The sequence below is a fragment of the Xenopus tropicalis genome, chromosome 1 (assembly GCF_000004195.4).
Source record: "Xenopus tropicalis strain Nigerian chromosome 1, UCB_Xtro_10.0, whole genome shotgun sequence".
Lineage (NCBI taxonomy): Eukaryota > Metazoa > Chordata > Amphibia > Anura > Pipidae > Xenopus > Xenopus tropicalis.
Window position 1 is genome coordinate 164,469,985 of NC_030677.2, and position 72,089 is coordinate 164,542,073.

The 72,089-nt window shown below is 38.5% G+C and overlaps 1 protein-coding gene across 1 annotated transcript; it reads right to left on the reverse strand.

Annotated features, from left to right (window-relative positions):
• Nucleotides 1–10,514: 10,514 nt before the first annotated feature.
• On the reverse strand, nt 10,515–52,177 carry cmklr1 (chemerin chemokine-like receptor 1; the record flags this gene model as incomplete). The annotated part of the gene is given in 6 exon segments (NM_001142015.1): nt 10,515–10,527; nt 11,270–11,290; nt 29,114–30,512; nt 31,488–31,551; nt 51,338–51,416; nt 52,134–52,177. Coding segments are annotated over 2 exon segments (1,071 nt in total). The 3' UTR covers nt 10,515–10,527; nt 11,270–11,290; nt 29,114–29,468.
• Between the last annotated feature and the right edge of the window lie 19,912 nt (nt 52,178–72,089).

Sequence of the window (72,089 nt, forward strand, 5' to 3'; positions counted from 1 at the left end):
TAAAGAGCAGTAAATTGGGAAGCACGTATGCACCTTTATTGAGTTCCAGCCATATCAATAGTGTTTTGAATAAAGAAGAGGTATAAGTAAATGTGTCTACAGTTTTGCTTCATTTGGCATCAGTCACATCTACTTAATAATTAAGGAAAAAATATCACATGCTTATATGGTACATTAGCAGGTCAGGATGAAGGTCAGCTGCTTAAGGAACTTGTCTATTTCACTTGGTAGGAAAATAAATCATATGATTAAGGCGCAATTATTAAGGGTAAAATATTTCCATGCTTGGCTTGGTTATAGACCATTTTCTGTTTCAGAAGAAATTAACACTCTTACCAAAGATTTATTCCTATCTTTTGCAGACCCTGAATATTCTCACTGGCAGAAATGTTTTCTTGCTAAATGGAATTACAGGCTTTGTTGAGCAGGATTAAAGTTATAGCACATTTAAGTTGCATTTAGTACTAGAGAAAAGTGTCTATGTCCTTACATTGAATTCAGGCCTTTCCACTTGACCTTCTGCAGTAACTTGAAAAAAGAACTAAATCATCAAACTGAAAATGTTGTTCAATATGCATATGAGAATATGGCAGAAAAATGTCATGCCTCCACAGTGCCCAGTACTTCTCTCTCCTTATTTTCTTGGTTGGTCTTGGTCTCCTTGGTGCCTGAGACTCAGCAAACAAATTATTTTTGCACAACTGACTGTGGCTAAGCCTAGCTGCAGTGCGGTAAGTTTGCAACGTGCAAAAAAGGCAGTGATTGGCCATTTTTTTGCCCTTTGCGGGTCCACTGTAAGGACAGGACTGAAGTATGCCACCTGAACAGAAGGGGTGTTGTTGTGACCCTTAGTGCTCTTGCATTTGCAACTCCATCCTCCTAAAAAGGCCTGGGCCTAGTACGGCAAACTTTTAGGGGCAGCATGCCCACTTGCCTCACTGCCACAGCTGTCCCCAGTGCAGCTAGATAGAAGCCAACGGGCATTAGAAGGGGTGGGTGGGTTCTCACAAGGGCTCTCAGGACGGGGTGCACTAGTACACAATTACACACCAGCCTAGGGGTGCACAGGTTTGGAACCTTAGGACTATTTCATTTCCACAAGTCCAATTACATTTTCAACCAAATGAAGCTATAGTTTAACTTGTGTCACCTCAGGTGTATGCTGTAGTGTGAGTTGTTGGAAGGGAAAGGAAAATCTAATGGTCCTTGTAGATGTTGCTTGTGATGGGGGTATACTGCATACCTGTTTGTGATGGGGTTATACTCCATACCTGTTTGTGATGAGGGTATACGCCATACCTGTTTGTGATGAGGGTATACGCCATACCTGTTTGTGATGGGGGTATACGCCATACCTGTTTGTGATGAGGGTATACGCCATACCTGTTTGTGATGGGGGTATACGCCATACCTGTTTGTGATGAGGGTATACTCCATACCTGTTTGTGATGAGGGTATACTCCATACCTGTTTGTGATGAGGGTATACGCCATACCTGTTTGTGATGGGGGTATACTCCATACCTGTTTGTGATGAGGGTATACTCCATACCTGTTTGTGATGGGGGTATACTCCATACCTGTTTGTGATGGGGGTATACTGCATACCTGTTTGTGATGGGGGTATACGCCATACCTGTTTGTGATGAGGGTATACGCCATACCTGTTTGTGATGGGGGATACGCCATACCTGTTTGTGATGGGGGTATACGCCATACCTGTTTGTGATGGGGGTATACGCCATACCTGTTTGTGATGAGGGTATACGCCATACCTGTTTGTGATGAGGGTATACTCCATACCTGTTTGTGATGGGGGTATACGCCATACCTGTTTGTGATGAGGGTATACGCCATACCTGTTTGTGACGGGGGTATACTGCATACCTGTTTGTGATGGGGGTATACTGCATACCTGTTTGTGATGGGGGTATACTATATACCTGTTTGTGAGGTTGGTATACGCCATACCTGTTTGTGACGGGGGTATACTGCATACCTGTTTGTGATGGGGGTATACTGCATACCTGTTTGTGATGGGGGTATACTGCATACCTGTTTGTGATGGGGGTATACTATATACCTGTTTGTGAGGTTGGTATACGCCATACCTGTTTGTGATGGGGGTATACTATATACCTATTTGTGATTTTATTATATTAATGACTATAAAAATAGTCATTACACTGGCACAATATACCAAAATAAGATATACAAATAGTTGAAATATTCTAGAGTGAGGTAATGAAATTAATGCTGAGAAGATGTTAGTTTGGAAGATAGATTGGAGGCTTGTTTACAGAAAAGATGAAAAGCCTGGAGGTGATAAATATATCCATGACTCAAGCCAATTTTAAAGGTTTTACAGGACATGAAAAATCGATTATTTTGTTTGATTAGATGAAAAGAGATTTCCTCATAAGATGTGGAACATAAGAGCATAAAAGGTTATGGAATGAAACTACATTGCCAGATGCAATAGATGTTTCAAGACTTTTTAACAGAGAAAGTATGGTGATCCAAATTACAGAAAGAATCCATATCCAGAGAACCCCAGGTTCCAAGCATTCTGGATAACAGGTCCCATACCTATATATGAATGCATAGTATCAATACAGGAATATGCATATACTGATACACAATTACTTAATAACAGCTTCATTTAAATTCATTTAAATTCTGTAGCAGCCAAAAATGTGCTCATCCCTACACATTCTCTGTCTCTCGTTCTATCTCTCTCTAGATATATGCTATAAATAAACCATTATTTGAGCCATTTGCTAAAACATGATCCAATGTAACATATGTAGACCCCACAGCTACACAATAAACCCTTTGGCTAGCAGCATCTAGCCATGGATCCTATCTTGCCATGGGTGTTGGCTTTGCTTCTAATTTGCCTTAGCCCATATTGTTGATTTTACCATGGTGGCATATATTTCTACTCTCAACATCTCTCCTTATATTTATTGTTTTTATTAAAACTATTACATAGCTGTACTTCTACTATCATTTACTGTGTTATGTTTGAGGATATACTGCTTGATAGGGACTTTAGTGCTATACGGAGAGTAAAAGGTGCAAAATGCATAAAAAACACAGGTTAAATCACCATAATTTTCCCCCCACATAGCCATTGCTTCCACTGCAGTTGGCACCCTTTGGTGCAACCCTCTATGCAGTGCTGCAGTGGCACTAACTACTGGCAAGGGGGCAAGTGCTCTTTGTATGGGTTCTATGGGGCGCAATTTGGCTCAAGCACTTGTACCTCGGCTCATGTCAAATAAGCTCTGCTTATCCGTCTATACCTTTATTCTTCTACAACTTTTAGAAACTTCAATGAGATCTGCGAGGGCGAGCCAAGGGATGCCGTAAAGGGTGTCTAGCCAATCAGAACTTGTATAAAAATGTAGATTTTTTTGTTTCTAACTAGGATCTAAAAAGACTCCGAAGGCAAAGAACATTGTATTTCAAGAAATGTTTTTCTAAATTTGTTTCATGGTAAAACTTCCCTTTTTTAGATGAAAAGTATGGTTTTGCCATTAAATCTTATTGTTTGGCAATAAGACATTTAAATGGAATGTTACCTGATTTAGCCATATGGGGTGCAGGCAAAATTACACTGAGCAATCCATCAGGAAAGTCTGCTGAATGTACAGCCTGGGAGGTCCATGTATGCAGCAGCAGGATTAGGTTATAGGGGTGGAACTGGCAAAGCTGCCCCATTATGTCTCTGCATATATATGTCCACCTTTAGAGAGGCATAGAGCTAGAACTTAATTTGACAAGTAAAACATATACTGAATCTCATTTCCATAGTTTCCAAGACGACAGTTAAATTTTTATGAGAGCCTACTGCTACTGGTCTAATTTATTTTAAGATTTTATAATAAAGCATTTCCTACTGTTGGAAAGGAAATATTGCGAGTGATTAGTAAATTACTTTTGGCCAGACAAAACACACCTTAATTGCAGGAAACATTGCACAATCAGCTCTATATCTTTCTATAAGTAAAAGTAAAAAGGTCACATGCAATATTTTCATTAAAAAAATGTTGCTTTGAACTTCTATAGCATTTGTCTAGCCAATCAGAATGTGTGGTCTGCAGCATCTTGGTCGAATCACGCATGCAATCAGTGGGCATATATCTCAAGAAGAAGGGAATGCAGTTTGCACTGAAGTATCTGGAACTCAAGCCTAGTGAAGCTAATTATATTTTCTTCATCAATAGCCAATGAAAAAGACCTATGTTTTGTAATCAGCGGAAGAATGACATCGGCAATTGAATTTCATATTTATAAGCCCCGGGGGAAATACATGATATGATTGTGATATGAGAAAAAAGAGACATATTTTAAAAATGCATTCAAATTATTGCTGTTCCCTCTCCATAATAGAATTGTTAATTAGTTTTTTTTCTGTTTGTTTGTTTTATTGTTTATTATACAGGCGCATAACAAAGAAAATTAGAAGATATTACAACAAAATACTTTGCAAATATTGTATATCCACAGCACCAGTTGTACAGTTGTTGAATATATACAAGTCGTTTTTTATTACAGGTATGGGATCTATTGGGCGGAAACCTGTTATCCAAAAAGCTTCGAATTACGGGAAGGCCATCTGCCATAGATTCCATTTTAATCAAATAATTTTAAAACTGATTTCCTTTTTCTCTGTAATAAAAAAGAACCTTGTACTTGATCCCAACTAAGATATAATTTATTCTCATTTGAGGAAATCCCCAGGTCCCGAGCATTTTAGGTAACAGGTTCCATACCTGTATTTTTAGTAAAACCCATTTCTACAGTATATGATGGCAGGGACTGATATAAATAATGGACAAATTCTATGCAATATTGCCCTATATAAATAAAGTTTATGCTTTTTTTTGTTTAAGGTTTTCAAAGGCAACATTAGGATTTCACTTGTCTCCCATGCAGAACATTGCTGTCTTGTTTAGCATGGCATCTTTGCGCACATACAAATATTGCTTTGCTTCACCTTGCCTCCTAGGAGGCATAATGGTTTGTGCCCCAATGACCCTATTCACAAACACATGCTTATTAACTTTTAGACCTTATCTGAGATCCCCAGTCTTCTGCTTTCATTCAACCTAAAGTGAGAACTCTAGCCATAGCTATTTCAATAGCTGATAAACAAAAGCAATTTTCTTTCATAAATAGATCAACAAAACAAAAATACAGAATAAAAAACAGAAGGTTTGCAGGCCCTTTGTCAGGTAACAATGCATGTACAGGTACATAAACATTTATATGTTCAGTTTGTAAAACCTTGCTCTGGGTCTTCTCCGCCCACCTCCCTGTGGTAATGACCAGCCATGGTTTAAAGGCTATTGATTAGTAACATGTGCTGGAAAAACCATTTGAAGAATTACAGCCAGCACCCAATTAAGTAATGGCTTTGGAGGTCTAGGTAGTATACGTTTGGCTTTGTTGTAGGTTATAGAATATTTGGTATAGAGTCAGGCCAGGGTAATGTTATGCCCTGAGTTGCTTCTACCAAGAGACCAGGAAGGTGGGCATGTAGAGGGGAAAGTGGAAACAGGTCCCTTGGATTGATAGACTGGAGGCTGAAATCTATGATGGGAGGGAGAACACCAAGGGGTTGTGATTAAGTGGAATTTGTGTGAATTTTTGCTGAATTGACTGTGTCACATAGTTCCTACGAATGTCTAGATTACAGAATATTATTACCTGAAAAAGTACTGTGCCTGCGATTGAACCCTAGTCTTTGGAAGGAACAATGTTAAAGTACTAACAGCTCATAGTACCCTTGTTCTAATTCCTGTGGTTTAGTGTGGGAATAATAACTGGATGGTATTACTGCCTAAAAGTTCTTTATACATGATTGAAATTGGTCCCCTCCCCAATGGAGTTTACAATGTAAGGTCCATAATACATTCTATTAATGCCCAGAGAAAACCCACACAGACATGGGTTCTCCAAGGCAGACGTGCTAGCCACTGAGCAGCCCAGAGTTTTTATATATACCCAATCCTGCCTTTCACAGTGCCCTGAGATTAAGGCAATAGTGGTATTTTTCTTACAACTGAAAATATTCTTTACCTACAAAGTAATTTCTTTACCTGGGTCTTAAGTAAACACCAAAAAACTATAAGGTAAGTTGAAGAATTGGAACTCATTTTTTTCAAGTCATGTACAAATGACCTGCTTTTTAAAATTCCCAGTGTTGCTGCAAATCAGCTGAGATTAAGCAATACTTGAGCTGACAGGTTCCTGATATGGCTGACCCCAGCCCACTGGTGAGCCCAGTAGCAACCCTCAGTCATGAAGGAAAAAGGAAAATGAATTTCCTCTTTCAACTGACTCAAAATTATTTTCACTGGCTTGAGAAGTTTATAATGCATGGGTTGGGCCAGATAAGAATGACTTGCTGCCCCTGATATGTTTCAGGGAAACTGCTGCCACAATAACAAAAGCAATCACTACCGTCCTTCTGGAATTTCCACAAATGAACTCTTTTAATCCCATCCACTCTATATGTGATTCCACATAGCGCCAGACCCTTCTGCGCCAGACCCTTCTATCTGTTGCCAGGAACAAAACAGTGCAAAGGTTATTTATTGCTGGTGAGGTCTCTGAACATAGGGGCCTATTCATTAAAGTGTGATTGTGTCCGATTGCTAAAAACTCATATTTTTTCTACATTTTAGAACTGTGCGTAGGAAGAGTTTGGCCCTAACCTGCGAATGTCAGCCTGAACCTGCAGGTCACACAGGTTTTGGGCCATCTTAAACATCACTACTATGCACAATTAAAATTTGCAGTGCAATAACTTATAAATATTACATTGCAAAATGTGAATTTTTATTCTTATTTTTGCAATTTGTTTTAGCCATTTATGACTTTCATTGCATTACTGGCATAATGGCAGCCACTGTGGCTTTTCAGAAGTCATACAAATAATCATATTCCAAGTCTAAAAAATGATTTAATACCTTAAATAAATGTTTCTTCTGTTTGCAAAAGCAGCTAATGTTTTCTTAAAGTGTTTATCCAAATCTTGCCTCTAATGCCTGGGCTGACATTTTTGAATAAACTGAATTATTATTTTGAATGTCAGCGTATCTGAAAGCCCCAACACACTCGTTATAAAATTTAACTTGGATCAGACATTATTCAAAGCTGAATCCCTTAAAGACTGCCTTGTGCATTATCCAAGCAGTGTTTCTGCTCTCATATCTTTTCTTCTTAAAACTATTATACCAGTTTATCATAAATTCACCACAGGCTGCTGCCGGCTTCATCCACCTCCTGGAAGGAATGATCAGCCTGTGCTCCAGGGAGGTTGTGCCTGCTAAAATAATACAAGCAGGTTTCTGCAGATGAAAGTCTCTCTCTTAAGTGTGTTTACAAGTGTTAAATCTTATGTATCCAAGCAATGTAGCCCTTGAGAAAACCACAGACCCCTCCAGCTGTGCCCCCTCCCACTAAAGGCAACATAACTGCTTATTGTTAAAAAGTACTGATGATGGAAATAATGTATCCAATATGGGGCACAGGGGCAATTCTGCAAGAGATTAGTCTATATAGCCAAAGTTAGTAGGACCTAGGAGCAGTGTCAGTCTGGGCCTCCTAGGACCCACCAGAGAATGTGACATTGAGGGCCCATTCTGACAACAATTAGATTTTAGAAAGTGTTAAATATTATAAAACGAAATAAAGTTAAATCAAAGCCCCCGAAGGGATTCTCCTATACCCTACACACTTGACACATTTCTTCTTCTCTTTGCACCATTATCTACCTCCTTACATACTGACCTATCTATAAACTTGCATACATAATCTATAAATACCAACATCAATGCTAATTGTACATTTTTGTATCACAATAGCCTTGGATATTATGTTTGTTCAAGAAATTATGCCATCACAACATCACTAGGAAGAGCATTTCACTCACTACCCTCACCATGAAAAACCCCCTGCGCTGCTTCAAATGAAAGTTCAGTTCCTCTAATCTAAAGGGGTGGCCTCTGGTGCACTGGAAATAGTTGCAGCCCCATCCAGGGTATACCTAAGACTGCTTCATTAATAGCCCTTACTATGTTTCTCTTCTAGAGTGACTAAACATAGGAGCTAGCCTACCACTAGTTCTCATTCTTCCCCCACTTTCATTTTGGTCCTGTCCTACCTGAGGGCTCTCTTTTTAGTAGGGCTTTTCAACCCAAATCTCTATACCTTGGTTAGGGCTGCATCTCTTCCTATGTTTACATCAACTAGCCCTCTGTGTATAAAGACCACATGAAGGTTACCATTCAGTCATCCTGCATTTATTATGACAGCTCATATGATCATAGACTGGCATTTTTTATGACACGCATTGGCAGAAATAAATAAATAACCCATGCTGATTATTAGGAACTAGCCATAGCTAGCATGTAAGCCAATGAATAGCAAGGTGTACTATAACCAAAGCAATAAATGAAGATCGGTAAGTTGCATCAGTAGTTATGTAGGCATAGAGCAATGTGTCTCTCTCTTCACCTATTGTATCTATTCTGTCCTCACTTCCAAACAGGTTAGGGGTAATTCACTTTCAAGTTAACTTTTAGTATTTTATAGCTTGGCCTATTCTTAGCAACTTTTCAACTTTTTATTTATAGTTTCAGAATTAATTGCCTTCATATTATTCCTTTTGCAAGTTCTGAAATGGGGGTCACTGACCCCAGCAGCCAAAATACTATTGCTCTGTGAGGCCACAATTTTATTGCCATTTATATTTTGTATTGCTTATCTTTCTATTCAGGCACCCTCATTCAAATTCCAGTCTTTCATACAAGCCACTTTCTGGTTTCTAGGGTACTGTATATTGGAGCCTAGCACCCATATAGCTGCCAAGATTCCAAACTGGAAAGCATTTGAATAAAAGGCTAATTAATTAAAAAATTGCAAAAAATAAAAAAGAGCCCAATTGCAAACAGTTTTAAAATATCAATACACTCAATCAATCACTCAGCAACGCCCAGCATCCTGCCCTAGCTTTAGTTAATTGTGGTTAAGAGCTATTATAAAGCCTGTAACTGTTACATATTTACTCTTCCATTTGTATAGACACAGAAAAGTCTGCAGCATGAAGATAAATATTAATCTGATGTTTCCCACTCTCAGTGATTGATACATAATGGTGAACTGTTTCCCTGCAATTCTTTAAATTCTAATCAGTTTGGGTTAAATGCACAGCAATGACAGATGTGCTCTATAGGTATTATTTCCAGCAAAAAGCTCTAGGAGGACATCTGCAGAAATGGCTTTTATTTATTATCTGTAAATAACCAGCCTCAAAAAATGTTGATAAGGAGAATAGGCATTCCGCTGCTATAAATGGACTTCATAATGCAACGACTGATAAGCGAATGGGATGGAACTTCAAGCGTTAAAGGAATGCTATCATGAGAAAAAAAATGTGTTTACTGTTGTCTGAAAATAATGCATAGTATTGCGTGAAGTAACAAAGTCATGGAAATGAAATGACTTCAGAAAAAGTCACTGTCACATTTTATAGTTGCAAAAAGAAATTTATTTTAGACCATTTATGTGGCTCTTTCTGTTCCTTTTCTGCTTTAGTATCTGTGCCCTCAGAATGCCAGCCACTGTCCCACAAGGCACAGCAGAATCATGGATCTGAAATGGTAGAATCCTTTATGGATTTGCAAAATGTGATTTTCATATTTTTTCATTTTTTGGTTCTGCAGCTCTCTAGTGTAGACTTTCCACTGCTATCTGTCTACTATGGTCCCAGTTACTTTGGCAGTCAGGAAGTGGGTTGAAGACAATGGAAGAACATAAGACAAACTCTCGAGAAAGAAATGAATAAAAGTAACATAGACAATAATAATTTAGCCCTGCAAAATGAAATTGCCTACTCAGTGTAGCCAGTGTAGTATGTTTTGTACATGCTCAACAATATGTGTGAGATATTTAGTCACTCTACTTCCAAAGGACCCTGTGTTTATACAGTATCTAGTAGAATTAAATCTAAAGCAACTGGACTTTCTGAGTTTTCTTAAAAAGAATCTCATGGTAGTGGAAGTGAAGGCAGAATGGTTGCTAAGCACCAGGAAAACTGCAAGTATTACAATCAGAGGAACTGAAGAAGTTGCTTGGATGAGTGGTGAAATGTTTTCAAGAAAACTGAGAAAGTCATGTTAAGTCCAACTTTATTGTCATCACATCTGCATAGAAAAATATACACAGTGCGATGAAAAAAAAAATGAAAGAAAAAAGTGCAAGGGCAAGTGCAATTTTCATCAATGATATACACCAGGGGTCCCCAACCTTTCTTACTCATGAGCCACAGTCAAATGTAAAAAGACTTGGAGAGCAACACAAGCACCATCAAAGTTCATGGAGGTGCCAAATAAGGGCTAGGATTGGCTATTAGGGAGCCTCTATGCACACTGTCAGCTTACAGGCTTTATTTGGTTTAAATTTTTTTTTTATTCAACCAAAACTTGCCCCCAAGTCAAGAATTCAAAAACAACTACCTGGTTTGGGGGCACTGAGAGCAACATCCAAGGGGTTGGTGAGCAACATGTTGCCCCTGAGCCACTGGTTGGGGATCACTGATATACACTAACATACACTACTGAATATACAGTACATAGCAAAGAAAAAAAAAAAAAGTCTAGTTGCTTTAGACTTCTAGATAGACTTCTACTAGATAGGTTTGGGAGCCTCAAGTAGTAAGATATGGCAGAAAAGAAGAGTACTGTGAAATAGGCTGCAATAGAAAACTATGTTGCATGTTAATGGGTTAACAACATGCAACAAAATATGCATTTATTACAAAGCAATGACAAATAAATCTTGTGTAACTTTTTAGAAACATATACGTAATATTTTTTTTTAAAATCCTGAAACTAACATTTAGTACCGTATCCCAGTACTAAAGATCATGGAAAGTAAATGGACAGGGGAAGAAACAAACATCCCAGAGGGATAACAGGACTTTGATTTTGTTTTCCGACAGTCAGAAAGGTATTTAACAAAGTGACAGGCGCAAATCTGTACTGTGGGGTGTTAAGGTTAGTGCCAACACCCACAGTATTGCTAAGCACCTGGAAAACTGCAAGTGTTACAATGGAGTATCTAGAAAACTGCATATTCCATGCACAAGATACAGTACATAAGCAGGGCGAACAAGATCAGTTAATAACAGCAGTGTAGTGAAACAGGAGAGTTTGCTGAAGAAACAAATGTAAGACACTGTAGGGTTGATTCACTAAAGTGCATTAAAACGAGTGCTATTTATAGCATGCGTTAAAAATGTTATCGTTTTCACGTCTTAACGCACGATTCACTAAAAGGATATTTGCGTTAATTTAGACGCGATGCTGTTTGCGTTATTTAAGTCGCGAAGACTATTTTCGTGCAGTATTTGATGCAACGCTCACTAATTAACACAACGCGCTACTTGTCGCGCGCGCAAATTAACACACGTGCGCTACTTATTGTGCGCACGCTATATTAGCCATATACACCATTATGTTCGTAAAACTACTTTTTTTGAAAATGACCATTTCCCTGCAAACAGGAGGCTGCATCACTCTAGGGCCAACACAGACTTGAATAAATCCCACTGCAAAGTCCATATTGTGTGGCCAAAAGCTCATGAACTGTACTTTTCTATAATTACTGCCTGCTCCAAGTAGGTGTTAATTTTTGCATAGAGTAATGCTATATTTAGTGCGTCTAAGTGTTTGTGAATCATGCGTTAGTATTATTTCTGCACGCTAATGTGGTAAAATTAACGCACGCGATATGCAACGTAATGCATGCAATAATACTTTAGCAAATCGTGCATTTTTTTGCGTCGATTTTAACGCAAAAAAGCATAACGCTTATCGCACTTTAGTGAATCAACCCCTGTAGGTTAATTTGTGTTCAAAATCTGAAGGGATTGGTATTTTTTTAACCTAGCAGTAACCATTGTTGCCACTCACTAAAATATACAGTATAGTAAATCAGCCCTTTATTCTTGCTGTAGGGAGCATGTTGTTGGGAGCATTTAGTTGATGTAATTGCTACATAATTGAAATCAACCAGTTAAACTGAACCAATAAAAGGAAAAATGTAATACACTACAGATGACAGAATGCACTATTTAGAAGCCCTGCAACCTCATAAAATCAGAAACAATTTGTTTGCAGCCAAGTAACAAGATACCTGACTTTGCCACTTTCAGAAGAAAATGCTACTTTCAGAAGATAAAAGGAAGGCTACCAGCAGTACCCAGATAACCCGCAAATAGAATTTGTATAGGGTAGAGCCAAAGAAAAGAAAGAAGTGAAGATGCAAAAGAATAAATGAGTGAACCTGTATGTCTGTATGAATCCTTATTTGTTATGGACTGGTGTACTCTATAAACTTGTCTTCTTGCCTAATATGCTTCAGTGCAGTCCTGTCTCTGTACCTGAAACTGGGAATTTCCATCAAAACAGAAAAATATTTCTGTGCAAAGTTTATTTTATATTGCTAAATAAAAAAATCAGATGCAGGGAAAATCATTATGAATAAATCATTTTGGGGGAATGATATAGTCACAGGTAATCAGATATTATCATTGATTGGAATAATAAACTAAAATGTTTAATAGGTCACTATAAGTTAAGACATAAACATGTCAGTTTATTACATGATTAAATAATAAAGATTTGGTTAGGTAAAGTAAATAGTTATTTCTTGTGCCCGTGGCTCACCAGGCATTTGCCGTGCCAGGATGTTTCCAAGGCCAGTGCACACAGTGCTAAAGTTAAGTGCACTTTGATGTTATTGACAAAGGTACTTGCATCTGTACATGTTATTTAAAACCTTTCAGTAGGTATCAATGCATTGTTGAGCCTGCTCTGATGAATTGCACGCATAAACATCAGGGCCGGATTTCTAACCTTGTGTGCCCACAACCCACAATCAAAACATATGCCTCCTTCACTTGCACCCTGTTTGCTATCACACAGTGCCCTTCCAAATTATGGATGTGAATGTGTGGCTTCTGTGGCCCACAAATTCAGGCCTGATGAACACAGTTAATTCTAGGGTTGTCTTTGCACATTGCCTACAAAAGCAAGTGACTTGCATCTAGTGAATTGGAGGCTAGCCCCATAGGTGACAACACTCACAAACACATACACATATGAGCTCCAGAACTTGCATGCAATTCACCAAAGTGGTAAATCACTAGCAACTTAAGGGGGTGCTATTTAGGGGCAGAATGCAATGAGACTGGAAGTCTCTAAAAAATAATCTCCAGAAAAAGAACTTGGAGAAATATTGCACTTTGCACATGGTGCTTAATTCATATATGAGGCCTAAAGAATTATAATATTTTTTATAATATTTTTGAGGGGTATTTTTGCATTTTTGTGATACCTGTGCCTGTGATTTCTGTGATATCTTGTGTTTCTATTGAATGACAATTCTGCTCCATTCTATACCATCAATGACAAATTGCTGTGTACAGTCCTGCTTCTAATGAATTTAGATTCAGTGATCTTGAAAAATAGTCTCCACTAGCACAGTAAGGATGAGCATTTTTCTGAATGTATTCTGAATGAGTCCATTCCCCATTTATGTGTTATCTGAGGATTTCACAGATTTCCCTGTTTCATGTTCGCACATTCCATCTACTGACCTTTTAGCTGCCTATATATATTGTTTGTCGATTGCACTGATTTTTCTGACAGTGTTTCATAACTTACCACATAGTTTGCTGTCACTGCTGTCTGAGCTTTAATACAATGTTTCTCAACACTGCTCCTTGAGTCATTGAGTTCCTTGTACAGTAGTTATCATTCTTCCTTACAAGTAGCCCATAATATCTGAAAAGAAGGTTTAAACAACACCCGATTATGAGTTACTACACCTATATTTACACTTCTGTTTAAAACTAGAGTCCCATTGCTCTAGTTCCAGAAACACAAGTCCATGTTATTAGGATTCCAGACTGTCATGTGATGCTGAGTAATCATTTACTGTTAAAATCAAAACTTGTGTTTTTCTGTAGCCATGTGCAACATAGTCACATTCTGTAAATGTACAAGAGCAGCAAGTCTTACTTCTCTATTCTAGACATGTTAGTGGCACAGTGTAACCCTTGCTGAGCTCTGTCATTTCTACTGCTAACAAAACATCACATTGAATCCATTTGCTTTGAGTGGCTTGGCACACTTTCTTGGATCTCACACTATACTCTATTTGCCTTTCTGGGTTTCAGGTCTTGACATTAACTTATACTGTAACATCAGTTTTCCTTCCATTTGTATATACATAATTCTTGCATATGCTAGTGACTTTTAACCTCTTAAGTACTTTATAACAGTGATGCAGTGCATCACTAATGGGTGCATTGGTGCCATTCAGTTAGTACATTATTCCTGTGAAGTTTGTACCCTGAACCCTTTGATTTGTCAGTAGAGCATATGTGTGTTGCTCAGAAATCATTATGGATTGTGCCATTCTGCTTTATTATTTTCCACATTCCCCCACAAATATGGCACAGTTATAGGATCTGTTATCTGGAATGCTTATCTCCCATAGGCTCCAGAAACCTGTTATCCAGAAAGCTCACAATTGCAGAAAGACTCCATTTTAATCAAATAATTACATTTTTTTAAAACTGATTCCCTCAATATTCATGTGTAAGTTACATACAGCTGTGTCTTAAAATTACAATGAATTTATTAGATTAGGTTCATTTCCTAGCTCTTTCGCTTTGGAATCCTCTCAGTCCATACGATCACACAGAAGGCTTAAGTAAGATCTGGAGGCATGAGGCTTCAGGTAATAAAAGAATCTAAAGAGATTCTGACACCAGAAATTAAACCTTTTTTATATCTATCATAACATTGTCTTTGCATGAGCTTTATAATTTTGCCATAGAATTATTTCCTGACACTTTTCCATTCCTTATCTGATCCCCCATGTCCCTCTATGAGGAGGCTGCCATATTTGTCCAGCAGGAGGCCGTTAGCATTAGAAGCTATAACTGACAGGCTGAGAAGGGACAGTCAGGTTGGCAAAACAGTCAGGTTTAAGAACTTCAAGCAATAATTACATACAAAACCAGCCCTAACAGTGAAAAAGATCAACACGACCAATAGGTAACTTTTTATGTAGATTCATAATTTGAAAGGTAATTTTTTCGTGTCAGTATCACTTAAGGTAGGCCAGACAGCTAACTACTGTTATTTCACCAGTGACAGCTGCCAATAGAGGGACTTGCTTTGGTAGAGCTAAGGGTAGCATGCATTCCCTTAGCATTTAAGGAACTGTCATACAGTATACCTTCAGTGTATGCTTATCAAAAGTGAATAAGCTATTTGTATCACAAACCTGTGGGCTATATTGAAACAATCTAGTGTATCAAGAGAAGTATTTTATTTACCATTATTGACTGGTACATCAATTATTTTGAAAGGCAAATATACTAAATAACTATGCCTGGCACCCTTCAAAACACCTACATATAAGGTTTCTCCTTTGCAACACTGCTCTGCTGAGCAATTTTGCAACACTATGGAATTACTATAGAGCAAATTGATAGCAAATTGAACAAACCCCTAGGTACATGGTTTGGCCTTTGGCTCAATGCATTGCCTAGTAGTTCTTTGAAACTATGGAATGGTCCAGGACCATGTGATACCTGAGTTGGGGCCCCAATATATAAGGACATTGGACAAGGGGGGCCCCATGTTTATTTTATATTTATTCTTCCCCTGCAGTTAATGTGAATTTGATCCCTTTGAGTTTTAATGAACAGTATAGCGCTTCTCTTTGCCTCTTGAAACTATACCGGCATATTCCATAGTATCAATAAAAAGACACTGATAAATATCCTGTTTTTTTACTTCCAAAGAGTCAACATGATTTTTCCTAAGATTGACTGAAGTGCTCACATCAGAAAAGCAGCAGGAATAAAATGGCAATCTATTTGCTTTTCGCCTCCTGACAGGGGCACTGCTGTGGAACTCTTCCATATGGTTTACTGATCCGTGCAAACTCCGTCTTTAATAATCTTTAGCTGTGACATCCATGTCTCTGCCAAATCTCAAACATGAATTCATAAGCAAAGCAGCTGCTCAAGGTGAAATATTAATTGAATTTACTAATGTCAAAAGCACTAATATTCTGTTTAGTAAATTGAACATTAGGATTGTGAATATGTTTTACAGCTTCAGATCACATTTTCATTGCAAGAGGGAAAAAAATTACTTTTGACGAAGGCAAGAATTTGTGTCTACCATTAATAAAATATAATTAAACGTATACGTGGCATACATTAAAGAATAAGCAAAACTTCCTATATTGTAAAGCAGATACAAACTTAGCATCAGTATTGGCCCCAAACAAGCAATCTAGTGTTTTCTAGCTGGTAATACATGTATTGTGGACCCTACACATGGAACTCATATTTACCTTGAGTAAAAGAGAGACGCAAAGTAAAGAAAACTTGATCTTTGCCCCATTTTTTTGTAAATACGATCTTGAAACTTTTGGTGAAGTGCAAAGCAGGGATGCACTGAATCCAGGATTCGGTTCGGGATTCGCCCAGAATTCGTTCTTTTTCGGCAGGATTCGGTCGAATCCATGGTCCTGGCTGAACCGAATCCAAATCCTAAAAACCATGTGACTTTTTGTCACGTAAACATGGAAATTGAAAAATTATCCAATATTTAACCCTTCCAAATTCTAATTAGCATATGCTAATTAGGATTCAGATTCGGTTCAGTATTCAGCCGAATCCTTTATGAAGGATACTGGGGGTTCCGATAAAAGTGGATTCGGTGCAAATAATGGCCCAGATTTAAATCAATAAGAAAAAGTTATTTTATGTTTTTTTTTAGGAGAAAAAACTTTTCTCATAATTCAGTTCCAGTTTTTCCACATAAACTTCAATAGAATTGTCATGTGATAAACAGTGATTATAGAATTGCAGCTTGCTCTATGGGAAAGCCTGGAAATGAATTAGGAGATTTTTCTCATCAAACTGAATCTGGCCCATATGTGGATACAGAGCTATTGGTTCTATTATCAGTAAATGGAAAGCAAATAAAAACCTTTGTACTGATGTTTACTGCAAGAAAAGCATGATATTGTGAAGACAGTTGGGCTGATTTATAAACACTGGGAACATTTGCATCTGGGCAGTAACCCATGGCAACCAATGAAATGTTTCCTTAAAGGAAACATATTGGATAAATGGGAAAAACACTAATTTTGTAGGCAATTATGAATAATATACGGTGCTGGTTTCACTTTGTGCTAAAAATTAATCCTCTCTGTAACAATGGCCCCTTTATTGGAGCTCCCTATAGATCCTATCACTTCTCTGTCCAGTGTGAAATGAAGGCTGAGCATGTCCTAACGGTCCCTGCCAGAAGCACAGTAGGAGGGGGAGAGCCAATCACAGCCTTGCAGTCACACAAGCAAAGTCAGACTTCAGTTCCCTATCAGGTCAGCCTAGCTGCTGATTGGTTCCTATCCTACAGTGCAGTGTATGGAGGGCCACCGGCTCCCCAGCTCATCCAGAGAATTCAGCCAGCAGGAAGTGGAACAGATGGGCGGGGCTAGTGGGGTTTTTGTGGAATTTCTCAATAAATCAGCAGGAAACACAACTTTTTAAGCACAATCCTTCTATATCTAGAGGAGTATAATTCCCTGGTACATTCATAATTTTTATAGGATATGTCTCCTTTAACTAGGTCCCCCTGACCGCTTTCAAATGTGCAACATGGATATCAGCATCCTAAACTCTATTAATACATGTATAGGATCTGTTATCTGGAAACCTTTTGTTCAGGAAGCTCCAGATTACAGAAAAGCCATCTCCCATAGACTTCATTTAAATTGAATAATTCACATTTTTAAATATGATTTCCCTTTTCTCTGTATTAATAAAACAGTATCCCAAAACAATTCTATTGGGTTTAAATATGGTTAAAATATTTTTTAGTAGACATAAATAATGATCCAAATTACAGAAGGATCCCCAGGTCCCCAGGTCTCGAGCATCCTGGATAACAGGTTCCATACCTGTATTTCAGTGGAGAAAAGTTTTTATTTTGGTTAAGGAGTTTTCTTTATGTTAAGTTATCCATAGTTTATTTTTCCCTATCTATATGAGATTTTTTTGCCTCCACTTTACAAACCTTCTTATATATTACACATCTAAATCCTTAATGCCATAAAAACAGAACTATGTCGGTTATGGGATCTTTACATGCTTAAGCTAATATGAATATTTGAATACTAACTTTTCATTCATTACTCAGCAGCCTGATTTCTAGCTATTTTTATTACAGAACTTGTTAAGCCCAGAGCTACGAATCTCAGCAGGAGCAGACTATTATTTGTGCCTAATTATAGATTAATGGCAATTGTGGCTAATTACAGATTTTCAGACTATGAATAAATAATCACTACTATGTATAAAACAGTAAAAGCATTATAAAGGCTTAAGGCTTTGCAAACTGTCTTAACAAAGATAAAGTCCCTCCAGGAAAGGCTTTAAGCTTGATTTTAATGGCAGGACTAAGACGTGAATACTAAACGCACTGGAATTTTCTTTCAGACTACCTATTTATATTGCATTGTTGCTGTAATTATCTATTGAAAGATGTGAATAAAATGTAATTTCTTCTTCATGACGATTAAACATTTGTAATATATTTATATGTTAAAATTACCAGACGCTGCAGGTTTGGTCGGGCCATTTTTGACCTTGTCTAACCTTCTGGGCATATCTGGCAGTTCAAGAGAAGTTTCATTTAATTGTTAAATCCCAGTTATCACCTGTTTACTAAACCTTACAGGTTGCATTCCTCCCCAGGGATTTCAGACCCTTCAAAGAAGCTTATCTACAAACGAAACAGATAGAAAAAACACCCTGTGGCAGAATTAAACTGCAGTAAATTAGCATTTGCTGCTTCCTCCTTCCTATTGCAATTGCAGAACAGGAATAATTTCAACAGATCATCCAGACATCCCATCTGGATCATTTTCAGACTGTAAAGTGAAAGAATCATATACAGTGCTATGTGTGTAGCATTCTCTTGCATTTGAGAAGGGTTCTGTGGCTCCTTTTTGCCCCTCTCTCCCCAACCAATATGGTTCTTTCACTTTGATGCTTTCCAAGTCCCACCCCCTCAGAAGCCATGTTCCAATATCTTGCACTGATGAGTAGTGATGGGCAAAATATTTCGGCAGGCATGGATTCGTGGCGAACTTCCGCGTTTCGCCATTGGCGGATTGTTTCGCGAAACGGATGAAAAAATTTGCCGCGGAAAAATTCTCCGCACGTCAAAAAATTGTCGGGGGCGTCAAAAAAGAATAGTTGCGGGCGTCAAAATAATAGCCACAGGCGACGAAACAATAGCCGCACGACGAAATAATAGCCGCGCGACGAAACAATAGCCGCGCGACAGAACAATAGCCGCGAGCGACGAAACAATAGCCGCGGGCGACGAAACGATAGCCGCGCGACAAAACAATAGCCGCGCGACAAAACAATAGCCGCACGACAAAACAATAGCCGCGGGCGACAAAACAATAGCCACGTGACAAAACAATAGCCGCGGGCGACGAAACAATAGCCACGCGACAAAACAATAGCCGCGGGCGACGAAACAATAGCCACGCGACAAAACAAAAGCCGCGGGCGATGGAACAATAGCCGTACGACAAAATAATAGCCGCGGGTGACACATTTTTTTGTCGCACGACATTTTTCGCAGTTTAGTCGAATTTTTCGCCGTTTCGCGGATCTTTTTAAAGATTCGCAAATTTTTCGGCGAAGCGAAACGGAACAGATTCGCTCATCACTACTGATGAGATCTAAAAAGATTGAAAGAGCCTGACTGCAAGTTTAGCTGTCTGAACTATTATGCTGTATCTGTGTTATTAAAGCAGCTGTTCTGGATGCAGATTTGGCCATAGGGACATTAGGGAGTCATCTGTATGTCTCCACCTCTAATGCCATAAGTGATGTTCAAAGCCTTTTATTTTTGGTTTTTAAGGCAGTGCTATGTGTGTAGCATGAGGCATGTGAATCCCTTCTGTTTGGAGAAGGCTGTATTAACTGAAAATCTTATCTGCCAACCCCCCTTCTTGGAGCAAGGAAAAACTTGGGCACTTTGGGGTGATCACTGGTACGTTGGCTAGTGTATGGCCAGCCTAAGGAGAATATATATTTGTTCTTTTCTATTAGCATTCTAAATGTACACTGTCCAGTGATTCCATCCATGTGAAACATAATAGACAATCAGCATATTTTATTCTTTGATGATTTTAAAATCATATATGATTTTTATGTTTGTTAAAGATATTGGATACACATAAGGGATCAGGTAACTGAGAGCAGCCCAGAGCAAGTGCTGTTAATATTATTATTATTATAAAATATGGTGAGCAACTTGGGGAATATTGGAAGGCATTAAAGGGCTGTGGTGGCCTTAGGCTGATCCAGAAGCTCAACAAAGTATAGCATTAATTCTATTTGGAACTTTAGTTTTCCTAAACTATTACAGCTGGACAGATTGGAATGAAGCCGGGTTCATACACAGTATTTCTAGGATGCCAACAGTATAAACATTGGTTTAGGTGTCAACAAGTTTTGATGCAATTAAAGCTTGCCCTTAAGCCAGGAATTCAAAAATAAATACCTGCTTTGAGGCCACTGGGAGCAAATTCCACGGGGTTGGTGAGCAACATGTTGCTCACGAGCCACTGGTTAGGGATCACTGATCTACATGCTGTCTAGAATTAAAGGATCCAAACTAGGTCTTTGTGAAGGAAAAACAGTCAATGTTGTTTCATGACATTGGATGCATAAGGATGCTGTAAGAATAGGAAAGACAAGTCTAGGGTTTTACCAAAATAGGACTGAAAAATACAAAATTACAAAATAAGCTGTTAATAACTAATCCTTCCATTGCTGAAATGTAGGTGATTGCTCATAGAGTTAACTAAAAACATCATAATATAGACAGTTGATGGGTGCATACACAAGAGAAGGCTAATTCTAGCATAGGAGCTGAATCAGCCCTGTGTAGCAGTAGCATTAGAGTTTGTTATTTTAAAACCGTTATTTCTAATACATTGTCTTGACAAAGGAAAGCACTGGGTTAATTTGCAACTGTGCAGTAACCCATGGCAACCAATCAGATGATAGCTTTCAGTGTTCAACTTGCAGCTACCTCAAAAAAGCTAATAACTGATTGTTTGCTATGAGTTACGGCCTAGGTAAAAATTTGCCCTGTGTTTATGAATGAGCCCCAATGTATTTGATTTAACTGTCAATCAAAATCTGACTCCATCTCCTGCATGTAGAAAGACAGATTGCTGAGAGGGAAGATACTAAAGAAAAACAATATTATCTCAGAAAGGGTAACTAATTATACACAGAAAGTTACCTATTTCCACAAGATGAAGCTCAAAAAAACATTGCCTTTTCTCAACAGTTCCCCTTTACACAAAAGATGAAACAATTCTTATTCACTCTCTTATAATATCTCGCCTGGACTACTGTAACTCCCTATTAATTGGCCCTCCCCTCCAAAGACTGTCCCCTCTCCAGTCCATAATGAATACTGCTGCCAGGCTCATATACCTCTCCAACCGCTCCTCCTCTGCCATGCCGCTCTGCCAATCCCTACACTGGCTTCCCCTACCATCCAGGATAAAATTCAAACTAATGACTCTCACATTTAAAGCAGTTCATAACTCTGCCCCACCCTACATCTCTGAACTCATCTCTAGGTACCATCCATCTGTTCATGCCCATTCCCACAACTTGTGTCTCAACCCTTTCTCCTTGTAGATTGTAAGCTCTTTTGGGCAGGGCCCTCTTCACCTCTTGTATCGGTTATTGATTGCTTTATATGTTACTCTGTATGTCCAATGTATGAAACCCACTTATTGTACAGCGCTGCGGAATATGTTGGCGCTTTATGAATAAATGTTAATAATAATAATGCTAGTAATCTATTTGTGCCTTTATAATGGTGATGTTTTATCATGATATACTGCCATGGATCTGGTACATACAGTAGGTGTATAGCTAGGAAATATTAAAAGTATGGACCCGCAACTTAATGAAGTTTTCATTATGTAGTAAAGTACTGTAACCACTACTGAATTGTCAGATCATGTCCAGCTTCTATTGTCATCAAAAATATAATTGCTTCTTAGAAAGAATTTGGTGAGAATACATTTTAGCAACTGTGTGACTTTCTTGTTCATTTTTGGGTTGAGCTTGAACTCTAATTCTTTGTGCTCTATTGTTATACACATCAGAGGTTATCTTTTTGACTTTCCATTCCTTTTTGGTTCATTTCTTTTTTTGAACTCTCTGATCACTCTTAGTCCCAGTCTCCCTTACAGTTCTGCTCCTGTGTCATTACCAACACTCACACAACTCTGATCTGTCGGTTTGTAGAACACAATAGAAGTACTGTATATAGCACATGCCCATTGTAGCAAATACAGTACATGAAAGATAAAAGCGCATATCTGTGTAATAATGAGACCAACAATTCAAATGGGTTGCACTTACAAAACTTGTAATCTACTCACACAAAGATGTGACTTTTCTTAACAACCTGTTAAATTGTTAGTGTCATTAAGAACCGAAACCCTATTCTGTGTTATCCAGTCCTTTTCAAAGTATAAGAAAACATTACATAGAGAAGAGGAGAATTGACACTCATACGGCATCTCTGACTACATCTTTGACCTTTACTAATACATGAACTAACCATAGTTAAACAAGAAACATTTTCTACTTCTAAAAAGACCAGTTAAGGCTGTCAGTATGCTTACATGTCCTAAATACATTTTCAGAAAGCAATTTGTCTGAAAGCTTTCTTCTAAGCACTTTGTAATTAAAGAAATTTCTAGGAGATCTTAGAGAGTTTTTTTTTAATTAAAAATCTTTGATATTGATTTCTTTTTTCTTCTGAAATGAAGACCCAAGGTAATTCAAGTTTGTCTATTTGCTGAGATAATGTATTATTAATTACCAAAATGTACTGTAGGTTTGAAAAAGAAACAAGATGCAATGTTGCAAATAATAGTAATCTTAGCCATAATAATGTGCACATTAATACATTTAAACTACTGTGTATCATATTACACACAAAATAGTGTAGTGCAATACCAAGCTTGTGTTTTCATAAGTATATGTGCAGTTCCGGTGATTTAGAATGACATAACAAAAGTGTTAACAGCTGAATAGTGGAGCATACTTAGGGTTGTGCTATATTATGGAACAGCCACTAAGCTAGTTAAAAATCTTTTTGGTTTGTCAGAAGCACTTCTATAATATTTAAGTCCCCAAACTGGTTTCCTACAGTATATCTGGAAAGGTAGGCTCAATGTGATGTTAGCATTCACAACTGCTTTTGAAAGTGGAGGTATTGTACAGCAAAAGTACAATAAAACAATATATATTCCATACTCCATAAACATATAACTTAGAGTAGGGCCAGCTTGCAAGAGTAAAACTGATTGGTCAGAAAGGAAACCCAAGCATATGCACCATGACTAAAATTAAAAAAGGCAAGGGACTTTGCATCAATGCCTTTGTTGTGTACTCATTTGCTGTTTCCTGGTAGGAACAAAGTCCTCGGGGTACTGGCTCCTTCATTAAATGCTCTCAGTTGTGAAACTGTATGTGAATAATACTCACCTAAGGCATTAACAAATGAAGAGAGATGACCTAGTACATGTAGAAACAGAATATATATAATCAGTGTCTTTCCTTGGCCTAAATGAGGTGAATTGAATTGACATAGATGTTTTTTGAAGAAGTAAAAATAAGGAGGGAATAATTTTAAAGGTAAATAGCATTAAATGCATTTTGCAGTGAACTGTGCAGCTGTGGTTACTGATATGACATGAATTTCCCACTCTGGAGCTACTGTAGTTAAATGATTGGATTACTCTAGTTGGTAGATAGTGGTATCCCTTACTTGCTGAGTGCCACATCCAAGCTTTTACATAATAAAAAAGGGACAGATGTATTAAAAATTGAGTTGCCATTTTGTCTTGATTCCAGAAAAACAGGGATATGGGAAAAAAGGCAAGTATTTTCTGAAATCTCTGAATAGTCAGGATTTATAAAAGAAACACAAAAACTTGACAGTTGACCATAAAAAAACTAGGCAAGTAAAAGTTAGCTAGGTTTTATAGAAGTCTATAGGAATATCACTAGAAACATCATGTTTTATACCAGTTTACTGGGGGAAAACTAATAGAAATTTTAAAAAAAATTCTATTATAAATCAAACTGTTCTTTACAGACATGACCAATGGATGAACACAGGATGGGATATTTTAGAGCCTCATTAAAAAATACATGGAAAATGTGATCCTTTCCAGCATGCAACTTTTTTTTGCAAAAAAACATGAACTCAACTAGTCGGTTTGAATTTTTCTTTGATAAGCTAGCGGTCGATAAAAATAAAACACAAAAAGCCGTTTCTGTTTTGTCAACTGTTTTTTTTGTCACACACAAACTTGATTTGTAATACATTTCTGTGTTTAGCCCAGAGCCCATAAGTGGAGAAGTTTGGGAGGATTGGAATTGTCATGGACTATGATTTTACCAAGGGAATGGCATTTGGCAGGTTTTTAAAGGCCCACTAACTCAGGCATCTGTATAAGGAAAAGTGTCATCCTCTCCTGTGCATTGCATTACTACCATGTGTATCAGTCATGGACTTTGGGTATGGCTATGTTGCTTTTTAATCAACTGTGCATTATTTTTTATGATCAGTGCTTGTTTACGAGTGAAGGGTTTTAGGTTGAACATCCCCTGATTCCATATATTTGCTCTCTTCAGATTGAGGCCCTAGTCCATGTGCTATACCCAGGACCTCCACATGTTTTACTGAGGCCCTGCTTAAGATTAATGTGATAAGTAGAATTGGATAAAGCAATCATAATAGTTTCACAAGATCTCAAGGCCTGGTTTTTGCCCATGCCATCTATAAAAGTACTTGGGCATATTTATAGTATCATACTTATTTTTCTCGTTAATACTTTTTTTTGCAAGGTTTTCTATGATCTTGTTAAATGGGATAAAGCCCCCAAAAAATACTGGTAATTTTAACAAACTATCCCTAGGATTCTTAGCTTTGGGCATGGCCCTCCATTTCTGTTTATTCAGGGCTCAGCCCATGCAAAGGAGTGCAGGTGAATCAAGTACCCTGCATCCCAAGGATATCAAGAGTGAAATAAGCTCAGCACAGTCCATCAGAATGAAAATCCACCATTCTTTATTCACTTGCAGGGGATTTTTAGGACATATTTTTCAAATGGTAGATTAGGACTTCACCCTTGATAAATATGCCCTGTGGTAAAAGATGGACATCAATAATAAGTCTAGGCTCTGTCTCATGTGGCATACTGGACATGGGCAGGGTTGGACTGGGGTGGCGGGACACCAGGAAAAAACCTGGTGGGCTCTGGCCCTCAGGTGCCCCACCAGCCTAGACCTGATCTAAAGTACTGGCGCTCCCCTGCTGACCTCCCCCTCCCCCAATTATGCTAAAGTAGAAGGTATAATAATAAGCAGGCATGGATTTGCTGCAAATTTCTACATTTCGCCATTGATTTTCAATTTGTTCCACAAACTGGTGCAAAACTTAATTGCAAGACAAAAAAATTTTGCGCAACAATTTTTTTTGACGTGTGTCATTTTTGCTGTTTCACAAATTTTTCACCCTTTTGCAAATCTTTTCAAACATTTGGGAATTTTCCGGCTGAGCGAAATGGGACAGATTCATTCATCACTAATATGGTACACACACTTGGGGGGGGGGGTTGGGAAATCAGTCAGCAGGGGTCCCATGGTATAGCAGTCCCAGAGGTCCCCACACACCCCAGTCTGACATGGGAAATCCCCACAACAGCCTTGTGCCAATAGAGTATTTAAAATAAACCATCAACAGACAGACAACAGGTTTGTAACTAGAGATATTTGACACAATATTTCAACTATTCAAAGACAGTAGAAAAGAAATTGTGTTATAATCATTTATTTGTGATATTATTTATGTTTTGCACATTTCTCTGATATTATAAATGCATTATACTACAGTATTTACACTCAATACAATAGACTTCTCCCACAATATTGATTCTGATACTTCGTATTTTTCTCACTTCAGCTCTCTATCTTTAGCGACACGAGCAAGTGCGCGCAAATTCTCTACAGAGTTTTCCATCTGCCTTTTGCATTTGTCCAAACATTGCCTAGGGCAGAAAGCAGTGGCACTGGCAATGTGATTAATGCTAGAAACTGAAGCACAAGATTATGTCGGTCTGGTTTACATTCCCTAAATCCATTTATTTTATGTAAATGTTTGAGGATTTTTGCTCAGAGTGGTTTGGACATTTCAGCTGACTAAAAGGATACAAATTCATTGTGAGATATTTGCCTAAAGGTATACTTGATATGTCACTCTCATTTGTAAATTGCTACTAGTGTTTATTTTGCTTGAAACGTTAAGAGGAGGGGACAGATGGTTTTTCCAATGATTTACACATACTGGTGCATTACCACTAAATTACAATAGGTTTCACCTGACCATGTGTTTATTAAACTATACCCCCCTGAATTAATATTTAACCAACATACAGTTTATATTATATTAAGTGAGCCATTACTTTACTGAAATATATATCAGTAAATATTGCCCTTTTACATTCTTTCTCTTGAGCCACCATTTAGGGATGGGCTCCCTCAGAGATCACATGACCAGAAATAATGCAGCTCTAACTGTAACAGGAAGTAGTCTGGTAGTAGTCCAGCTCCAGTCTTGTAGTCACATAAAGCATTTCCCTATGACAGTCTATTGAGGTGAATGCCTGTAGCTGTTACCTGCTAGAATTTTGAAAGTTGCAAATGTTCTTGTAAAAACCTACTTTGATTCTGAATATATATTTAGAACCCATAAAATACAAGACAAAACTGCTATTTATCAACATAACAGGGTAGTTCAACTTTTAGGGGCACATTTACTAACCCACGAACGGGCCGAATGCGTCCGATTGCGTTTTTTTCGTAATGATCTGTAATTTTGCGATTTTTTCGGCGTCTTTACGATTTTTGCGTAAAAACGCGAGTTTTTCGGCGTCTTTACGATTTTTGCGTAAAAACGCGAGTTTTTCGGCGTCATTACAAAAGTTGCGCAAAGTCGCAATTTTTTTGTAGCGTTAAAACTTGCGCGAAACGTCGCGCCTTTTAAGTTTTAACACTACGAAAAAGGCGCGACTTTGCGCGCAAGTGTTAACGCTACGAAAAAATCGCGACTTTGCACAACTTTCGTAAAGACGCCAAAAACTCGCGTTTTTACACAAAAATCGTAAAGACGCCGAAAAACTCGCGTTTTTACGCAAAAATCGCAAAGACGCCGAAAAAATCGCAAAAAATACGAAAAAGTCGCAAAATGTTCGTTTCCAATCGGAATTTTTCCAATTCGGATTCGAAATCGTGTCTTAGTAAATCAGCCCCTTAGTATGATGTAGAGATTAATATTCTGAGAAAATTTGCAATTCTTCATTTTTTACTTTTTATTATTTATTATTGGAATTTCAGCAGCTAGGTTGCATTTACCCTAGCAACTAGGCATTGCCTTGAAAGAGAGACTGGGATGTAAATAGTAGAAGACCTGAATAGAAAGTAAAAAAAAAACAATAAAATTGTAGCCTCACAGAGCAATAGTTTTTTTGAATGCTGGGGTCAGTGACCCCCATCTGAAAGCTGGAAAGAGGCAGAAGAGTAAACAATTCAGAAACTATAAAAAATTAAGGCCAATTGAAAAGTTGCTAAAAATAGGCCATTCTATAACATGCTAACCCCCATATGTAATGAAAGGCACTAAGTTTGCCCAGGAGCAGTAACCCATACCAACCATTAAGATGTTTGCTTTTAAACATGTGACCAGTAAACACTACCTGTTGATTGGTTGCTATGGGTTACTGCTCCTGAGAAAACTTAGTGCCTTTTATTACATAACACCTAAAAGTTATCTCAAAGGTGAACTTTTCCTTTAATACAAAGTAATACACTTTGCCATGCTGGATCCAATTCTCAAACCTTGATTTAATTCCCAAACCTATTTATAAGTAAATCATTTGTTATACAATAGTAGACAATATAAGACTCATTTATGACAACAAGTGGAGTGCGCAAAGTGCAATTTTGGATGTAATCCATCATGTTTTTTTTTACCCATAGTTTAGTGTTTTGCCCTACAATAGCTGGATTGCGTTTGTGACAGGAAGTTGCATCTGGCACAATTGCATCTAGTGCATCAAAATGATACACAAAGACACTGTTACTAAAAAAAGAAAATAACCGTATGTGTGTCTAAAAACAATAAAAAAAAAAAAAAAAGTTTTGGAAAAAATTATTACACTTCAAAAATTATACTAACTCTTTTGCTGAATAGGGGAAATGTGATTAAATGGTTGAGTCTCCAAGCAGCAATTATGTTGTGCTTTATGGCCAAGACTCTTTTTATATTTACAACACAGCATTCTGTCACAGTGGTCTAATATCCCCTCTGAACCTGCAATTTATATCACTGGGTGATAAAGAGCTCTTAGCAGGATTAATTAGCACAGTGACTTATCATTGCCAGGCATAAGAAACAATGCAGTATGTACATTTTAGAAATTTTAGAAAGCTGCACTAATAAGTCACACATTAAAATTAAAATAATTGAACAAGGTAAATTAGGTATGTGCCTTTGGTAAGATTGCATAAATTCAGGTTTTTTAAAGATCAAATCAGTGTCGGACTGGGGTCCACTGGGGCTGCTTCCTCAGGGGCTCCAATCGGAGTATGGGGAGGTCAGGGGGAAAGCCCAGGGTTTCAGGGTCTGGGTCGGCAGGGCCCACCAGGTTTATTCCCAGTGTCCCACTTGCCTAGTCTGACCCTGTTAATAATGACTTAGTCAAGAAGGACTTTTAAAATAAAAACTGTCTGACTTTTTTGTGCATAACAAAAATAGTAAAAAAGTAAGAAATGCTAATGTGATCATTAACTATATATATATATATATATATATATACACACATAAATGCAGGACTGTGATGCCTGTTTCTATCAATTCTTTACATGCAGTATAAAGTATATTTAATAATTACACACTTATTTTATTTCTGATAGCCTACTCATTGGCATGCAGTTCATTTCAGAGACACAGTGGGACATGACAAGACATCTGAGCCAAATTAAAAAACAAAACTTACTCCATCTGTATACTTTCTTGCATACTATATATCCAGTTCAATTGTGTGCTGATTTATATATTGATGTAAAATGTTTCTCAATATTCACTGTTCAGTTTGTGACAATATGATATATATTTTGGAAAACTGTCATAACAAGCAGAGTAGCACATCATATAGAAATTATAGCATGACTGATTCTTTCTCATTCATTGTAGACACTCTTGAAAAGGTTCTGTGGCTTAAGCGGGAGTTTGTAGTATCCTCGCTTAATGCATTATCAAGTCTGGATAGGATACTCATTTTAAACTTCTTAAAGTCCTGTCCCAAAATGACATACAGTATTGGATTAATGCAACTGTTGGCAGTGGCTAGGGAACTTGCAATAGGGGCACCAATTTTGAATATATAAGCTGGAAACCTAATAGCTTCAATTTCCATAATGTGCAGCACGTGGAAAGGTGTCCAGCAGAGAAAGAATGCTGTGATGATTGAAAATATAATCTTAAATGGCTTCCTGGATTTGGCCATCCTGTTTCTCTTCAGTCTGTAGACAATGATAATGTAGCTGCATAGAATGATTATAAGTGGAATCAAATATCCAAACGCAAACCGTGTTAAAGTGTAAGCTGTCTGTAATTTTGCCCTATTATTTTCTCCCATTAATGAAAAGTTGGTGAAGCAAATTGTTTTTTCCTGTCTATATGTTGTATCCCGGACAATAAACGAAATTGCACTTAAAAAGAAGGCAACGATCCAGGCAGCTGCTGAAAGTCCCTTGGCCATTTTAGCAGAACGGTGATTTTGGGACCAAACTGGAAATATAACAGATATACAGCGATCCAAGCTGATTACTGTCAGCAGGAATATGCTGGTGAACATGTTCTGCACAAGAACAAATGAATTCAGCTTACACATAGTTCTTCCAAAGATCCAGTGGTGATCCATTGCCGTGTAAATTATAGTGAAAGGTAAGAAAAAGGTGAATAAGAAGTCAGCAATAGCTAGATTTAAGAGCCATATAACATTCACTGATTTCTTAAGCTTGAATGTGATCATGAAAATAACAAGTCCATTTCCGAGTGTGCCCACGATGAACACCACACTGTATAGTACTGTGGAAGGAATCTGATTGGAGGCTATCCCTTCAGTTTGTCCACTATCATTGTGGACCAGAGGGGGGACAATTTCTTCTGGATAGTCTGTATAGTCTGCATAGTCTGAATACTGCAAAAAGAAGTCATAAATTAGAAGTTACATTTGCTACTAAAGAGAAAAACCCCTACCTTCATCTAATTCCCTTTTAATTTCCTAAAAAATTCTATTGTTAATGAAGGTTTATTGTATGGTCCCTTTACATATTTACACATAATGATATTCATTCTTTCTCTCTTCATAAGCGACAATTGCAAACATGTCTAATCATAAGTGAGACCTTCCTTTCACACATCCCTCACTGAAATATGTATTGGGTCTCTGATTGCCAGGGGACTAAACACACTGCTGCATGCACTACAACCTACTAAAAGAAATGAAAAGTCTCGAAGCACAGGTAATGGTAGTACAAGAAAACCATTTTTAGAAAACTAAGGTACCACTTCTCAGGTTCAAAGGGTTTTCAACAGTCTATAACAGCACTCCATATACCACCAAATCTAGAGGCGCTATGATTCTTATTGCTGATTAGGTTTCACAGAAGTAAAGTCTGACATAGCAGACAGATTCAACGCTCTCAAAAGGATGATCAACAATGCTAAATATACATTGGCCTCAGTCTTCCTTTATTGGATGTATTTTATGACTGTGGCACTTTTAGTAATATATACATTGTCCATGTTGGCTTATTTTGTTTAGTTGATAATTTTAATAATATTACTTTGGTTTAAACAAACAAACAACTGAACTAGAACTAAACTAATTTGTCTACAGGTTTATTTAAAACACCAGGGTATTTACTATGATGCTTTTTAGATTAGTGGACACCTTTAGGGCTATGACACACTGTGCTACTTGTAGCCAGATACTTGTTGCAGCTACAAAAGGCCATAAAAAATCCTGCCAAAGACAATACTGAAAATTGCTCTGCATCATTATCAGTATTGTCTATTTTTCAGCCGTAAAAAGTAACTCCATGTGTCATTGCCTTTACAGTTAGGAACTATAACCTAGTGTGATCTGATCTGCACACAAAAGCTTACTTACCGACGATACAGTTGTGTTGGCCTCCATGAAAGATGAGTTGTATTTTTTTGACAAGTTTGTAGCCCTAAAGCACATTAAAAACAAAATGTTAGAAAATTGCACATAACATTTTTATACTACTACAGGAAAGACATTAAACTGCTAATGGCATCTTTAGGTTCTGTTCTTTAGGGCACACTTTCAAAAAACAAATAAAAAAGCATTTACTTTTGCCTCAAACCATTGTGTAATATTGTATAATTTTGGGAAAAATGTCTTTCCTTCCAAGAAACTGATTATCCCTTTTTATGCTTTATTAAAGGAATCTGTTATTTGGTTGGGCTATATATTTATAATATTTATCTGGTAAACAACAGAGGTCCTTGTCTTCTTTATGGCGGGGATGATAGATAAGCTTCCAGTATTAGAGCCACTCTCCCATAAAACAAAACAGTATCAATTACCCTCTATCTATACAAGCCTATTACAATTTACTGCATAGCTGATCTGAGATATCTATAGCAAGAGAAAGAGGGAAATAAGAAAGGAGAATAAGAAACAATTAAACATTGCTGAGACACTACAGGAAAGGAAACTCTTTATTGCCTACGGGAGAGCTGGAAGATTTCAGCTGAATACCTAACAGTATTAGGTATTCTAAACTAAGTAAATTAACTTAGAGAAATGATGCCATTGGCTACATGTTTCAGTATAACTTTTAGAAAATTATAAAATGTAAGAGAGAAGGGAGGAAACTTACTTGAGGGTTTACTTGATCTGTGTTATATTTGTTGATGAAAAGTTCGATTTATTATAGTATACATTTCACTTTTTCACATTTTAAAGCAACCAGTGTTTTTATGCTTTTATGCTGTTTGTTAGTGACTCCCTAACTAGTAATTTATATCCCAAATGTTAGTGTTCTGTAGAGTATAAGCAACTGTAGACTGCCACCGAAAGCATTGGCTGAGGTGCAGCTGGAAGGCTATCTTTACTTATGTCCGATATGTTACAGGTCTATATGTAAGTGCTTTCCAAACTGTAGCACTGCTTGGCACCTGGGGCTTGCTGAATAAGGGGTCTTTCTGTAATTTGGATCACCATACCTTAAGTCTACAAAATAAATGTAAACTTTAAATAAACCCAATAGTATAATTTTGCCTCCATTAAGGATTAATTATACAGTATCTTATTTGGGAACAAATACAAGGTACTGTTTTATTTTTACAGAGAAAACTAAGTAAGGATCCTCCAACCCCCCCAAAAGTTTGAAAACAATGGGAATAGTGTGCTCTGTTCAAAATGATTCGTATAACTGCTCTCACCTTGTAGATTGTAAGCTCTTTTGGGCAGGGCCCTCTTCACCTCTTGTATCGGTTATTGATTGCTTTATATGTTACTCTGTATGTCCAATGTATGTAACCCACTTATTGTACAGCGCTGCGGAATATGTTGGCGCTTTATAAATAAATGTTAATGTAATGTTAATGTAATTTTACTGGTGTCTTTATCCTGGTGCCTTTTATGCAAAAGGCCAGAACTTCTTTTCTATATTATTTCTAGACAGGATGGGTTTTATCTAACTGCAATAAGAAACATTTAGCACTAAGATCTAGAAGCAGAAATCCTGCTTTTACTTATCTACATTTAGATTAATACAGTAATTGGTACCAATCCACCTTCTATTTCACGCTCTCTGCACTAGCAATGCGGACCCCCCTACACCCCCCTCTAAAGATGAAAAGGCAAGCGCGGGGATCCGGGGGGGGGGGGACATTATCGTGAAAGCCACCTCAGGCGGCATTAGGGCTAGAAACGCCCCTGATCAGGGCACAAGGGCACATCAAAAACATTGAAAGGTATTGAAGACGTCTGTTCATGCCACTGCACACATAGGTATGCATTCATTATTAAATAGCAATACTGGGGGCATGTAGTGCTATATAGTAACATTTTCCATGTTTTACAGTCACGAGATTTGATTCTGCTGTCAGTCTGCTCAAAGTTATTCATTTTTATGACAATAAAAGCTAAAGATTGCCCTGAAGTAAGATATTCTGTAGGGCTCTTCAAGCTTTCATTTGATTAAAACAAGAGTCCTGCAATTTGTTTTACACATTTCCTTAACAAGTGGTTGCTTTTAAAGCATAGCTTTAATAAATGCACTTAGTCACAGTAGCACTTATCTCCAGTATTGGGGCAGATTCTACTCCATCAGACCCATGCAGTATCTGCAAGCGAAGGTCTAACAACAGTATTTTGGACGTGCTACAAGAGAACCTGAAAAGAAAAGGGCTCGCTGAGGAAATGTATTTACATGCACAGTACATACTAAAATATATTGCAATATTTAGGGACTGATTTACTAACCCACGAATCCGAATGGGAAAAATTCCGATTGGAAAACGAACATTTTGCGCCTTTTTCGTATTTTTTGCGATTTTTTTCGTCGCCGTTACGACTTTTTCGGAAATTGTCAAAACCCTCCCCCTGTATCATACATCACCATAGTAAATAGTGACCGAATAATTGCCAGGGTAATAAAACGTAGCAATGCCATACAAGGTGATAGAAAGTATTCTGGGTGTGCAAGTTGTAAAGTTACAAAGTAATACAAAAAGACTTACATGTAGCGTCTTGCATCATAATATCTTGTTGCTAAGCAAAATCCTGTCACAGTGCACCCAACAAAAGAGGAGTATTGGTTTCTTTGTACCTCATCCCTTCTGTACCCAACTCTATAGATGAGGAAGTGTATGAAGTCTTAAATTCCACCAGTAAGGTGCCTCCAAACTGTCACCCCTAGATGGTATGCTGCCCAACACTGTGCGCCCTTCTGTAGTTGCAGGCAAATGCGGCAATCAATCTCAGAGCAGCCCAAGGGGTTCTTCATACCCCACCCCCTGTCAGATCCCTGCCACCCGCTTTATAATATTGAGTACGCAGTCCATGCCACCAGTGAGAACAACTTCTATTACTAGAGGGTGTGGTCTTTAGATGCTAATTAATAGGTCATGTCCAGTGCTGTATACCCTGTTAAAACCTCCAGCACACAACCTATCAACCAAAAGTAGGAGTCCTAAATATTAAAACTAGTGATGAGCAAATTTTTTCGGCAGGCATAGATTTGCAGCAAATTTCCACATTTCGCCAGTGGGCAAATTGTTTTGCGAAACTTATAGGAATTTTAGCTGCAAAAGTAAGCAAAATAGGTGATTCTGTGTCCAAATTGTCGCCGTGGAGTAAAAAAAGGGCGCAGTCGCATCAAAATAGGATGCAGTAGAAATAGGCATGGTCATGTAAAAAAAAAAAAACATGTGCATCAAAAAAAGTTTCACGAATTCACGCATCTTCCGCCGTTTCGCTAATTTTTCCATTGGTTCGCAATTTTTCCAGAGAAGCGAAACTGGATAAATTCACTCATCACTAATTGAAACCAGTCATCCCCAACAAAAAGCAATAAATGGGCATGTAAATTATATGCTTGTTTAAAACTGTTTCAGTCAGTGAGTTTTTTTTATAAAAAAGTGGTGCACAGTCAGGTTTTGTCCTTGTAAATGGTCACGTCCATAAAGTCCAACTTAGCAAGATTATATATCATGGTAAGTTTGACTGGGCCTTACAAAACAAGTGCTCTAAAAATTCATTCCATAACAGTAAGAGATCATCTATGTACAGTATGTATGTATGTATATCTTTATTTATAAAGCGCTACTTATGTACGCAGCGCTGTACAGTAGATCTATGTAGTGTTTATAGAAGCTAATGTTGGTCCCTCCAACTAGTATTACAAAGTGTTTTTCCAAATCTTCCATAAAGAGGTCAGCAAAGGAGGAATCAGCATTATAGAGCCCACTGAAGATAAGAGCTCACCCCAAAAGCAAAGTAATTATGTGAGAGTATATATATATATATATAATATTTCAACCAAAAAGTCAACAGAGGGATTGCCTTTGTGGAATCTTAGGAGAGCCCTCTATACCATGTCAAACACCCAGTTGATGGGGAATGATGGTGTATAGACTTGACACATCCATAGTGACCAAATAAGTAGTGTCCTAAACTGTCAAGTCCTTCAGTAAATTTAGAAGACGAGTGGTAATGCATTTGCTGAACTATAGGTTGCAAAAAAGAATCAACCTGGTGGAGCTACTAAGGACTTATGAAGTGGCATAAGGTGTGAATGAATGGTATCTAAGGATAGTCAGTAGTTAGAAAATCTCTAGCGGACACATCAATCCAACCTGCGGAGAAGCCCAATGTAATCAGTGCATCAAAAGAGACTTTAAATTAAGTCATTGGATCGGAGCTTAGGCTTTGGTGTGTATTAGAATCAGTTAGTTGATGTCATAGTTCATATTCATAGAAGGATTTGTAAACAAAATTATTATAATCAAATTATCATTTTCCTTTAAGGACCTAGTGGCCTGCCATTTACTTTTGGTTAAATTTGTATAGGATTTCTTTTTCTTCTTCATAGAGTTTATTACCCCACAGTCCTTGGATAGAAGGCTTGTAAAGGTGGAAATCTAATGGCCAGTATTGGGATAGGCGGGGTCCAAAAAACTTTTTGGTCTAAAAGGAGTAGGCTTGGACATCTCCTTATCCATAAAATGATCTTTCAGTTTTAAAAATCTCTTGAATCTGTGGATGTCCTTCAGATTCCACAAGTTCCTCTAATGAAGAGGCTGCCATATTTGTGCAACAGAGGTCCATTAACAATAGAAACTATAACTGACAGGCTGAGAAGGAAAAGTCAGGTTGGCAAAACAGTCAGGTTTAGGAACTCCAAGTAACAATTACTTACAAAACCAGCCCTATCAGCGAAAAATGATCAACATGACCTATAGGTAACTTTTCATGTACATTAATATTTTAACAAGCAGTATCACTTTAATATTGCATCATTTCTATGTTCCTCCACTAGGTTGGATGGTCTGCTGTTCTGCCTTAAAAGCGGATGGCAGGGGCGAGAGCGTGAACGGCCCCTTCGGCTGCTCCGAGATTGATTGCCGTATTTGCCTGCCACTACAGAAGGACGCACAGTGGTGGTCAGCATACAAACTAGGGGTGATGGGGATTGCTGTGGATCGTACAGTGCTTTGAAGGTGCCTTACAGGTGGAACTAACAGCTTGATACACTTCCTGATCTACAGAGTTGAGAACACAAGGGATGTGATACAAAGAAACCAGTTCTGTTCTGTTGTTTGGTGCATTGTGACAGGATTATGCTCAGAAACAAGTCTTTTTGTATTACCTTGTATTGTTCCCAGTGTTATACACATAATATATAACCAAAAGCCCCAATAAAAACAGTAAACACTAAAATCTATATATGTTGAAAAAATTCTAAAATTAAATCTCAGTTTTTTAGAAAAATGTGACTATTCTCTTACAGTGCCGTCTTGCAGTACAATTGTCAATATTTCCTTGTTATTTTTTCTGGACTGAAAAGCCCCATCTATTTATTTATTTATTTATTTATTTTTTATATTTATTAACATTATAAAAGGGAAGCCTTCTCTTTGTTATCAGTGCATGTAAGGGGTTTCCCCACATGGGTAGTATTAAATTAAATATAAAGATGTATTAATTAAGCTTCCTAGTTGTGCAAGACACAAAACCAGTGGTCAGTTTTGCTTGATACACAGAATATTTTGGCTATTGTCACATACCACTTTTGCACCTAGCAACTTTCTAGGACTCTATGCTTTGATGTAGTGAGTAATATTCTGAGACAATTTACATTTGGTCATTTTTTTTTATTATTTGTAGTTTTGGAATTATTTCACTTGATCACTTTGATCAGCAACTCTCCGGTTTTGCAATTTCAGCAGTTATCTGGTTGCTAGGGTCCAAATTATCTCAGTGATTTTGGTTTGATCTGAAACATCTGACCATGCACATGTACATATTTCTTCCATCTTCCTTTCTGTTAAGCTAGGGAAACACTGACACAATTGCATTGCTTTAGCCAGTCTCAAAGCGCTCCAGAGCTTCAGTTCCATTGCTGCATGTCAAGTGTAAGTGAGAGAACTCTCCTGATGGAATGTATGGAGCCAAGTTAATTAAGATGCTCTTGTAGTCTATGTGTAACCTTTGAAAACAGTCCATAGGGTATTGATTAAATTTTTGCCCTTCTGCTTGTCACTTGACTTGACATCCCATATTTTTCTATATTAAGAAACGCTCCTTACGTTTTATGATTTTCAGAATTACACTGAATGTGAAAATTGCGTCCTTGGAAAAAGCCGAATTTGTGAGGCAGAAAGGTGGTGATGGATGTGAGAGGAAGTAGGAAAGCAGGAAAAAGACGGTCTATTTATCTCAACCCAGACTGTGCGGCAGAGAAGAAATGCTACAGTATATCTTACAATGAGGCATGATTAAGAAGTATTTCCTATTCTTGCAAATTGTGACCTTTACATGTTGTACTAAATCTAATCTGTCTCTTGTTTGCTAAAAAAAAATCTTGTGGTAAAAAAGAAACTTTGATGTTGTTAGGTGGCACAGAATTGTAGGCGATTTTACTGTAAGTTAAGTGTTTCCTATACAGATATGGGACCTGTTATCCAGAATGCTCGGAATCTGGGGGTTTCCAGATAAGCAGTCTTACAGTAATTTGGATTTGGATCACCATGCTTTAACCATTTAAACCTTAAATGAACCCAATAGGATTGTTTTGCCTTCAGCAAGGATTCATTATATCTTCGTTAAGATCAAGCACCAGGTATTGTTTTATTATTACTGAGAAAAGAAAATGATTTCAAAAATTTGAATTATTTGATCAAAATGAAGTCTAAAGGAGATGGCGTTCCCATTATTTTGAACATTCTAGATCCCATACAGATCCCAAACCTGTACTATTTATTAACCAAAAATCTGCAAAATGCAGTATGTGCAATGTGAAATGTGAGAACATCTACAAATCTGTATAACAGCTATAGATTTTTACTCAGAGATTCCTACAATTATGAATTCTTGATTGAAAAGACTAGTGATGGCAAGTTAAACGCTGAGCTATTCTATACTGTACACTGACAAATATGTGCCAGGACTTCTGTAGCAATAATAGACACATATTGGATCACACAATTTGTATTCTAAGAAATTTATGTAATAAAAGGTAAAAACTTTGGAAACCACAGGGACCAATCAGCAGGTAGTATTTGCTTACTGTAAAGAAGATGGTTCTTAATCACCTTTGATAGATACATGCTGAAAAATCACAGAACTCCTCGGTAACTTATATTTTAGAATGGGAGGCACATTATTCATTATAAATAGTGCTTGGTGATATCATTGATTATAATTAATGTAATTTCTGTCACATGACTCACTAAAACTCACTAATACTGTGTATTATAACATATTTGTAAAATACAGGGATTTTGGAACTCCTTGGCAACAGGGGCTTAATTCACTATTCATATTATTTTTACATTGTTCACTACATTATGCATGGATGTTAAGCAGCCAGCAGCTATCTGGTATATCGGTATACAGTGTAGAAGAATGCAATCAAATGTAAAGGTGACAGCAATCAAAATCTCAAACAACATAAACAGATATCAGTGATTAAGATCTCTAAATCATTTGAATTCCTAGGTTGAAATTACAGTATAGTATAATAACAGCTGAGAGTGGCAAGTTAGATTTGTCTTCCTTCATTGGCCCAGGCATTTTTATACTCATTCCAGCTTTGGAACCTTGAGATAATGGGTGCCACCACTTTCAGCCAACAATCTCCAAGCATCTCATGACAGCAATAGCAATAGACCAGGGATTTTTCTATTTTACCATGAAAAAACTGCTAAAATACATTACTGTATCTTAAGGGCAGATTTATCAAATTTTGAAATTAAAAGCTTACTACAGAAAAACTCACCTACTTTCTATTCATTCCTATGGGCTTTTTAAAAGCGTATTTATCTATAGGTGATAGTTAGAGTTCAAATATTTTTCTAAAAATCCCTTAAGAATGAACAGAAAGTTGGTTAATTTGTCTGTGGTGGGCTCTGATCTCGCATTTTGATAAATATGTTGCTAAGGGCATGATTTGAATGAATAGAAAGTGGGTGATTTTTTATGTGGTGAGCACTAAGCTCACATTTTGGATTGTGGGCATCTCATCTGTGAGGTTGTTTCTGTGGATTATGAAGAAGTTACTTCAGTATTTAGAATTACAATACATGCAATCTAGCATAGATACAATTAGAAACAGTGAATCACAAACTGGAAACCTAAATGTTGATTTCCTAATGGGGGGTGGAGGAGGGTCTGAAACAGAACCCAGTACCACAACCAGGACAGAAAGGCAAAGAGATAGGAGTCCTACTGCAAATGGATCAGTTGGAGTTGAACATGAGGAGGCATTTATGGGTTAATGTGGGACAGGCATTTAGAATAAAATAAAATGTGTATCTGTAGAATATACTGTAGATATCGAGAATCATAAAATTTTATATGGAATATTGTTGTATATCAGTGCAGTTATATGTGAGCTACAGAACTGGATGGTTTAACAGTCACAAAGTATGATGAGAAAATGGAGATAAATATGTGCATAAATAGGTTTTCAAAATTGACCAAGAAAGATTGCATTGTAATTACTGTTAAAATATGTGTAATTACCAGTGAGTTTCAGAATGATAATGGGTGCTTATAGATCTGTCAGTGCTTTTGCTTTCTAGCTACATAGCCTGGCTCTTGAGCCAATGATAAAGAAACAGTACAATTTTCACCAGTAAGTAATTACTATCAAAATTAGAGTTGCAGCAAATAACATACACTCTTTATCAGAAAAATACATTCAGAATAGATGGTGGGAGATACATACTAAGTAGTGTAGGGAATAACTGAAAAATCTACTTCATAGTAAAGTTGTATTAAATATGTTAACTGAGACCCTGTAGGAGGGGACTAATAGGGAGTAGTGATGAGTGAATCTGCCCCGTTTTGCTTCTCCATAAAATTTGGTAAACGGTGAAAAATTCGCGAAACACAATTTTTTTGTCGCCTGCGCTTTTTCCGCTGCGCCGCAACCTTTATTTTGATGTGTCCATTTTTACGTGCCAAATTTTTTTGCTGCAAATTTTCACTGAAGTTTCGCAAAACAATTCGCCAATGGCGAAATGGGAAATTCACTGCGAATCCATGCCTGCCGAAAAAATTCGCTCATCACTAATAGGGAGTATAAATCAGGTAGAGAGGGTGAGGTGAAGGTGTAAAGCAGAAAGTATATATGAAAATCTTATTGAACCACACAATGGAAAAATGGAAAGAATTATGGATTTTATTGTATGGATAAAAAGATAAAGCACTAAAAGCATTTCTCTGATGTGATTTACCTTAAAATGGCCAAACACTTGCTGACCCTCCATGCTGTGCCAACTTCAGGCAGAAAACAGCACAATTGTCTTTTTATTTTGCTAATGTGAATAATGGCTATGATGAAAGTGTGTTGCAATGCTATTGATACAACCAGAGCAAACAATGGTAAGATTTTTCTTCTTTGGTGTGGCTTTCAATGTCAGGATTCTAAAAAATATTTGAGATATCAATGATAAGTTAGAGAATTTTGGTAGGGGCCCTTATCTAAACCAATGACCATCATAAGTCTTCTCAGCAAAAGGCCATGTGATAGCATTGGGATGCTATAGAAAGTGGCAATTGCTTAATACAGGCAGCTTGTGTGTGTATCATTACAGACCAAGATACTTAGAAGCAGATGCATTTTTTGCAGTTTATATGGCAAGAATTATTAAGATACTTTTCAAATGACACTGATAAATAGACACGCTGAAAATGATTGATGAGAAATATAACCTTCAACTGCGTTATAATGTTTTGCTTGACCTCCCAGAGAAGATAGATATACTATATTACACACTAAAGCTGATACTGGTACTTGATCTTTTACTGTTTACCCATAAAGCGCCTTTCTTACCAATTTAATCTTCTATAAAGTGTTATTAAAAGCTATTTGGTGATTGAAAATATAATTTGTCCATGGTTTTATTTTAGTAATGCACTAAATCGAGGATTAGGTGTTTTTTTTTTTACTAAATTTATCTGCCACAAAAGAGAACAATAAAGCAACATTTTTAGAAATATAATCTGATTTTTCTATTCTATAGCATTGGCTTGTCTATTTGATAGGTATAATAAATACATGGAAATGAAGAGAAGGAGCACAAAGAACCTGGGGGGCAGATTGCTATACCCTAGAAAGAATCAAACATCAACTTTAGTACAGTGTACTATGATACAGCAATATGAACAACGGTGTCCAATCAGCAGAGGCCATTACAGAGATAATAGACAAATAAGAAAATATTCCCTTCATCAACTTATGTAAATATATTAGGGCTAATTCACTAAGGTGCATTAAAACTATTTATAGCATGCGTTAAAAATGTTATCGTGTCTAATTTTTCGCGTCTTAACGCACAATTCACTAAAAGGATACTTGCGTTAATTTAGATGCAATGCTGTTTGCGTTATTTAAGTTGCGAAGACTATTTTCATGCGGTATTTGACGCAACGCCCACTAATTTATGCAGTGTGCACAAATTGTCACCGCGTGCAAAAAAACGCAGGCCATATTAGCTATACACGCTATTACTTTCGTAAAACGCATGCGATAATACTTTAGCGAATCATGTAGTTTTTTCCACGTTAATTTTAACGCAAAAAAGCATGCGATAATGCTTATCGACCTTTGGTGAATCAACCCTATTGTTTTTTATGAACCTTTGTGACCTTTATTTCTATGTGAGACAAAAGAAACCAAACGAAAGAAGAATATTTTCGTGCACTGTGCCATCTGAAAAAAGCTTTCTTTTTGGAGTGTATTTAGATATGTAAGACTGGGTTAAAAATCGAGAGTTCAATCAAATGGGTTATTCAGCAGGAAGTGATTAATGCCATCATTAATTTGATACTGAAATCAAAGGGCTAATTAACAAACTTATATTACATTTCACTGCAGTATACATAAATAAAACACTCAGTTTTGTAGGAGTCTATAAAAGGTGAGCTGTGAGGATAACAGAATATTGCTATGGAAACTGGGACCTCATAAACATACATTGGATTTTGGCACAAATTATAACATTTGTTATCAGTTTGCAGGAAGTACCGAGCGTATTACTTACAGCTCGGAACTAGAAAGTCTGTGGGCAACAAAGGAAAGGTAGAACCTGATATCTGATATCAGCCTGTGTTCTGCGCTACCTAGGGAACAACCCTGCTGCTACACCATCTGGCCGCACACCTACATTTGAAAGGAATCTTAGCTTGACCAGACATCAAATACAAATACATAACAGAACCTGCTCTGGATAGCCAGTTAGGAACATTGGTGTGTAGTGGGCTGTCTAATGCTATAATGTGCTGCATAAATGTCTGTAACAAATGTAGTGACTTTATTGCAGGGCTCTAATGTATTCAACAAACCCACTCAGTTCCAAAATATAAAAGTGAACAATATGGGTCGACCAGTTGAAAGTGGTTAAGTCAACACATAATAAAATATGGAGGTTCCCCCACATGCTATGTGAAATCTATTCATACACAGTCTCTGAATAAGGTATTTAAGCATTAAAAACACATTAGAAGTAATATTGTTCCAATAGAGTATTAGTGCACTTAGTTTTAAAGGATAACAAGTCCTCAGTAACTGAACACTATGTGCACTAGTGCCTAAAGTAAAACTACAACACCTATACTTCATGTTTCCCTCGAGAGCTGAAGGTCAATAACTTTTAAAAGTGGAAAAACTGGCAATTTCTTATAGAATTCTTTGTTATGTAAATCCATGTATACATTTAAACATATCGATCTTTATCCATCTATAAACAGTAGTAGTAAACAGTAGTAATGAGCAAATTGTTTTGCCAGGGATGTATGCGCAGCAAAATTTCACCATTGGCGAATTGTTTCGTCAAACTTTCTCAAAATTTTACTGTGACAAAAAAAAGGCACATAAAAAAGGCGTGGTCGCGTCAAAAAGACGCAAATACGTCAAAAAGGGTGTGGCAGCATCCAAAAAGTCATGCAATACCAGCGTTTGGGAATTTTTCTAAGAAGACACATTATTCAAAGTTTACCACATTAATAAATAAGCGAGCATTCAATATGGGAGTTTATTTACAAAGTCGAATCCACAAATATAAAAATTGATAAATAAGCCCATTAATTTATTCTGGGCACTTTTGCAACAGGACTGCTCCCTTTCTGTTCTGTCCAGCCAGCCATAACCTTATTGCAGCAGGATGTGATAAATTAAATCTATTATAAAATAAAATGCAAGCTGCAACATGTAAAACAACAGAGCTACAAAGTCATAGATATCTATCTTAAAAATGGCAAAAAAAATAACTTAAAATGTATCATAGATTTACAATTCACCCAAAGTTCCCGTTTAGGTAGGGAGTTCTAAATGTCAAATTTGCAAGCTTTTATATAGTTTTCTATATTTTTATATATTTTATATAGTTTAAAAAAATTGAAATCTTTTTAGCTGCTACAGTTGCCAAAAAATATTTCTAATATTTTTCCTTTAATATACAAAATAATTTAGTAAGCCAAACATATACCATTATGGCAGTAAATACCCAGTTGGCAGACACTATGGGGCTGATTTACTTACCCACGAACGGGTCGAATGGAGTCCGATTGCGTTTTTTTCGTAATGATCGGTACTTTGCGATTTTTTCGTATGTTTTGCGATTTTTCGGATCCAATACGATTTTTGCGTAAAAACGCGAGTTTTCCTATCCATTACGAAAGTTGCGTAAAAAGTTGCGCATTTTGCGTAGCGTTAAAACTTACGCGAAAAGTTGCGCTTTTTTCGTAGCGTTAAAACTTAACGCTACGAAAAATGCGCAACTTTTCGCGTAAGTTTTAACGCTACGCAAAATGCGCAACTTTTTACGCAACTTTCGTAATGGATACGAAAAACTCGCGTTTTTACGCAAAAATCGTATTGGATCCGAAAAATTCGTACAGAATCCGAAAAAATCGCAAAACATACGAAAAAGTCGCAAAATATTCGTTTTCAAGTCGGAACTTTTCCAATTCGTGTCGGATTCGTGGGTTAGTAAATCAGCCCCTATAAGTTCATTATTAATCAGAAGAGTCATATGGGATGCAGTTGAAAGAGGAGAAATAACCACTAAAAGTATCATTTTCTGCACAGAAAACCAATAGCTTGGTAGCTAGTGGTTTTCTGTTTCTAAGAAACAAAGAAGTATACTTCCTGGATATTGAATGTAATGAACACAAAATAATGAACACAAAATGTTTAATTAACATTACATAAAAGAAACACATTACACATTCTTAAAGACCTGTTTAAATGTCTCTTACAGAATGTATTAAGAATTTCAGAATTGAAATGCTTTGTAAATGAATTCCTTACATTAATAGAGGCTGTCTGAACGTGTTGCAAGCATCAGTACGGTTAACCACAAAGCCTAAATGTTACTGTTCTTTCTGTCAGTTATTCAAGGTTAATGCTTCACTTTATAAATAATGCACTAGTGACCCATATGCTGTGCTCCTCTTATTTTTAATTTTATATCAAGTCAACCCTCTTGTGTGCTGGTCACTTTGGTCTTATCCTCCATAGTTGACATGATGTTTATGTCTTAGGGGGAGGGGGTATAGGAATATATTAATGCTATAGACTAGAGTGGGTAGAAACTTTGTCCTCAAGTACTGTGCCTTGATGAAGGAGATCAGTCTGTAGACATGTTGAATTCCTTTGTGGTTGCTGAGTGTTACCTAGTAACACATGCCTCAGACTGACTTCATATCATCTGCATCTCTGAAGGACTGGAGCCCGAAATTGTGTTGCATACTCAAGTTAAGGCATTCACAGGGATCTATAAGAGGCAAAATTATTATTTTGTCCCCCAAGTTAATGCCTTTTTTTGCAAGAAAGTACTTTATTTCCCTTAGTAACCATTTGAAGACACTGCCTAGAGCTCCACAGCTTGTTATCCAGAAAAAATCCCAAATTCAATTCAATTCAAATTAAGGTTGCTCCCAACACACTACCATTTAGTGTATAACCCGCATTTATGTTATTTCTGCCGAAGCCCATAACTTTGCACTTATCAATACTGAACCTCAGTTTAGTCAAATGGCTTTGCAAAGTGCTGGAAATGGCTTGGCATGCTCCTGGAACCTACAACTCTTTAAAAAACTGAGCAGATTTAGATATCCCATTATCTGAGGGAGAGATTGCTAAGATTAAATCTAGTTACAAAAATGTGTCCTATACTGTACACTGTTTAAAGTTTTGAATAATACGTTAGTTGCAGTTTTATACCTTTTTTTAACTGGTTAAGCAGAAGGAGTGATTTATACAAACCCACAGAGATATATACTTATATATATATATTCTTTCCATCGCTTGGCAACATTTGGGCAGTTTATGTCATTTGCTATTTGAAATAGTTGTACTTTGTATCATTGTACCACTGCAAGCTTCTTTCTCCTAAGCATCTGCAAGTAAATTTAAAGCATTGTTGGTCACTTAGTTGATATAATATATCATGCAGTATATTTCTGAATGTTTTGCCTGTTTAGCAAATGTTTAGACTTGCTGACTTTATTTAAAGGACATCTATACCCCCAGAATGAATACTTAACCAACAGATAGTTTATATTAAGTTAAATGACCTATAAAAGAATCTCATCAAACTAGAATATATTTATCAGTAAATATTGCCCTTTTCCATTTTCTTTTCCTTGATCCACCATTTAGTGATGGGCTGTGTGCTCCCTTAGAGATCACCTGACCAGAAATAATGCAGCTCTGACTGTAGAAGTAGGAAGTAGTATGGAAGCAAAATACAGAACTCTGTCCATTCATTGGCTGATGGGGCCTAGCATGTATGTGTGCCCTTGGTTTGTTTCTGTGCACTGTGAATCGTATGATCCCAGGAGGCGGCCCTTAATTCTTAAAATGGCAATTTTCTATTTAGAATTACACAATGGCACATACTACTAAAAAAGTATATTTTTATGAAAATGGTTTATTTAGATGAAGCAGGGTTTTATATATGAGCTTGTTTATGCAATATACTTTTATAGAGACCTACATTGTTTGGGGGTATAGTTTTCCTTTAACTACTTTATACCAATCTTTGCTGCTGTCAATATACTTAAAGTATGCTGGATAGTAGAATGGGACAGTAGATCATGGATAGTAATCATACCTAATCATAAACTCCCTTTGCAAATCTAATTTACTATTTATATTCCATAAGCCAGTTTATTGATTTTTGGTCACGCAAAATTGCAATCAACAGACATTTTTTATAAAATAAAACTAAGCTTGGATGCAACAAAATGTAATATTCAAAACCAGTTTGCATAACTGTACGTATACCTTTCAACTTTCTGAGGTGAGAAGCAGTAGCAGCAGCTCATAGATTCCAAAGCATGAGCAATTTTACTCTGACAATAGACTCCCACAGACTGGCACTTAAACCTTAACCTAGCAGGTCTATGCTTATCATATAGCTGAAGCTCTTGAGGAATCACTTCATGAAGCAATAAAGTATAACCATCAGAAATTCATTAAATGCATGATTTCAATTCAGGAACTCAGTCTGGTGTAGCACATTGAAAAACAATCACCTAATTTCATTTTGCAATACTACTTCTTTCTTTTGATGTCTGATATCCCAACGGAACCCCACTAACAGCCCTGGATAGAAGAATACCAGTGACAGATTAGACAGACCAATCATTCCTCCCATAACCAGTGTCAGCTTCCTAGTCATTCTGAAAGTTAACATTTTGGACTTTCATTTAATTCTAGTTAAGTGAGATAAACAACTCACAATGCCAGCCTCTGTATTTGTAAAGCTCACACCATAGCTTAGGCAGGGAATTATTCAGTGTTGGACTGGCCCACCAAGATACCAGGAAAACTCCCGATGGGCCAAGGTGTCAGTGGCCCCTCCTGCCCCTAATCATTTGGCCTGTTTCATGGTCATTCCCTATTTCTGAATAGGAAAAAAGAGGAGAAATAAATGGAAGAATAGATGCTAGGATGTAAATAATGGAGACTAGGAGAATAAAGAGGTTGGGTGAGGAAAGGAGGAAAAATTGTTTGTAAAGAATGCCTAAGGTCTAAGGTTTTCTGGTGGGCCCCTGGGTTCCCAGTCCGACACTGGAACTATTTATTATTTTGTTTGAGTCAAACATTTTACCACAATAGTGTGCAGCAGTGGAATGTTACCAGGGTATAAGAAATTAAAATACTTGTGCACCAAGCTATTTAAAAGCACCAGGGAATACTCAAATGCAAATTATAAAGCTACATCAAGTGGTCTTAAGCTAGTTATACATGCCACAATATTGTTGCATGGCAGACAAAAGGTTATAGGACCAACAAATAATTAATAATTATTGGTCATTAGTCAGGGCGTGCATGTAAAGATAATGGTTAGAGGTTTGGTTACAAAGTCTTTATCTGTAAAGATCCTACACAAGATACATGCACAGATATTGTCTTACGAAAAAAAGGACTTGACCTTAATGTTCTAAAGCAGTGGTCCCCAGCCTTTTTTGCACCACGGACCGGTTTCAAGCAAGACAATTTTTCCAAGGACCAAGGTTGGGGGGGCGCAACTATAGTGCATAGTATATAAGTTAATTATTACATATATAATGTAAATGTCATTATTAAATTTTATATTATGCACTTTATTTTTATTGTTATTGATATTATTTCATTATAAAATATAATACAGCTCACTATAATACAAAATCAATGGGAGACCAGGTGGCCCAGTTCAGCACAGCCCGCGGCCCAGCATCGGTCCACGGCCTGGTGGTTGGGGACCCCTGTTCTAAAGCATACAATTACAGAAAAATCTCCAACATCCATATAGTTACATAGTTACATAGGGTTGAAAAAGAGTCCATCAAGTTCAACCCTTCCATGGCACCACAATATCTACACAGGTTGTGTTTTTGTACCTGCATGTACAACTAATCATATATAACCTTATGTCTGGCAACAATGTATTCACACATTTGTGGTCCATCAGCCACTTCATCAGTCTTTTTGTTATATATCAATATATTTCAGAAACTATAATATTCACACAAAAAACATTGTTTGCCCACTACTAATTATTCAGCTGCTAATGTTAGTATACCAGTCCACTGCAGGCCTTCATAGGGAACTACCATAAACATGCTGCTCAGCCAGCCTACTTAACCATTTATAGCCTGTTAGACCAGCTGCAACATCTGTGTTTAGTTTTTAACCAGAAAATATGTGAATTAACTCACAAACTGATCATCTAAACAACTCTAAGAAACAAATAATATACACTTATTTCTTAAAGATGTTTTTAAGCACATCTATGTAGGCATTTAGTGGATAGTTATTTTCTGGTCTTCAACAAGCTGAAGTTTAGGATTCAGCTGACAGTCAACATATAGCATTTATACAGAAGCAAATTTTTAAAGGGACAGAAACAATTCTGACGTTTTATCCGACAAAGCTCTTCTTTCTGCTACCAAACTATACATCTCTCAGCATACTCCAAAAACAGCTTCAGGGCTGAATATACAGTGCACATTATTAAATCCAGACAGACGTTAACTGACATGAACAGAACCTAATGTACAATTTACTAATTTAAATTTATAGAGTCTTCAGTTTTTTTTAAGTATACAGGTCCAGTGTCTGTAGAGAGATGCAGCCAAGATCTTGTCTCGCATGAAGAAGGTGACATTATCATTAGCCCTCAAGCTTTGCTGAGTTTGTCCCCATCCAACCTGATGCACATTTTTCATGAGGGTTGATATACTTCTATGGCATATTGATGGCATAACATGTTTTTTACTAGATAAGAACTGTCAAGACACAGACTGTTTTCACGGTAGCAGCTGGCAGTAAAAATGGTTTGATTTAATTAAAAAGAACTGCTTAATTGGCTTTTATTTGCCATCAGCATAATAAATCAAGAACTATAAAAAAAAATCAATTAAAGCAGCTATGCAGACCTTTTTCAAAGTGTATAAATAATTGAATGATCTTGACCAATACTGAAACCAGAACTAAGTATTACAATGTAAATGAGCTTGACGGCAGACCATTTTATAAAAATGTTTCTATTATTTTATACTTTTTTATGGACTTCAAATATAGAAAGGTGGCTCCCACCTTTGTAAACTTAGTTGCAATTGAAAATTGAAAACAATGTTTGTTTATCACTTTCTGATACTGTTTATGACAGTATAGTACTGGAGATGGCAATTCTGCAGCTTGCCACAAGTTGGATATAGTTGCGTGGGTTAAAATATAATGGAACTGATAGGGGCAATTCTTGGCCCTCTACTACCCTGAGGCAGGGGTCTGCATTACTAGTGCTGAGTGTGCAGTTGTGCTCTCTGCACTAGAACATTCATTGTTTTCTAGCGCAGAGGGTGCGATTGTGTTCTCTGCACTAGCAATGTGCCCCCCACCCCCCGAACTGCTCCAATGCAAAAGTTTTAAGTGCGGAGCAGGAGAGGAAGGTGTCATCAGGACTGCTGCCTTGCTGATATATATCCTTTACTGTACAAGCTAATTGAGGCTAATGGCACATGGGGAAGTTTTTTTCCACTGTGTATTTTAGCTGGAGAAAAATGCCTTGGGCCACCCTAAATTATTGGGAGGCAGTATAGGCAGTATTGCTTCTTTACGCAAATGCTAAAATTCAGACCAGTACAAGCAGTGCTCTTAGCCCATGAAGGCACCATCAGTTGAGGCAGCTGAGTCCTTCAGCAGAGGTGTCTGGGAGCTGCTATCTTGTTACCTTCCCATTGTTCTGCTGATTGGCTACTGGGGGAGTGATATCATTCCAAATTGCAACGCAGTAGTAAAGAAAGACTGAAGTTTAAAAGAGCACAAATCATATGGCTGAGGGCACCTGGGAAAGTAAGAAAATGGCTAGCCCCATGTGAAACATGTTTTCCCATGACAGTAACCCTTTAAGGAAATTGGGACTCACTATTAAATAAATATTCAAACATAAAAAAGTTAAAATCTTCTGAAAATCTAAAGGAAAGGGCAATTATCACCTTCACAACTGCCCCATTAATTATACAGTGTTTGCTTCATGGGCTCGTGTATCCTTTATAGAACTGAACTGCTGTGTAGCTCTGTTAGTTCCATGCACTTTGCATAGCAAATAACTCTCAGCGGCTCATTGAGAACCCATTCATTTTATTCTAGGAATAAACAGAGGCCATCATTCATAACTGTCAATTTACCCAAGCAAACAAACACTTTTGTTATTAAACTTGAACTCTTTAGAAATATACAAAACAAGTAAAATATATATTAATATATATGAAAATGAAACTTTGCGACTGGTGAGTTAATAAAACAGTTCAATTTAAGTGAAGTGCAAAAAAAAAATGTTATACCTTATTTTGAGCTTTGGAAAATAAAACTTAAATGACCCTTAGATATTAAATCAATTGTACGATAATACAGTAGAAAAGAAACATTTATGTATTTTCTGTTATAATGAGGCAGTTTCTAACACAATCTTTGAACTGATATCAAATGTAACTACAATCAAATTGAAGCTTAAATGCTGGTACCTTGTATGAAGGATTGTTTTGGGGACCACTCTGGTGATGATATTCCAGAATCAGTAGGCACAGTGATGTATTGAGCCAAGTTTACAAAGCCTCCGTTATTACAATGTGCCCGTGTTCTCTGAGAGGGAAGGATGTGGCTTTCTTGATGCTGGACTTTTACATTCTGTCAATTTCACTTCTGTTTTCATGCTCACTTAAAGACCTCCACTCAGCTGAAAATTTAGATATGTGACACTTACCCAAGAACTTTTCTTATTATCACTTGGCTGGGGTGGAGAGATTGGTCCAAAGCAGAGGTGGAGCAAGGCCGAGGAGACCCTAGAAGAGGGAAAGTGGAAAGGGGTCGTTCACCTTTGAGTAAACTTTTAGTATGAAGTAGATGGTAATATTCTGAGACAATATGCAATTGGTCTTCATTGGTTATTATTTGTAGTGTTTGAATTATTTACATTTTTTAGCAGCTCTTTTAGTTTCAGCAGCTATCTGGTTGCTAGGGTCCAAATTACCTTAGCAACCAGGAAGAGAGAGTAAGAATTATTAATAAGAGAGATACTAAATAGAAAGATATATATTTAAAAGTAACACAAAAAATCTGTAGCCTCACAGAATAATAGTTTTTTGGCTGCTGGGGTCAGTGGCCCCCATTCTAAAGTTGAAAAGAGCTAGAAGAAGAAGGCAAATGATTAAAAAACTATAAAAAGATATAATTCCTGAAAAATGTTTTAAAAAGGGAAGTCTCCCCTCAGACAGATGCACCCGATGTCAGGCCCCTAAGGCAAATCTTTTTCATGTGTTTTGGTTATGCGCCAAAATTCAAACCTTCTGCCCGGAAGTGACCTCCTATTGGAAGCAGTTGGAAGCAGACAGTAAAAAATCCTCTTCAATTAAACACAGACTGGGCTTTATTCAGTGATGTAACAGTTTACCCACAATTATACAGGGCAGAAAAACACTTGACAGGAAGATTGGCAGCGGGGCCTGAAAGGCCATACTGTACCAATGGCTTTCTATAGAAATCCCATCTGTTATACTTACTAAACAGAAACTACACCACGTTTTCAATATGGACTGGCTGGAAACTATGGCAAACAAAGAAAAACAGGTTAAGAAATATATTTCTACCTGGCTTCCATACATCAACTCCCTCCCACAATCAAACAGATATTTAACAATTTATACTTTTCAAAACACAATATGGTATGACATGGAAATGTTGAATGGTAACCCAGTTTTCCCGGAAACAAATCGATCTAGCCAAGCCATACTTCATGAGACAAAAAACGTTGCAAAATCCCCCCCCCCCCCCCCCCCAGGAGTCACAGCATTAATAAACTTTTGGCATCTTACTCACAGTAAATTAAATCTAACCTGAGAAACTACAGATTATCTTGGAAACATTTTTTGTTTGGATATACAATGTTACGCTAAACCTCCTCTTTTTTATGTTAATTATGCTTGAAAAACTAATAAAGACATTATTACAAAAGAAACTATAAAAAAAAAAATAAAGAAGACCAGTTAAAAAGTTGCAAAAAACTGGCCATTCTATGACATACTATCAGTTAACTTAAAGAGAACCACCCCTATAAGGCCAGCATATTATATTAAATAGGGTGGTACTGAAAGTATTTCATGTTAATCTGAAAATACAGAAATGAGGTTGCTTTTACGGCTTTAAAAGCCATTTCCTTGTGTGATTCATAACATGATAGTATTTTTTATGTCTGTAAGTGCAGTTGCAGTACCCGCAATTTCCCCGCAGTTAGTTTCATTAGGAGGTACTTGGGTCAAAATGTGCTCCTTGTGCCTCCCTCCTCCCAATAGTGGAGCTTGCCAGGCACAAACGCAAGAGCACAAATCACTTGCATCCGAATAGCTGTGCTGCACACATTTTCACTAAAAATGTTTTCGGCTATCCAAAACAGTCAAAACCCTTCTGTTCTAGGAGGGAAGAGGTCTGGTGTCTAAAGCCTGTCTCCCTGATGTATATTGTATATGAATCTCAGCAATTATTTTCTGTAATAGAACAAATAGGAGGCATATTTATCAAAAATTGAGTTTTTAATTGTCGACTTTTTTTCCAATATACTGTAACTCCCATTGAAGAGTGTTTTTACATTTTTTGCATGAATTTCAATCATTCGAGTTCTGGAGTCATTTGTTTTGATGCACATTGCAACTTTTTTTGATGCGTGCAACTTTATTTTGTTGCGCAGTGAATTTCCGCCAATGCCGAAATGCAGAAATTCCCCGCAAATCACACCTCACCCACTCCTGCAAGTGGGAAAAAACTAATTGTGACTTCACTTTTTATTACCTTGAGTTAACCTGACACATTTGTAACTAACTAATCAGGAACACCTAGCAGGCCATCTCAATGCCCGGGGATAAAAAACTAAAGGTTTAAAAAACCTTTACCCTCTTAAAAAATCCTATTTTTCTGTTCACTACATAAAAGTCAAGCTTTGTTTAGCATTTCCTAGTCAATAACAGTTTTGCATAATGACTGATAAGAAGGTTAACATAATAAACAGTAATGGTTCTAGCAATCCTATTTCATTTTTTCACTCCCTAGTTCTTTCTAGTTTGGGATGTTTTGCTTCATTCTGAGATGAGCTTGATTTTGTGATACATTTACCACAAAGGCCACTCATTGCTTACAAGAAATAACAGAACAGCCTCACAGTGTGTAATGAAATGCGAAGCTTCTAAGAAATAACCATGATAAACGATTGCCTGCTTCAGAAATGACAAACTGAGTCCTACGCTGGTACAGTGAAAAAATAAATTGTTCTGTTCTTTCAAGGCAACAGTTTTGTGTATATTAAGAAATACGATGCTCATGCCAAGGAAAGATGGGGCGAAAAACCTGTATCACTTGCTATTGCTGGAATTACATTTATCGCTATTGCTAAAGTCTAAAGCCCCAAGAGTTTAGTTTGTAGGAGCGAGTCTTGACAGGGTTAGAAGCACAGGACTTAATAAGGACTAGGTAAAAACTAAGTGCTAACATACAAGAGACTAGGGGGCACATTTATCAATGTACGATTGGTTATGAACAGAAAAAAATTGTATTTTTTCTAACTTTTAGAACTGTGCAAATTTTCCACAACTTTTTCGTACTTTGCGACAATTTGTGCAACAAAATCGTATTTGTCGCAATGAGTATGAAAGTTTCTTAATTCATTAAAGCTTCGGTATAGTGACTTTCCTTGGGCCAGGTTGGAGCTGCAGAGTGCCATTGAGCCCTATGGGAGACTTTCCTTGGGCCAGGTTGGAGCTGCAGAGTGCCATTGAGCCCTATGGGAGACTTTCCTTGGGCCAGGTTGGAGCTGCAGAGTGCCATTGAGCCCTATGGGAGACTTTCCTTGGGCCAGGTTGGAGCTGCAGAGTGCCATTGAGCCCTATGGGAGACTTTCCTTGGGCCAGGTTGGAGCTGCAGAGTGCCATTGAGCCCTATGGGAGACTTTCCTTGGGCCAGGTTGGAGCTGCTGAGTAGGGATGTAGTGAACCTAAAAAAAAATGTTCGCGAACCCGTTCGCGAACTTTCGTCGGAAAGTGCGAACGTTCGCAAACTTTGCGAACCCCATAGACTTCAATGGGAAGGCGAACTTTAAAACCTAGAAAAGCCATCTCTGGCCAGAAAACTGATTTTAAAGTTGTTTAAAGGGTGCCACGACCTGGACAGTGGCATGCAGGAGGGGCATCAAGGGCAAAAATTTCTCTGAAAAATACGTTGTTGACACAGCGTTGCGTTTTGTGCTGTTAAGGGGAGAAAACACACTACATTCCTAAACTTATGTAATAAACTGCTAAACTGTCCGGCATCTGCATTCCAATCAAGTCGTGTAAAGGTTACGGCCGGTTCACACGCAAAGACAAAACGCCGCGTTTACTGCAACGAAAAAAAACGCAAAAAGCTTTAATGATACTGTCAAGTGTGCGAATATTAGTTTTTACTAGTTGCTTGTCACCTCCAGGACGTTCGTCCCGTCGGTGGGAATATTTCTGTAGTGGTATGTTTAGCAGTCACCGTGCTTGTGCGCACGTGCATGGTCAGGCAGAGGTAATTCAATGTACAGTAACGTGAACCAAAAAACACTGATTCTGCAGTGTGGGCCCAGGTTTGTCCTACCTTTTCGATCACCTGTGGTGACCATAAAAGATACGATTTTGCCGCCGTTGCAGAACCCTGAAAAATCAGGAATGTGTACATTCCTAAAAAATTATGTTTTTTTTGTTGCAGCCACTGAAGCACAGAGGACAGAAAAAATATGTTAGATAGATGGTATCATAACCAATCCTGAGGCAGAACCTTTAAAAAATCGAAGATAGCGTACCAAGCACAGAAGACAGAAAAAATATCTTAGATAGATGGTATCATAACCATGCCCCAGGCAAACCCTTTCAAAGAACTAAGATAGGGTGACAACAAGCACAGAAGACATTAAAAACATCAAAGCTAGATGGTATAATAACCATGCCCCAGCCAAACCCTTTCAAAGAACTCAGATAGGGTGACAACAAGCACAGAAGACATTAAAAACATCAAAGCTAGATGGTATAATAACCATGCCCCAGCCAAACCCTTTCAAAGAACTCAGATAGGGTGACAACAAGCACAGAAGACATTAAAAACATCAAAGCTAGATGGTATCATAACCATGCCCCAGCCAAACCCTTTCAAAGAACTCAGATAGGGTGACAAGCACAGAAGACATTAAAAACATCAAAGCTAGATGGTATCATAACCATGCCCCAGCCAAACCCTTTCAAAGAACTCAGATAGGGTGACAAGCACAGAAGACATTAAAAACATCAAAGCTAGATGGTATCATAACCATGCCCCAGCCAAACCCTTTCAAAGAACTCAGATAGGGTGACAAGCACAGAAGACATTAAAAACATCAAAGCTAGATGGTATCATAACCATGCCCCAGCCAAACCCTTTCAAAGAACTCAGATAGGGTGACAACAAGCACAGAAGACATTAAAAACATCAAAGCTAGATGGTATCATAACCATGCCCCAGCCAAACCCTTTCAAAGAACTCAGATAGGGTGACAAGCACAGAAGACATTAAAAACATCAAAGCTAGATGGTATCATAACCATGCCCCAGCCAAACCCTTTCAAAGAACTCAGATAGGGTGACAAGCACAGAAGACATTAAAAACATCAAAGCTAGATGGTATCATAACCATGCCCCAGCCAAACCCTTTCAAAGAACTCAGATAGGGTGACAAGCACAGAAGAGTAGAAGAGAGAAAAATTCAGGATTTACCTGTCCAAAAAGTTTGGCTTACAATTAAGCCAGTAGGATTTGCACCCTAGTTTGTACGGTGGTGGAGGAGGACGCTAAAGGACAGCTGTGTGTGGTGTCAAGCGGCGTGCAGAGAAGGACAGCTGCATGGGCAGTCAGAACAAGTCTTCCGGCGTGCAGTAACCCTCCGAGATCCATGCCTCATTCATTTTAATAAAGGTCAGGTAATCAACACTTTTGTGACCTAGGCGAGTTCTCTTCTCAGTTACAATCCCTCCTGCTGCACTAAAGGTCCTTTCTGAGAGGACACTTGAGGCAGGGCAAGACAACAGATTTATGGCAAATTGTGACAGCTCTGGCCACAGATCAAGCCTGCGCACCCAGTAGTCCAGGGGTTCATCGCTCCTCAGAGTGTCAATATCTGCAGTTAATGCCAGGTAGTCCGCTACCTGCCGGTCGAGGCGTTCTCTGAGGGTGGATCCAGAAGGGTCCTGGCGCTGCCTTGGACTGAAAAAACTTTGCATGCCTGACGTTACAGAGTGGCCAAAGTGCATTGTCCTTGCAGGTGTGCTCGTGGGAGGATTACCGGCACCTCTGCCCCTGGAATGTGGAGTGACATCACCCTTAAAAGAATTGTACAACATGTTTTGCAGGCTGGTTTGGAAATGCAGCATCCTTTCGGACTTGTGGTACGTTGGTAACATTTCTGCCACTTTATGCTTGTAACGAGGGTCTAGTAGCGTTGCCACCCAGTACAGGTCCTTCTCCTTAAGCCTCTTGATACGGGGGTCCTTCAACAGGCATGACAGCATGAAAGACCCCATTCTCACAAGGTTGGATGCAGAGGTATCCATCTCCCCTTCCTCGTTATCAAGGACTACGTCCTCATCCACCACCGTCTCCTCCCCCCAGCCACGTACAAGACCAGGGCTCCACAAAAGGTGACCACAAGCCCCCTGGGAAGCCTGCTCCTGTTGGTCTTCTGCCTCCACAAAGATACCTTCCTCCTCTGACTCCGCTTCTGACACCTCTCCCTGCGTTGCAGCAGGTGCCTGGGAACGTTCTGGTGATTCCGCCCAGAAATCAGGCTCTTGGTCACGCTGGTCTACAGCGTCATCTGTCACTCGTCGCACGGCACGCTCAAGAAAAAAAGCAAAGGGTATTAGGTCGCTGATGGTGCCTTCAGTGCGACTAACCATATTTGTGACCTCGTCAAAAGGGCGCATCAGCCTGCAGGCGTCGCGCATAAGCACCCAGTAACGGGGGAAAAAAATCCCCAGCTCTGCAGATCCAGTCCTACCACCCAGTTCAAATAGGTATTCATTGATGGCTCTTTGTTGTTGCAGCAGACGTTCAAACATCATTAGCGTGGAATTCCAGCGAGTCTGGCTGTCGCAAATTAAACGCCTGACTGGCAAGTTGTGCCGCCGCTGAATGTCAGCAAGGCGTGCCATGGCTGTGTAGGAACGTCTGAAATGGCCAGACACCTTCCTGGACTGCCGGAGAATGTCCTGCAATCCTGGGTACTTCGAGACAAACCGTTGGACTATCAAATTTAAAACATGTGCCATGCAGGGCACATGTGTTAAATTGCCCAGTCTCAGTGCTGCCAACAGATTGCTTCCGTTGTCACACACCACTTTTCCAATTTTCAGTTGGTGTGGGGTCAGCCACCGATCGGCCTGTGAGTGCAGAGATGACAGGAGTACAGATCCGGTATGGTTTCTACTTTCCAGGCACGTCATGCCCAAGACAGCATGACAACGGCGTACCTGGCACGTCGAATAGCCTATGTGGAGCTGGGGGTGCACAGGTGTGGAGGAGGACACAGCAGCAGAGGAGGAAGAAGCCGAGGAAGAAGCCAAGTTAGAAGACGACTTAGAAGACGACTTAGAAGACGAGTTAGACAGCAAAGGAGGAGTAGAGGTGGTGGCAGACCCGCATGCAACCCGTGGCGGTGACACCAACTCCACTGTTGTTGAACCACGCATTCCCTGCTTCCCAGCCATCACCAGGTTCACCCAGTGGGCAGTGTAGGTGACATACCTGCCCTGACCATGCTTGGAGGACCATGTGTCAGTAGTCATATGGACCTTTGCCCCAACACTAAATGACAGAGATGCGGTGATTTGGCTCTGCACATGCTGGTAAAGGTGTGGTATTCCCTTCTGTGAAAAAAAATTGCGGCTGGGTACCTTCCACTGCGGTGTCCCAATTGCAACAAATTGGTGGAAAGCCTCAGTGTCCACCAGCTGGTATGGTAAAAGCTGGCGGGCTAAGAGTGCAGACAATCCAGCTGTCAGACGCCGGGCAAGGGGATGACTCGGAGGCATTGGTTTCTTACGCTCAAACATGGCCCTCACAGAAACTTGGCTGGGGGCAGATGAGCAGGAACTGGAAGGCGGAGTGGAGGGTGGTTGAGACGGGTCAAGGACAGCAGAGGTAGAGCAGTAAGATGCTGGAGCAGAAGGAGGGTGGCTTAGCGTTTGGCTACTGCCTTTGAGGTGTTGCTCCCATAGTGCTTTGTGTTTGGCGTTCATGTGCCTTTGCATAGCAGTTGTACCTAAGTGGGTGTTGGGCTTCCCAAGACTCAGTTTCTGACTGCACTCATTGCAAATTACAGCGCTTTTGTCAGAGGCACACACATTAAAAAAATGCCACACTGCTGAGCCTTTTGATGTGGGCTTTCTAGCAGTAACAGTAGAAGTTGGCGGGTGTGTTGGCTGGCTGACCACAGGTGCCGATTCATGTTGTTGCCCCACTGTTCCCTGGGAGCTGTCCCTGCTTCTTCTAAGTCTTAATCTCCTCCTGCCTCTCTGACTCTCCGTCTCTCCATCTGAACTATCCTCCTCTTGCTCTCTTCTTGTGGGCACCCAGAAAATATCACTCTCCTCATCATCATTCTCCTCAGATGCATCAATTTCTTCTGACAGCTCACAGAAGACAGCAGCAGCGGGGACCTCATCACACCTTATGTCCATCTCTGTTGTGTTGCCTGCCTGAATTATGATATCTGGTGTAACGTCCGCATCTCCTTCATCTTCTTCTGGCAATAATGGTTGCGCATCACTTAGTTCAACAAACTCATGAGTAAATAACTCCTCTGACTCCAGTGAAGAAGGGGCGGCGGTGGTGGAGGAAGTGGTACGTGGGGTGCCCATAGCAGAGGAGGATGAGGATGTTGTGGCAAAGTTAGAAACAGTAGAGGATGGGGTGTGCTGTGTAAGCCAGTCAACTACCTCTTCAGCATTTTGGGAGTTCAGGGTAAGTGCCTTCGGAAAACTGGGCAATTTCCTAGGGCCACAGGATATCATAGCAGCAGGCCCCTAGTGCCTCTGCGTGGCGGCCTGCCTTTGCCTGGCATTTTTTTTTATTTTTACAAAACAACAACTTGGGTGATGTTTCTGGACACGGAATTATTATTGTAATTTAGACAGATTGTGAAAAAGCTCACACAGCTAGGTGGCACTTGGTTGCAGACACCGGGCAACAAGGCCTGCAAGGGCAACGTATACAGTAGTGGATACGGAATATATTATTGCTGGTGGAAAACCGTCACTCAGGTTGTGTTTCTGGACACGGAATTATTATTGTAATTTAGACAGATTGTGAAAAAGCTCACACAGCTAGGTGGCACTTGGTTGCAGACACCGGGCAACAAGGCCTGCAAGGGCAACGTATACAGTAGTGGATACGGAATATATTATTGCTGGTGGAAAACCGTCACTCAGGTTGTGTTTCTGGACACGGAATTATTATTGTAATTTAGACAGATTGTGAAAAAGCTCACACAGCTAGGTGGCACTTGGTTGCAGACACCGGGCAACAAGGCCTGCAAGGGCAACGTATACAGTAGTGGATACGGAATATATTATTGCTGGTGGAAAACCGTCACTCAGGTTGTGTTTCTGGACACGGAATTATTATTGTAATTTAGACAGATTGTGAAAAAGCTCACACAGCTAGGTGGCACTTGGTTGCAGACACCGGGCAACAAGGCCTGCAAGGGCAACGTATACAGTAGTGGATACGGAATATATTATTGCTGGTGGAAAACCGTCACTCAGGTTGTGTTTCTGGACACGGAATTATTATTGTAATTTAGACAGATTGTGAAAAAGCTCACACAGCTAGGTGGCACTTGGTTGCAGACACCGGGCAACAAGGCCTGCAAGGGCAACGTATACAGTAGTGGATACGGAATATATTATTGCTGGTGGAAAACCGTCACTCAGGTTGTGTTTCTGGACACGGAATTATTATTGTAATTTAGACAAATTGTTATTTAGACAAAATATACAGAGCAGTAGAAAGTAGATTACTAGCCAGAAAAACTACTTAAACTCTGCCTCAAAATAAATACACAGCTCCTCAGTCCTCTCCCCACACAAATACAGAGCAGTAGAAAGTAGATTACTAGCCAGAAAAACTACTTAAACTCTGCCTCAAAATAAATACACAGCTCCTCAGTCCTCTCCCCACACAAATACAGAGCAGTAGAAAGTAGATTACTAGCCAGAAAAACTACTTAAACTCTGCCTCAAAATAAATACACAGCTCCTCAGTCCTCTCCCCACACAAATACAGAGCAGTAGAAAGTAGATTACTAGCCAGAAAAACTACTTAAACTCTCCCTCAAATCAATCACAGCTCTCTCCCTACACTATCTCTTCAAGCACACACAGGCAGAATGTAAAATGGCTGCTGGGCTTCGGTTTATATATGGAAGGGAGTGGTCCAAGGGGGGGGGGGTGTGGCCCAGGAGGGAGAGCTGCCTGATTGGCTGCCATGTATCTGCTGGTTTGGGGTGAGAGGTCAAAATTTCGCGCCAGCTAAGGCGAACCCAAATGGCGAACATACGCCGAAAGTTCGCGAACTTCTGCGTTCGCGAACACCCGATGTTCGCGCGAATTAGTTCGCCGGCGAACAGTTCGCTACATCCCTACTGCTGAGTGCAATTGAGTCCTATGGGAGGCTTCCAAAATCACGCATTGAAGTCAGAAAGGGTTTCGCGCTGTTTACGATCATTGGGATACAAACATTTTGTGACTTTCGGGTGGCCAATATAGATATGATCATTCCAATATGAAAATTTCTGAACTTTCGGATCATAACTACGAAATTTTCGTATTCAAATGAAAAGAATTTTCGTGACATTTTCGATCATTAGAAATGATCGGATTTTGTGATTCGGATTCGTACCTTTGTGAATCGGCCCCTAGAAGTAGTGTTTATTTATAAACACAAATGTTGGTCTAACATACTGCTTAGCTGTCATTGAAATAACAAGAGCTGAATGCTGTTTCCTTATTTTTGTTATTTTCAAACCCACAAACCTACTATAGTATTATAATTGCCATAAAAAGCAAGCAGTATCGATGGTCTCATTGTGACACTAGGGCTGTGCAGCTAAAAATGGCCAGTATTACAATGCTTCTGGGATAGTATTAGCTGAATCCAACAACTATGTATGCTCATAGCCTGGACAAAGGGATATCATAAAATGATCCCAGTAAAGGTATACCTCATACTAAAATCAATCTAACAAGAAAATGTTAGGATACATTCAGTAAAATGAATACACAATTTACATACAAATATTAATATATATTATTTGGGCTTTCAAAATATACTGAAAAAGGTTTATTAGGACATTATTTTAAGGCATATTGCGGTATAATCATAATAGTCATATATAAACTGATTGCCTGTAATTTCATGTACCTATAAGCCTTAATACCTTATGATTAGTAGAACGGGCTCAGGTAAGGTTCAGGTTGATTTAAGGTTGTAGTTGGAAAAAAGGTCAAGATCCACCCACTGGGTTTGGGCTTTTGGGTTTTTTTGCAAAACGGCGCAAAAATTTGCCATGGGAAAAATTGTTGCGGGTCAAAAAAAGTTGCAGTTGCATCAAAATGGCTCATGCGCATAAAAAAAGTTGCACTTCGCAAATTTTCCGCTAGACAGATTCGCTCATCACTACTGCTTAGTAGGTGACTCTGTGAGTTTTGAGTAATAGTGAAAGTTTATTAGAATCAGATCCCTTGCCCTCGCACATTCAGTGCCATTGGAGGACATTGTATGAGGCATATAACAGGGCTCATAAAAATGTCACAGCCTCTTGCCGCTTGCCTCCCAGATTTTTAGACCCAGAAATTACTGCATTTAGCTGGATTGCTTCTCTCATGTAATGTTTTTTTTATTTTGTTTAAAACATTACACCTCAGTTCATGCTAATAAATAAATATATATACACCTTATATAGATATATACCCATGGATTTCTGAATAGTTATGTTTTCTTTGGGCTTCAAACACAGTTGAGTGTAAGCCAAAACATCGCCTTTTGTACAAAAAGCTGCTGCGCTTAACCAGTAAATGTGCAGGAATTGATTTAGCTGTGTGCTTGGTAGGGTGTTTAGGATCACAGCTACTTGTAAGGTGTAATTAAGTTTTTCTAGAAGACAGGTTTAAAAGGTTCTGCTGTGAATTTTAGATACATCATGAGGTGTGGTGCCCCTCTGAAAATAGAGCTTAGAGATGCCTATGGCACTATAGAAAATGAGACAGCAATATTGTACAAGGTCAAATATATCTAGTTAGGTGAAAAGCAAGTAACCAGTAATATTGTACAAGGTCAAATAAATACAGAAAAATGTTCGGTGCATGATTGTTTCTACAGTTGAAGGACCTCATTCCTTTAAGTTCTATCTACAGAAGGGAAAAAGTGCCACCCTCCCACTAGACAATATATCTAGTTAGGTAAAAAGCAAGTAGCAACAGACTAGAAAACAAGAATTTCAACTTGAACTAATCATTGGGCCTGATGGTCCCAGATCTGCTTTTCATCCTAGAGTTGACAATTACAGGGAAGGGCCAAGGAGTCTTCATAACTACAGATGTTTCCACTTTGGACAGCAAAAGTATTTGGTTCATGGTTTAAGAAAAAATTGATAATACTACTGTAACAGAAGTTACAGCCCCATGATGCAGTGTAAAACCTTTACCCCCCCCAAAAAAAATACGGAGTTCATATAAACTTGTGCATAATATGGTCACATCAATTGTACAAGTAAATAGGAATGAACTGGAAGGCCAGTACAGTGATTAATACTGTAACTTCTTCACAGTGAGGGCAGAGGCACATATTGTAATTTCCTCATAGAATACGGTTGCATTTAAACACACAACTTTTCTAAGTCTTCCATAGTCAGAATTTGATGCATTATGGCTAATGGGGGTGGTTATGCAACTCTAGACCCTAAAGTCATCAGCCTATATGATACTAGCATGATAAATGTGTTCCAGTGCTAACAATATGGATCAGTTATAGATAAAGTCAATTCTTTTCATTTTGCATTTATTGCACGCTTTAGTTCAGTATTAGTTCAGTTGTAGAATTCTCTGTATAGTGAAGGCACTATATAATTTAAAATCTACACATATCATTTAACTTTGTCATTGGCTGTAAGCAAAGCCCTCAATGCATTTTCTGCATGTCTAGGTGAAGATAAGATTCCGATCAGTTCCAGTTTCCTTCCGGTGAGCATTGTGCCTTCATGGAAAAAGATAATTACTTTCTGAAAAGCATTAAACATAAATCATTAAATTCTCTGATTATTTCCACTGGGTTTATTGCATTGCAGACAGTCCCGAGCCCTGTTTGTGCAGAGCTGATGATAAATTATGCATTGGAATGTTATCTCCCAATTACATTCCATTTATTAAGCAAAGCAATATGGTTGCCCTCAATCAACAAGTTTCATTGGCCTTATGTAAAATATATAGAAGATGCAGTGTGGTTCATATAAGATAAGCGAACCAATCGGGCAATTAACATGGAGATTAGGAAACAAAGATGTAAAGTATGGAAGACCATTTAGAGTTCACTGAAACATTTTTTCTATTGTTCGGAACAAAGTTGTTGTACTGCAGAAACAGAACAAGCCGACAATGAGTACATACCAGTAAAATACAAGGTTTGTCTGTTCTGAGAGTATGTTAGTACCAGATGACCACTCCACTACCCTTGCATGCAATAATCCCCACAATCTGTTAGACATGAAGGCTTACTTTTATAGAGTTTATTTCCTTTTTTGTTATTTTATTTTTCACCACTGAGATTTCATTTACTATACGTTGTAATCATTAAAGGTCCCCATACACTATGTCGCCAAGCAAGCGGATCTTCACCCGATATCCCCACCTACGGGTGGGCGATATCGGATAGCAAGTAGCTTAAAAAAAAAATAATCCGATTGTTTGGCCCTGGGGCCAAACGATCGGATTACATTTGCGGCCATGGGGCAGTCGGTTCGGGGACCGCATCAACAAGCCAATGCGGTCCCCGATCCGACTGGATTTTCTAACCTGGCCGATCGAGATCTGGCCAATTTCAGGCCAGATATCGGTCGGCCAGGCCGCTCGGTTCTGCCCCTACACGGGCTGATTAGCTGCCGAATCAGTCCAAGGGACTGATATCGGCAGCTATAATCGGCCCTTGTATGGGGACCTTTACACCTGAATAATTTTCAAAATAGCCGTTAGGTCTAGGATACTGGATACTGTGTCAATTACCTTTAAGGGTAATCAAAATCAGTTCAGATTACATTGTGGTCTTTTGAATCAACAATTCAAGTTAGATGCAATCCAGGATGGGTGGCAGCATTTGACACCACAATTGAGCACAATGAAAAGTTTTGTGCTCAATTGTGCTCAGTTTAAAATATATGTTAGTAGCTGCAAAAAAGTAATTGTGTGAACGTGTGTTTTGTTTAAATGGCAGTTAAACCCCCTGATAGTGCAGCCATCCCAACCCCAGTGCCCAACTAGCACAGAACATTTAGGAAGAGGAAGTTAGGTTGCTACATGTTTATATTGGGGAACGGGTGCAGCAAATCATATTGAACGCTGTAGTGTCACCATTTTTTTTTTTTTTAAATTACATTTTTTATTTTTAAATTAGCACATGAGTGTTCATGCAAGAGACTTTTTGTTATGGCTTATAAAGTCCCTAAATGGCCCTGAAAGTTTCTGTTTCCTATGTGAGTTTGATATCCTTAAAGCAAAAGGAAATAAGCTCATTTGGTTGGGCTTATGCAGAACTACCATAAATACATATACATTTGTGGAAAATAAATACTATATAATACATATACAAATACATATAAATTTGTGTTCATGTTCCATATATATATATATAAGAAACAAAAGGAGCACTCCCTACAAACAATCAACTGCCCCAGGTGCTGGCCAGGAGTTTATGTAAATGAAGAACTGAGTGCCGCACACACAGGGACTCCAACATTGGATTAATAAAGATTTTTTGTTCTTTTTTAAGTCCCTGTGTGTGTGGCACTTTGTTCTTCATTCATATATATATATATATATATTAGGACTAAAAAGGTTATTACAAAAGTAATCACAGTAAAACAGGAAGGAAATTATCTCTTATAAGCTCTTTTACTTTTTGCTTCCATATACACAAGGGAAAAATAAAATAAATGAGCTAAAAGGGCTTTGGATTAGTGGAAAAAGCTCATATGCTCATGACTTCCCATACCAGTCAGTTGAACTGAAGAAGCTGCTCGGATGAGTAGTGAAATGTCTTCAATGATTACCAAACAAGTCCAGTTGCTTTAGATTTATTTATACAAGATATACTATAACCTGGATGAATGAAAATCTTCATAGTCATCAGCACTCTTATGTGTCATCTGAGTCATTATATATATGTTTAAGCATTCATTTAAAAGAAACAGGTATGTTTTTTTACAAATACCTGGAAATATTAAGAAGAGATAATTATTGTATTATTTTTTAGTTTCTTGGCAAAAGTGTCTCCTGACCAGGACATTGGTCTCTGTCACAGGATTGATCTTCCCACTGCCATTAACAGGTAAATTCCTCCAAGTTAGTGGAGAAATGATATGGGGAGCTCCTGCCCTCTTGATAAGGAGGTTGCTAGGCAGTTTTTCTCTTATTGTGTTTTAACTTTCTTACAAGAAGCCAGAAATGGAGTAGCACAATGTCACTTGTGCACATAGCCAGCCTGTACAGTGATACCATATACCTATGCAAGGTTGAGTATTGCCCTCTACTAAGAACAATGTGGCAGTAAAATGTGAGTGGTCAAATTGCTCCTGTTTTGATTACTTGCAATACATGAAAATGAAACTACTAAGCACTGAAAGTAGGGTTGCCACCTGACTGGTAGAAATATGCTTGATGCCAATTTCATTAAAGGAGAAGGAAAGGTAAAAACTAAGTAATCTTTATCAGAAAGGTCTATGTAAACACAGCCATAAGCACTCACAGAAACTCTGCACTGACTTCTCTGTCAAAAGATTTGTTGTGTCTGTTTTTCTGTGCCAGAGACACACAGCTTTCTCCCCTCTCCTGCTCCTCCCTCCCTCAAGAATTCTAACAACTCCTTCCCCCCTTAGGAATGTGTGATCTAAACCAATCAGCAGCAAGCTTTCTCATAGTCTTACAAACTGAGCATCTACACCGGTCTTGCCCTTGGTGCAGGAGCAAGGCATTATGGGAACTTTCTTTACACAGCTCAGCGTTTTTTCTTCCTGTTTGGCTTCTGATCATCTGAACAGGTGAAATATGGGGAGACTTAAGGGCACTATTAAGAGAACTGAAGGTATGCCTGCAGCTTGAGATTAACTCTTTATTAACCTTTCCTTCTCCTTTAATTGTGAAAAAAAAAAAATATTAGGATGGATGATATTTTTTAAAGAAAAGTTGGCAACTCTAACTAAAATGAATGATTCATATTTCACATTAATTTGTCTTACATCTTTTTCAGGAAGTTACTGCTAAGGAGTAAAATCGGTTTCAGTCTCCATTCTGTCTACAGTATGTGCCACTTTGTAGTATGTTCTGTGTCAGACTCTCAGATTCACTGTAGCTGACTGGCACATAAATTTATTAGCCTAATCATTTAGTCATCACTGCCTATTCACAAATAATTACCCTTTCATCTGTACAGTGACAAAGTGTCTTGTCTGAAAGAAGCGGAAAGAATCAGTTTGTACAGAAACCAAATTAAAAAAATAAATATTCTGTTGGATTAGAGTACGCATTATAATTCTGAAATCTTCACTGCAATATGCATGGACAGTCCTTTCCAAAAACCTTGGGACTTGGAAACACTCCAATTGGTTCATTCACATAAATGTATTGGGGAATTTTAAAAAAGTGGAGGTCTTGCTGAACATTGACTGGGGTGGTAAGTCTTAGAATGCCCTTCCCAACCCAAGTCCCATTGTTTTGTGGTTCAAAAACAATGTGGTGGGGGCTCTACACCTGTTTTTATTGCTTTATCACCTTCAGGTGAGCTATGCTCTGGGTGTTGCAGGATGGAATAGCTTGAGTAGGTCACAAACTGATACACTAGATCCCTATACATTTACAAAAATTTTATTAAAGTGGTTGTCCACCTTTAGGAAAGTAGCAATGGCAATAAAGCATCATAGAGCATTTGCTTTTTCGGATGGGAGTCACCATTTGAAAGCAGGAGAGGGTTTTCTTTTCCTTTAATTAAATAATTCTAATTTTTAAAAATGTCTCTGTTTTCTCTGTAATAATAAAGAAGGGCACGGACACCAGGCGCAGCGTAGGGGGGAGGGCCCACATGACGGGGCAGGCTACGTGAGCGGCGATTGGTCAGCTAGACTGGGTCAGCAAAGGGTTAAAAGGGGGGTGCAGACGCAGGCGCAGGCAGTCGCGCGGGAAGACAGCAGGCGAAGGAGGCAGTAGCGGCAATAATCCCCACCCACCCTCCCCATGGCCAAAGCTAGAGGGAAAGGGAATTAGGTAAGCGCAGAGGCGGGAATAGGGTCGAGGAGAACACTTGAATGGAGCCGAGTAGGTAGACCAGATGGGCTACTCAGGGCAGCATACTAGTCACAGCTCTGGAGGGTCCCTTGCCAGTCTGCCGGGCATGTTGGCTTGGACAATACTGGACCGTTGGGGCAACCCCTAAGGTGGGTACCCACGGTGAGGTTGAATTACGTTCACTTAATTTCCCCAGGGCTTGGTCCCTTGTGGATTGTTTTTTGGTTTAGCAACTATGGTGTGGATATTACAACGCTATGCATGCTCACTGAGCTAGGGGCAAGCGGCTAGTGAGCATTGCTGGCATCTGGAAGGGCAGACTGGCAGAGGGCCTTACCAAGGGATACAGATTGTTACAAATTGTTGTCAATTGTTATTGTCAATCGTTACAAAGTTGTACAATGTTACTAACCACAATTTTCTCTGCTATGTAAACAATAAAGTTTAGCTACATGAACGATGTACAAATAAAAGCTGTGGCCATATCATCCAATGGAAGGTGATGTCACGCGTGGTTATTTGGTACAGTGGGAAGAAGGAGGGAACAATGGGTCATGCCCCTAGTCAAGCAGTACCTAGTACTTGATCCCAGCCAATATATAATTCATTCTTAGAGGCAAAACAATCCTATTGAGTTTATTTAATGTTTAAATTATTTTTTGTAGACTTAAGGTATGGAGATACAAATTGTGCAAAACCCAGGTTCCAGGCATTGCGGAAAATTTATCCTATATCTGAATTTTCATGCATCTGATTCTTATGGAGAAAAAAAGTACTTGGCCGGGGTACCTTTAACAATACAGGCCTTCCCGTGCTGCAGTAAAGGTTACTGTACTTGTATGAGAAGAAGCGGCAGAGCGGTGTACCAATATTCCAAGAAAATATATGCTTTAAGCATATTTGCTATTTGGTATAGTGATTATTGCTAGGTGTTTAATGGCTAATACACTATATATTATTAATGCATTAATCGGTTTGAGTAGGGAGGTTGCTTTGCTCCTGTTATTATACTCCTGTGCCATTAGATAATTAAATAAGGTTCCTTCCATTGCTAAGTAATGCCATGTATTATTTGCCTCCATTATTGTGGTTGCTAATTGTAGCACACTTAATGTTTGCAACTGTTTAATCACAGTAAATGGAAGAAAAGGTCAGTAACCTGTTAAACACAGCTACAATGTAATAAAGAAAGGTGAAGAATGCAAATAGTGTATATGTTGTTAGTACTATGTAAATGAAAATAAACATACAGAACTTTATAATGTTAGCAACCTGGCTTATGTTGTATATCAAGTGGCTGCAGAAGAAATATCCCAAATCCCTTAGCTGCTTGTTAATCCAATATATCGTTGGTAAGAAATGTAGATAATATAGTAATAGTAATATAGATCATTTTTAGAAATATTTCCAGCAGCTGCGTTATAACATTGAAATTAGTCTAGGACATGGAAGACATATTTTTAGCAACTGTGATGGCCTTAGATATTGCAAAATAATAAAGTATATTGCTTTTGATATAACTTGTTATCACAATGCTGTTGTTTTGTGTTGTATTCTTTGTATTTGTTCCAAAGTTTTTATTCCAATTTTAAGAGAAAAACTATGGGTGTATCAGTTGCACCTTCAAACTAAATTATTTGACAATAAATTAGTAAAGGGGCATTCTGAGGGCACACAAAGACATACTATATATTTGTGGGTTATATCCTAAATTTAAAGCAAGGTCCACCAGCAATATCAAGAGAAATGTTGTCTGATATCAACCAACAACTTTCCATCAAATCAGCCTGTAAATTAATCGTATGGATTTAAATAAGTGCTTTATAAAGTTAAATGGACAAAAACGTATAAAATGAATAGGTGATACATAGTAACATAGTAACATAGTAAGTTGGGTTGAAAAAAGACATACGTCCATCAAGTTCAACCATAATGCCTATATATAACCTGCCTAACTTCTAGTTGATCCAGAGGAAGGCAAAAAACCCCATCTGAAGCCTCTCTAAATTGCTGCAGAGGGAAAAATTCCTTCCTGATTCCAAGATGGCAATCGGACCAGTCCCTGGATCAACTAGTACTAAGAGCTATCTCCCATAACCCTGTATTCCCTCACTTGTACTGAGAGCTATCTCCCATAACCCTGTATTCCCTGACTTGTACTGAGAGCTATCTCCCATAACCCTGTATTTCCTCACTTGTACTAAGAACTATCCCCCATAACCCTGTATTCCCTCACTTGTACTGAGAGCTATCTCCCATAACCCTGTATTCCCTCACTTGTACTGAGAGCTATCTCCCATAACCCTGTATTTCCTCACTTGCACTGAGAACTATCCCCCATAACCCTGTATTCCCTCACTTGTACTGAGAGCTATCTCCCATACCCCTGTATTCCCTCACTTGTACTGAGAGCTATCTCCCATAACCCTGTATTCCCTCACTTGTACTGAGAGCTATCTCCCATAACCCTGTATTCCCTCACTTGTACTGAGAGCTATCTCCCATAACCCTGTATTCCCTCACTTGTACTGAGAGCTATCTCCCCTACCCCTGTATTCCCTCACTTGTACTGAGAGCTATCTCCCCTACCCCTGTATTCCCTCACTTGTACTAAGAGCTATCTCCCATAACCCTGTATTTCCTCACTTGTACTAAGAGCTATCTCCCATACCCCTGTATTCCCTCACTTGTACTGGGAGCTATCTCCCATACCCCTGTATTTCCTCACTTGTACTGAGAACTATCCCCCATAACCCTGTATTCCCTCACTTGTACTGAGAGCTATCTCCCATACCCCTGTATTCCCTCACTTGTACTGAGAGCTATCTCCCATAACCCTGTATTCCCTCACTTGTACTGAGAGCTATCTCCCATAACCCTGTATTCCCTCACTTGTACTGAGAGCTATCTCCCATAACCCTGTATTCCCTCACTTGTACTGAGAGCTATCTCCCCTACCCCTGTATTCCCTCACTTGTACTGAGAGCTATCTCCCCTACCCCTGTATTCCCTCACTTGTACTAAGAGCTATCTCCCATAACCCTGTATTTCCTCACTTGTACTAAGAGCTATCTCCCATACCCCTGTATTCCCTCACTTGTACTGGGAGCTATCTCCCATACCCCTGTATTTCCTCACTTGTACTGAGAACTATCCCCCATACCCCTGTATTCCCTCACTTGTACTGGGAGCTATCTCCCATACCCCTGTATTTCCTCACCTGTACTGAGAACTATCCCCCGAACTATCCCCCATAACCCTGTATTCCCTCACTTGTACTGAGAGCTATCTCCCATAACCCTGTATTCCCTCACTTGTACTGAGAGCTATCTCCCCTACCCCTGTATTCCCTCACTTGTACTGAGAGCTATCTCCCCTACCCCTGTATTCCCTCACTTGTACTAAGAGCTATCTCCCATAACCCTGTATTTCCTCACTTGTACTAAGAGCTATCTCCCATACCCCTGTATTCCCTCACTTGTACTGGGAGCTATCTCCCATACCCCTGTATTTCCTCACTTGTACTGAGAACTATCCCCCATACCCCTGTATTCCCTCACTTGTACTGGGAGCTATCTCCCATACCCCTGTATTTCCTCACTTGTACTGAGAACTATCCCCCGAACTATCCCCCATAACCCTGTATTCCCTCACTTGTACTGAGAGCTATCTCCCATAACCCTGTATTCCCTCACTTGTACTGAGAGCTATCTCCCATAACCCTGTATTCCCTCACTTGTACTGAGAGCTATCTCCCATAACCCTGTATTCCCTCACTTGTACTGAGAGCTATCCCCCATAACCCTGTATTCCCTCACTTGTACTGAGAGCTATCTCCCATAACCCTGTATTCCCTCACTTGTACTGAGAACTATCCCCCATA